Source organism: Danio aesculapii, chromosome 5, assembly GCF_903798145.1.
Source record: "Danio aesculapii chromosome 5, fDanAes4.1, whole genome shotgun sequence".
NCBI lineage: Eukaryota > Metazoa > Chordata > Actinopteri > Cypriniformes > Danionidae > Danio > Danio aesculapii.
In genome coordinates, this window is record NC_079439.1 from 65,729,654 (window position 1) to 65,801,742 (window position 72,089).

The following is a 72,089-nucleotide window of genomic DNA, read 5'->3' on the forward strand; positions in this document are numbered from 1 at the left end:
GCCGATTTAACATTTAAACCTAAAGGATATAGTTTATATTTTCGTGCAACTATAACTTATTTTAGCTACTAGCATCATTTCCTTTAAGTATAATTCATTGTCAGTGCTTATTCTTTACGTAGCTACTCATTCAGTAGCCTATACAAACCTTTACATATTCAATAGTGAGCTAATTATTCACTAGTTCCTATAGAGCAGGGATTTTTTATTCTTTATAACTTTTTAATCTCAGGGACCCCCAAATTTGATGATTTCTTGGGCACTTTTGTATTTCCAAGTATATGTAAACTAAAATTCGGTATAACGTAAAGACATTAAAGTTCATATTTCACAGGCATGCAAAATGGTATTGTATTTAAAACTATTTTTTTATTAGTTGGCAACTCACTAAAGCCAAAAATGATTCTCATAATTTTTATATTTCATAAAAAAACTACAACAACGAAATATTTACATTAACTGAACAAGACAGCTTTTCTAAATAAGGCACTGGTAGATGAAAAGTTAAACCTGGACATTTGTAACAGTTGTAGTTTCTGTAGATTTTTTTTCTCTGTCTTGTATTTATGGAGAACTGCAAAATATTTACATTGAACTTATGCGTCTGCTTACTGTGCTGTCTGACAAAGGCACAAAATCTACCTTTCGTGCAGCTCCAAATAACTCAATAGCCCTTCACACATACAGACCTTTCCGGAAAATTACCGGCAATTTTCCGGAAAGGTCCGTATGTATGAACAGGCCCTTTTTGAAAATACCGGTAAATTTGTTCCGGCTATTTTCCGGATAGAGAAGTTGTAAAATTACCGGTAATTTGCCGAAATGCTGCGCTGTGTGAACGCAGAAGGAAGATTGCCGGAAAGAGCGCGTTCACGTCTAGAACGCGCTGACGTAAGACGTCTACTTTAGCCAATCAGAACACTCAAGTTCGCGCGGTTTGTGAGAATAAAAGCCTGTGAATGTTTTCCCAGACACATTTAGCTGCTAGATGTTAGTCAGATTACATTTCTATGTTCCTTCTTAATGCCAACTGTGTAAATAATTATCGATAAAATGCTTATGATAAGCCGTTGTTTGTTTACCTTCAAGCTCCGACGCGTGGCAAAGCAGCTGGTAAGCGCCAGCACACATACATATTATGAACATCTCGACATGAGAAAGTTTTTCTTTATGCTTTCATCAAAGTTGTTCACTATACTGATCCATCCACAGAGTTTGTAATGTAGTCAAATGTTTGCAAATACAAGCCCTGCATTTTAGAGGTAATTTCTGCTTAATGATGCCAGAATTAACCGGTATTTTGGAATGGATGTGTGAATGGTCTTTTCCGGAAAAAATCCGTAACGTCCTCGCCTGTGTGAACAGTACTTTCTTGAATTTACAGGTAAGGTCTTTCCGGAAATTTTCCGGATATTTACCGGTATCACTGTGTGAAAGGAGCTTTTGACGATGTCTTTGGTAGCTGGTAATAACAATGCTTCGCCAACTGTGTGCGGCTTCTTAGCACATGCGATGTGGAGTGATGCCAAATATCCCGCTTTTAAACACCTCTCAGGAACTAATACTTGCTGCTGAAAAATACTAGCCTGCCGGGCCAAACACAACTCCTGATGTTTGAAATAGTCAGTCGATTTTTCTGCCTCATTGGGATGTTTCTACTGTAGATGGCGCTTGAGCATGGATGGACAAAGAACACACTGGGGTCTATCGACTCCCTGCTTTAACATGCAGGTAAAACCAAACGCAATGTAAGATTTGTCATATTTTCTGTTTTTTTGCCTTAACGCTCGCTCAGTCAGATTTGCATGAACTTTTACCATACACCACACTGCTTTAATGCTAACTGCAGACATCTTTGGCTAAAAGGGAGCTGAATGAAGTGACGAGCTAATTAAAAATGCTGGATTCTGCAGTTTTCATGTCATATCAGGTAAGTTTACGCTATGCTGAATCGTACACATTACTCGTTTTTGATTGCAGAAATGATTTCAGCAAAAACAGTTACATATGGTGAATTAAACTGCGGACACTGAATGCTAAGAATGAAACGTGAAAGTGTAAGTTATTAAGGTAAACTTGGTTTTATAGTCACACATTCATTCAGTGACAACTTGTGACACACACCCTATATTGTTTACCACGGCACTTTGAATATTCGGTCTGAAATAACCTGCAAGTGTGACTTGAAAACAACATTAACACTGTTTATTTGACTGTGAACAATGTTGTACTTTGATAGTCATTGGCTGCTAAAATGATTTCGCTATTTAGAGTTTGCAAATAATACTTTTATGAAATTATATTATTACGGAGAAAGTCCGAATGTGCGAATATAAAACCAACTTTACCTCTATGTGTAAGTTCACATACCCTGCCGTACAGGTGTAGTTCGCTGTCAGAATGCAGTTGTTTTGCTTGTTAATGATTAATTACCCAGGCCTTGTACAGTTCCGTCTTCTTTCCTTGTCTTTGGCTAGGCAGTACCTCGGTTTTTAGCACTACATAGTTTTGAATCTGGTAATCATCATTATATCTTGCACATGACCACACAGAACAACATTGTTGGCATACAAAGACTTGTAGGCCTTTAACTTCTCTCTTGTAAAATCACTTCTATGAGGTTGTATATTTGGAGGCTTGGTCATTTTGTCTTATCCAATATTCATTGGGAGCGTGCTATCGCCAATGGACCTGTCAGACGAACGCTGCTCACTTTAACGTTAAATTTGCAGAATCACTGTGCTTATCACTGGCTGAAAAGCTGTTATAATATGCTGAAAGCATTATGTAAATAATATATATAATATGTAATCAATATCTCTTATTTCTAAGACAACAACAAACTCTGTACCGCATCGTATGTCACTCCCTCGCTGTAAATGCTAGCGCTCCTGTTTTTTTCTGCCACCTCCCTGCGCACGCATCCTGAATGTTTACAAACATGGTAATTGGTTTATTAAGTGGAAACAAGTAGGCTACTTATTAGATACCTATTCCTTAGTACTTCATTATTGACAAACAATTAATTTGTTGTATAGGCTAACAGTTAACAGTGTGTTGGATAGGCTAGTTATTTCAAAATAGCTAATGACTTTGAATTACTGTTAGTAATACATTGAAAATGTTTAACATTGACTTATATTGGGTTCTGTCAATAAGATAGTAACTATTACGTTTTGGTTTGTATTTCAACTTTGACTATTTGTTTAGTAACTCTTTATTAGGTACGTTTTCATTCCTTAGATCAGAGATGCCCAAACTAGAGCTTGCGGGCCAAAGTTGGCCCATGGTAATCTTTGATTTGGCCGGCCATCCCATTTGAAAAGAGAGGAAGAATTTTGGGGAGGCTTGAGGTTAATGCCTTTAATACACATTGTCATTTCTAATTTAGTGTAACTTTTTGTTTGTTCAGGACTTTATTGTTAAACTACAAAAAAGCAAACTTAAAATAATGTTATAATGGTGATTTTTTTTATTTTTATTGAACATACTGTTGCTCAACGCATAGACCACAGTTCAGAAGTCCTCAATCAGCAAATCAAGGCAAAGTCAGGTGCAGCTTGACTAGTGTATTTGGCATTGTGTTATACGTGGAATTATTATGCTTTCATTATAATAATTTCTTTATAAAATGTAAATATATATATATATATATATATATATATATATATATATAGTTAATACGATTAAACTAATGTTTTCTATTTATTTTTAAATTTATTTAAAAAATTTCTCCTTTAATAAAAAATTTATTATCAGCTAAAAATAAGTGGCTGGAAATTAGATACTTGAAATTAGATACTTTTCTCATATTTGTGTATATTTACCGTATTTTTTACAAACGGCCTGACGGAATCTTTTTGGCTCGAAACATCCAGTCTCATTCACTTCTATTGATATTTCGATGTTAAAAACAGCTTGTTCTGCTGCTTCATGTTGTAAACTGATATTTTCTTATTATAATATTCTACTTATTATGTACAGTTATGAACACACTTGATTGCAGAGCAAGTAGTTTGGTCATTTTTAATCCTAGCAATTTCTCCCAAAGGCAACTGAATTGCTTTTATGGCTGTTTCCACTGTCAAAAGGTACCAAAAAGCGAACCATACCATATTACTTTTTGGGTGCTCTTTCTAATGGGTACCTAGAACAAGAAAAGTGTACCAAAAAGCAGAGCGAGACTCGCAACTGAACACTATTGGTTTACAGAGATACGTCACTAGAATGTGCACAAGCCAGAAGAATAAAAACAAAGGAAGCCCCATTTTTAAATACAGCCGAGACATCACTTCATAATAATATATACATATAAAAACAAGCCATGGTCGACCCGAGCTCAAACAAACCTTGTCATCGTCTTGATGAACAGCCACAAAGCCATGAAATCTACCCTGTGCACCATAGTTGTTTAAAGGCTGCCGTACCAAGCGCGAGCAGTTTCACTGTCTTGCATGTGCTCACCCCACGTCTATATTTGAAATAACGAACTACTTGAGCTGATGATAATAATGTGCGCGTGATTATTGAAATCAGGGGCGTAACAGCCATTTTAAAAGTGGGGGGGACAGCTGTATGGTCACCCAAAAGTGATTAATGATTTATTAGCAATAAAGTTTATTTAATAATCTTTTAACCAAAATTCTAAAATAATTACAAAATATTAATAATAACAATAAATAAACAGAACCACACACATTTAAATTAAGCATTACTCTGTGTGAAAATATTTTAAATACTACGATGCAATTGCAAAATTGCAAGTTGATACTACACATATAACGTGAGATGGACATCGCCATGTGTACTTGCGGCCGATGCGTCATTCATAAAAGCAGAACACGCAGGATTCAACACGTAAATTCACCAATTACTCACCAAATACATGCAAGTAAGTGGTTGGTAAACTTAGGGAGGAGTAGATTCAACTTTATAGTTACTTTCAGTATGTGTATCTGATATGATAAAAACACATCGGCAAATTATATTTTAATGGATTGTTAGACTTCCTTGTGTGTTTTAAAAACGCTAAAGTTCTTGTTTTACTAGTACTTGTGTGTATTTACATGTCTAAATCATAAATTAAGCAATAGGCCGTAAAAAGGCTGCATAATTGTGATAATTTAACACGTCTTTCTCAGCAGAGTTAAGTTGGTCTTGTTTTCGAAAAAAAAAACGAAAAAAAAAAAGTACTTTTACGACGGTCCCTTACTGAGAGTTCAGGTCAGCGTGAGCTCTCTCTGGCTGAACGCATATTGCGACTGCTCAAGCAGAGCTCGTAATATCGAGCGAAAAAAAAAGAAAAAGACAGCTGTAAACATAACCAGCTTTGTCTTTTTGTTGGGAATACAGTTTAGATCTTTTTAGGGTTAGAGGTTTTTTAGTTGCCGTCCGTCACTGAATGTGTCAGGAATACCGAAAACAAAACCAACTTAACCCCGCTGTCTTTCTCTGGCTCAGCACCAGACAAGACACCAGCACCAGGGACTTTACGGTTCTCACTTCGAAACGGAGCAAAAGTAGGATTCTGTAACGTTAGTGATTTACCGTGATTTACCCAGCTGTAGCTGTTGCTCCCTTCTGCATCATCCCTGTCTTTGACTGCAAAGTGAATGAATGAAGCTCGTGGCACACGCTCAAGAGATTCGCGCTGTGATTGGCTGAGTGATCGTTCACTCAAATCAAGTAACAAATCAGAACACTTGCGGCCGCTAGGTCAAATAAAACGTGTGGGCCAGTCGGGGGACAGAATAACCTGTTTCCGAAAAGTGAGGGAGACGTGTCCCCCCCGTCCCCCCCGGTTGCTACGCCCCTGATTGAAATACTTCTGATATCCGATCCTTTCAGAAATGGACAAACACGAGAGTGAAGCATGAAAAATCAAAGGAGAAGCCGTATAAACAAAGAAGCAAATTATTCTTTCAGCAACCTAAAACATGAAAAAACTGCCATGTTTCGGACTATTATGAACTCTGAATGACAGAATTACTCTCTAACTGAGGTTACACTGTACACGGTTTGCACTGAAATCGGGCTATATGTTGTGTGTAGTTTTTCAACCCAAATAAGGACTAAATGTATGCTGTGTGTAGTTTTTTCTGAAATTGGTAACATATTGGAGACTGTAAGGGTCTGTATGTGTTCATATATGTTGCATTTATTTATTTATTTTATATAATTGCAGACGTTAGGCTATCAATGATCTGCAGTTATAATCAAATCATGTTCATAAAAAGGTTAGAAATTAACATTTATACACAAGTGTTTTTGTGTATAAAGCCTCTGTTTTATGAGATGTGCTTCTTATATGATATGTGAATGACCCATACTGCTTTACTTTGACATTTTCTCGAGCGAGAATGACGTCGACTGAAACTTTCTGTCATACACCACACCCACCAAAAGGGTACCATTGATACCATTTTGGCAGTGGAAACGCAAGCCTGATAAAGGTGACCCATACCGTATCGTACTGTAGGACTCAGTGGAAACAGGCCATAAAACAATTGCAAAAATGAGCGCACTTCCGCATGACGCACATTACAAAATAAAAGTCCTAAAAAGTTATACTCACATCATAATCAGAACACTTATCAAAGGTAGGCCTATTTTTTTTAAGTACAGTATGTACATTATATACAAAACATCTCACAAATTTCACTCCAGCGAATCTCCATCACTGCCCTGAGAGTGAAACTGACAGCTTTCATTCGTATCGGTCGTCCTCTCCTCCAAACAGTCAAACTCAGTCTCATCTTTCCAGGACATTTCCTCCTCCAGATCCTCGGCGTCAGCGTGACTGAGAGCTAAACTGAGGATTTCTTTCTTCTCCTTGTAGAAGCGAAGTTCCCTGCCGGTTCTTCGGGCCTCCCCGAGCTCCTTCACAGCCAGCTGCAGCTCCTGGGAGAGCAGGCCGGGCGACTGAAGCTCCTTCTGTAACCAGTCCAGCGCCATGTGGCTACGCGTGCGCTCGTCCAAACGCTGCTGAGAGTAGTACTGGATCACTTCCTGGGAAACACACCATTACAATATGTGTGAGAGTTCTTCCAATGAAGTAGGAGGCTTTGATTCAACCAATAAATTATTACATTTTCGAAATAAGCAAAATCAAAACAAACACGGCCAAACAAAAAAGGTAATCAATAGTTAACCCTTGTGTGCTGTTGGGGATGTTTTCATCCTCTCTGGGGGTGATTTTGAGGCTTAATGTGTCTACAGCTTTCTCAAACAAAATGATTTTTGGTTGTAAATCTTGGGAAATCTTTGGGAAAATGCTTCAGAACTCAACAATACACTCTGGGCAAATTTACTACACTTTCATTATGTTGATGGCTGTTTTGCCCCATTGACTTCCATTATATTGACATTTTTTACATAATGACCATAGCCCAGCTCCCACCTCAGAACATAGTAAACATAGTAGGTGTATTTATGCACACACACTATAATTTGCTGTTTTACTCTATCGAACTAAAACCCAGAAACAATTTTGCACAGGCCTATCTAAAGGGTTAATGCTGCCAACTGATGATTAAAAGAAAAATGTACACATTGTACCTCTTCCCAACAGGGAAAACCAACAACAATCAAGAACTCATGATTATTTGCGGTCATGACTTTGCAATTAAAGGGCACTTATGATGAAAATCATCTTTTGTAAGCTGTTTGGACTGAACTGTGGGCAGGTATATTGTGTCCACAGTCATATTGGGGTGATATAAACACAATAACTTTCTTTTTTTAAATTTCCTGATGTGAAAATAGGATCCAAATCCATCCTATTTTGAGGCCGACTGCAACTTGACCTAGGAGTGCGGTTTCCCCACCCACCGACTTGATTGACAGCCGCATATTAACATGTCTCCGTAGTAACGCCCATCATCATATCAACAAGAGTTGCAAAGTGTGCAAAGCAACTGGGATTAAAAGATCTGTTCAGCACTCTGTGATCATCATTCATCATCAAATGTGATCAAGAATGAGTTTTACAAGTTTAAAACGTTTTTAAAACAGCGATTTTGCTGTCTTCATCACCACAGCCACATGTCAGTACAATTATAAAAAAGACGCTTCAATCCCAGTTTGTGGATGATAAAAAAGGTTTATTTAGTACATTAATATAACGGATGTCCATACAGCAGTGGACATAAATGTCTATCCTGTTAGCTTGCAAAAACAGTGCAAAGTTAAACGTTGTGTGTGTGTCTGTGTGTGTGTCTGCTGTGTGTGCGTGAACTTTGTAATGATATTGTGAGTCGTTGCAGAAAGACTTGAATTAACTCCACAACAAATATATCAAATACTCATTGGGAAAGTTCTTACTGTAGTATTTCTCACAAATTTTATGTAAGATCTGCTTCCTTCATGTCTGTCACTGTGCTGTTTATCTGACGCGGCCGAGGTGGAGATTAAGGCACACTCTCATGGGCACTCACAGGCCACAAAAACAGCTACATAGTGTTCAAAGCAGAAAATTAAATATTCTGAAAGGTATAATAAATAATCTGATGGAGCTGAAACTTTACAAACACATTCTGGAGACACAGGAGACTCGTCTTAAAGGGAACATAGTTTACCTCTTTTTTATGATGTAATATTAATATTATGGTTCTTCTGAGTGTGCCAGTTTAGGTTCAGTTTAAAACACAAATCAGATTTTTTTATTATAATGTGTTACAAAGTGTCATGTTGGGGGCGTGTCCACAGTTCGCTGATTTAGGGGTGTGTTGCTTCACATGTAAATTAGTTTCGGCTTCCCGCCAACGTAACAAGGGGGCGGGGCCATGAGCTCACCCGCTCTGCGTTTGCCACAGAGTCTGACAGGCAGACGGAGAAGGAGAGAGAGGATTACCATTCAGTCGTACATGTACGACTCGGACACAGACCAAGCAGAGAGTACAAAATCATTTGTGTCTTTGTACAGTTTTACAGCCAACTGTGTGCTAGTTTCAAGTGCCGAGCTTGTACACAGAAACTAATAACCACGCACACTGAATTAACTTTGACTGAGGCACCGGATGGGCTGCTCGAAGCCGCGACACGGCACGTCAGACACTCTCTGAAGCGTGGCAGAAACATGTGTCCCGAATCGTCGCGCCACGCATTTTTGAATTCTAAACATAGGTTTCTGCAGCGGTCCGCGGCACCCAGCCGTTGACTTGCGTGTACCCTGATAGAAACCTATGTTTAGAACTCTAAAACGCATGCTAGTTAAGATTAGGCAGCTTCTGGGATCGCGAGAAATGCAAACGGCTGAAGTATAAGGTAGACTCAATGAGAAGTACACATGTTTGCAAACCTACCTAAAGATACAACCAATAATTCCGATTAGAGCGATAATGTGGAGAATATTGATCTTGTGTTGAGCCCAATGAGCCTTGCATCTAAAAATAGAGCTAGGGTGTTCCTTCATTGATATCGCTTCGACTCACGCTGAAAATAGTGGACGTGAATTAACAAACTGAGGATATGATGACGCGCCTGTCAATCAATATTGGGGACCGCTCTCCTACGTCAAGTAGCGGTCGATTTGAAAACAGCTCCAATTGGTCCACCGTTTTTTATGTTGTTAAATTGAAAAAAAAAGCACTGGGTGTGCTTATATCACCCCAATATGACAGTCTGTACACCATACATGCACATATGGCTGTCCAAACAGCTTGAAAAGTAGATTTTTTACCATAGGTGCCCTTTAAATCTTGAAAAAGGGGTAAAATGGGTGCCCTTTAAAAAATGCCGAGATAATGGAACATTGACTTCCATTATAACAGCATTTTTTAAAGGGCACCTATTTTACCCCGTTTTTGCCGTTATAATGGAAGTCAATGGGGCAAAAACAGCCACAAACATAACGAAAGGGTAGTCCATTTAAACAATACCCAAGGGTTAACTGAAACAAAGTGAAGGTGAAGGTGGTCCTCAACCAAAATAAACCTCACAATGAAATCCAGCCTTTAAAAAAATGTATTTGCTTTTTTAATTTTTTTATTCATATAGTAATGCTTGTTTTAAATGGTGTATCTGTCCACTTCATTGTGTGCCCCAAGGGCTTTTATAAAGCTACACATTAATCCATTTTATTCGGAGAGTGTTTAAGATGTTTTTCAAAAGGTACAGTAAACACCGGTTGCCTTATTCTGTGGTGATTTGCATTGGAATATTGAGTGCCTAATCAGGGGTCACCACAGAGGAATGAACTGACAATTATTCTGGCACAAATACTCCTGACCAGCATTGAGACAGCATTGAAACCAGCATTAAAACATACCTTAGCAGCATAAGCAGTTTTTTACTGCAGGGATATGTTTAATGTGGCGGATGCCCTTCCAGCTGCAACTACCAGCATGTTAAAATCTGTTAATGTTAGCAATAACCTAAAACAAGCAACACATGTGCTAAATCATGATAGAAATGTACAAAAATGTGCTAGTAGCCTGGTACAAATATGCCATCTATGCAGTAAAATAAACTAACAATGTGTTCAATTTTGTCAGTTTGGTGGCTAATTTGTACGAGTTCAGTCGTACGAAAATGTACGATTTTAAAAGGAGCCATGGCACCCAACCCCACCCCTAAACCCAACCGTCACTGAGCAAATCATACTAAATTGTATTAGATCATAGGAATTCATACGAATTAACCACTAATTCAAAAAGTTACAAATTGCCGTGAGATTGCGTTGGTTCAATCATGCAGGCAGTTATTTAGCAGTTATTTATTCATGTTAAATACATTTAAATAGCACTTTTCTGGAAACTCAAAGCACTTTACACATTGGGGGAATCTCTTCATCCACCACCAGTGTGCAGCATCCACCTGGAAGATGCGACGACAGCCATATTGCACCAGACCGCACACCACATACCAGCTGATTGGTGGATAGGAGACAGAGTGATGAAGCCAATTATGATATGGGGATGATTAGGAGGCCATTGGGTAAATTTGTCCAGGATGTCGGGTTTAAACCCCCTACACTTTTTCGAAGGACATCCTGGGACAGAGAGTCAGGACCTAGGTTTAACATCTCATCCGAAAAATGGCACTCACTGAGCAATATAGAGTCCTCTTCACTATACAAGGGCATAGGCCACACACAGACCACAGGTTGAGGCCTCATTAACACCACATCTGGCAGCAACCTAGCTTTCCCATGTGGTCGTCCGTTCAGATACTGACCGGGCGCAGCCCTGCTTAGCTTCAGTGGCAGACCATGTGAGAGTTGCAGAGAGCTAGCTGCCGGCCCTCTGCCCTTAATGTTGTTATTAATGTATTTATCAGTCTGTTTCTTAATTAATAATTCTTTATTTTATTGAACTATTTTGTTGTTCGGATCAGAAGGCAAAACTGGGAACTACTTAAGTAACCTACAAACTAAAACCACTCAGAACAGTTTCTTACCTGACGACTGCATCTCATGTCCCGGAAAGCCTTCAGAGTACCGTTCCAGTGCAGCAGCTGAAACACTGTCATTATTTCCTTCAAAAATAATTCATATTATAATTAATATCGAGACTTGAAAGCCTAGAAAGTTTGTGTTGATACGGAGTCAAATTCATTCTTATATCTTTATATGACAACACCATTTTTGGGATTGAAAACACATAAATCTGAAAACAAGTTACAAATTTGCTGGCATTGTCCTGTTAACGTAAACAGGTAAAGTCTAGAAGGGATACAGCTGCGGATACTCGCGTCATTTTTGTGACATTGTACAACAATAATGAATATTTTTACATTACTGTGAGAGGTAGGTTTAGGATTGGACTGGGGGTAGGCATTAATAAAATACAATTGAATGGGTAGTTGAATAAACATTATGAATAATATCTGTATTATTACTCTTTTTACATTACTGTGATGGTTGGGTTTTGGGTTAACATATGAGTAGACATTATTAAAATACAAGTGAATGGGTAATTGAATAAACATTATGAATAATATCTGTATTATTACTCTTTTTACATTACTGTGATGGTTGGGTTTTGGGTTAACGTAGGAGTAGACGTTAATAAAATACAATTTAATGGGTCATTTAATATATAATATGAATAATATCTATATAATTACTCTTTTTGCATCACTGTGATGGCTGGGTGTCAGGTTAACGTAGGCGTTAATAATGGGTAATTTAATAAATATTATGAAAAAAATCTCTATAATTACTCTTTTTACATTACTGTGATGGTTAGGTTTTGGGTTAACATATGAGTCGACATTATTAAAATACAAGTGAATGGGTAATTGAATAAATATTATGAATAATATCTGTATAATTACTTTTTACATTACTGTGATGGGTGGGTGTCGGGTTAATGTAGGATTAGATGTTAATAACATACAATTTAATGGGTAATTTAATAAATATTATGAATAAAATCTCTATAATTACTCTTTTTACATTACTGTGATGGTTGGGTTTTGGGTTTACGTAGGAGTAGACATTATTAAAATACAAGTGAATGGGTAATTTAATATATAATATGAATAATATCTGTATTATTACTCTTTTTACATTACTGTGATGGCTGGGTGTCGTGTTAATGTAGGATTAAATGTTAATAAAATACAATTTAATGGGTGATTTAATAAATATGAATAATATCTGTATAATTACTCTTTTTACATTACTGTGATGGTTGGGTTTTGGGTTTATGTAGGAGTAGACGTTAATAAAATACAATTTAATGGGTCATTTAATATATAATATGAATAATATCTCTATAATTACTCTTTTTACATTATTGTGATGGCTGGGTGTCTGGTTAATGTAGCATTAGGCGTTAATAAAATACAATTGAATGGGCAATTTAATAAATATTATGAATAAAATCTATATAATTACTCTTTACATTACTGTGATGGTTGGGTTTTGGGTTTACGTAGGAGTAGACGTTAATAAAATACAACTGAATGGGTAATTTAATATATAATATGAATAATATGTTGATAATTACTCTTTTTACATTACTGTGATGGCTGGGTGTTGAGTTAATGTAGCATTAGGCGTTAAAAAAATATAATTTAAAGGGTGATTTAATAAATATTATGAATAATATCTCGATAATTACTCTTTTTACATTACTCTGATGGTTAGGGTAGGAGTAGACGTTAATAAATTACAATTTAATGAGTAATTTAAAAAATATTATGAATAATATCTGTATAATTAATCTTTTTACATTACTGTGATGGCTGGATGTCGAGTTAATGTAGGATTAGACGTTAATAAAATACAATTGAATGGGTGATTTAATAAATATTATGAATAATATCTGTATAATTACTCTTTTTACATTACTGTGATGATTGGGTTTTGGGTTAACGTAGAAGTAGACATTAATAGAATACAATTTAATGGATAATTTAATCAATTAAATAAACAATTCTCATTAACTTTCGGCCACAGCTGTATCCCTTCTAGCAACAACCATGTGCACTTGGGAAAATGAGAGTCATTGAAAACAATGATGTCATGCGCATACATCGTGTGTGTTTAAGGAGGTCAAGCAGCTTCCAGTTACTTCAAAACCAAACCAATCTAAACCAGTCTAAAGCAGCTGGACTTTTAATCAGGGTTACATTTTTCCCCTAACCTGAAATTCCAGCATGGTTTTCCCAGTGTTGAGCTTCAGCATGAGGCAGTACGCTCCTATGCTGGTACTGGGGTCAGACGCGTCTGCGATGTTACCCTGTGAACAGAGAGACACAATGACTTACAGACGTGTCATCACTCAACCCCGGCGGACACAAAATACAGAGGGAGGTCTGGCTTTCATTACACACCCCTTTGCTTTGTTATTCAGTCTGAGCAACTTGTCTTTATTGTTGGAGGAGAAAAGGCCAAGACTGCGGAGGATAAATGACATGAGGGTGAAGGGAGACCACACACACACATACACACACACAGTCCAACAGAATGTGAAAATCCTGGCAGCAACATTCAGATTTAGGGTGAGGGCGAGTGACACGACTTCTTTCTTTACAAGGGTTGCTTTTTTGGATCAAAGCCGATTTATCATTGGAATTGCCTCTTGGCTCTTCATTATATGGAAAGAGGTGGAGCATGTGGGAACCCGTGGAAGGACATGGATCTATAACTACTGTGGGTGGCCTTCGGTATTTCCAAACTATAACCTTTCTAAAGATGTAGAGCTGTATATACAGTACAACTGGGCCTTGCACACGTGGTATTGTTAACCCTTTGCCAATATAAACTGGGGTAAACATACACCTGGGTTATTTTTCTTCACAATTCACCCAAGATTCTCTCAGAAATCCGTCAAGTTTGTTGACAGAAAAATCGTGGTTTGGGGTTACATTGAGTATGGGGCCTGCGAGAGATCTGCGGACTAGATGACAACATCTACAGCCTGAGGTATCAAGACATTTGAGCTGAGAGGAGAGGACAAGATCTTCAGCAGGATAGCGCTCCTCATACCTTAGCCTCCACATCAAAGTTCCTGAAAGCAAAGAAGGTCAAGGTGTTCCAGGATTGGCCAGCCCAGTCACCAGACCTGAACATTATTGAGCAGATGAAGAAGGAGGCATTGAAGATGAATCCAAAGAATCTTGATGAACTCTGGGAGTCCTGCAAGAATGCTTTCTTTGCCATTCCAGTAAGTTATTTGAGTCATTGCAGAGATGTATGGATGCAGTCCTCCAAGCTCATGGGAATCATACACAATATTCATTCTTTTTCCACTGCACCATGACTTTATATTCTATACTGGACATTATTTCTGTTAAGTGACAAGACTTTTGTCTAAGCAAAGTCAGACCGTACTGTCTTAATTAAATAATAAAAGTCAAGGCATGATCATGTTTTATTTTGGTAAATAAGCATAATCTAGAGGCCTTTGCGTTTTATATAAGCCACTGCTGATACCAAAAGATCAACTAGAAGTTATGTTATTATTTGTTGTTCCTAGAACTTGGATAGGTGACAAGACTTTTGTCAGGTAGTGTATATATTCCTTTCTGTTCCACAAAAGACAAATTCATAAAATTTTAGAATCTCTTAAGTGTGAGTAAATGGTGAGGAAATTTTAGTTTTTGGGTGAACTACCCCTTTAACAACACATTCACCAAACAAAAAGTGCTATAACACCTTGTAAAGTCAGTTGAAAGTAAGTAAACTCACGCTGGTGGTGCTCACGGCCTCTTTGACGCTGTGTGAAATGAACTCAGGAGTGATCCGGCGGCAGGGCAACTCATTAAACGTGGAGTTCATCAGAGCGACACGAGCTGCGTCACGTCTGGCCTCGGCTTTACTGTAACAGTGCTGTCAGACACAAAGAGGATTTCGATTCATCATCATCAAGAAATACTGAAATACGAGCATGTCTTCTGATTGAGCATTCTTCAGGGTGTTGTCTTTATTCCAGATAACACAAACACTCTGATTGTGCTTCAAAGGAAACGTTCACCACAAAATGATGTGGTTAAAAGAAGGTTATCAGTGCACAGTGACATAACTTTCAGCCTGTTTCTCTGTATCAGAAGACGTGTAATAAAATGTGTTGACTACTTTCAGGATACCTTTATTGCATTACTTTTGAAGCTTGAAGTTTACGTTGTGCACTTGTACCACCTACTTTATATCTTGAATGTGTGTAGACAAGCAAGCAAATAAAAAAAGGGACAGAGCTTTTGATATTTTCAGGTAGAAGGTAGAAGAAAAGGTAGTCATGCTTCTCTTGTTTCAATCTTTAGACTTCTGTGTTTGCAGGGCAGTATATATATATATTCATTCATTCATTCATTTTCTTTTCGGCTTAGTCCCTTTATTAATCCGGGGTCGCCACAGCGGAATGAACCGCCAACTTATCCAGCACATGTTTTACACAGCGAATGCCCTTTCAGCCGCAACCCATCTCTGGGAAACAACCATACACACTCACTCACACTCATACACTATGGACAATTTAGCCCTCCCAATTCACCTGAACCGCATGTCTTTGGACTGTGGGGAAAACCAGAGCACTCGGCGGAAACCCACACATGCAAACTCCACACAGAAATGCCAACCGACCCAGCCGAGGCTCGAAAATGCGACCTTCTTGCTGTGAGGCGACAGCTCTACCTACTGCGCCACTGCGTCGCCCCACACACCACTCAAAAAATGTAACTACACATCGCAACGACGCATATTGCAAGCTCTGTGATTGGTCGGCTTGGTAGCGCTGACGAGTGTGGGTGGGGGACAGAGCCGCTCGAACCTGATGGAGCAGTGTTTACAAGTGTCGAGTCCCATGAAGGAGCTCCAGATGGAAACTGTTGCTTTGTGTTTACATTATGATTAAAGTTGTTGTACGTCCGCCGATTCCCACCTCAAAATGAACAAGTTTGAGCGTTCAGGTAGCGTTCGGAAAAAAGAAAACACCAGCAAAGAAACTCAACACAGAGTAACACCTACCGCCAGCTAGCGTTTCGGAAGTGTTATTGCAGAGCTACACAGACAGCGCGCAGAAGTTTGTGGAGGTTCGCTTTGGGTGCTTGCGACAAGATTTTGGATGGCGGAGTGCACGATTTATTTTGAGATTCGAGCGAACAGTTCGTTTCGTGAGGTGCGAGCGCAGTCAGCGAAGTCCGCAACGCAGCGCCAGGCGAAAGTATAAATCAAGCTTTAAATGCATGGCAATGCGCAAGGCATGCCCCATGGGTCACGCCGATTACTCGACGCAGAAGTATAAATTAGGCTTAATTCTGCACATTTGACTGATAGCTTGACTTTATTTCCTATGATGTATAAACTTATTGTACGTTATCCTTTTATAATGGCCATTATTGATTATTAACACTCAGATTCAGCAAAAGAGACAGGATTAGTATTTTCAATGAAAATGAAAGGAGGCAGTTATGTTATAGACTCAGTTTTGTTATAAATATGCATACAGTGAAGATGACGCTCATATAAATATGTAGCTTAATGGCTGCATTGGACCATTGGAGAGGGTCTGTTGGAGAAGGAGAAAAACAAGTTAAATAAGCTTATAAAAAGGGCAGGTTCTGTTGTGGGGTGTGCACTATAAAAGAGGTTGCACACGATCGAATGCTGGTCAAATTTGTCAGTATAATAACCATGATAGTCATCCCCTTTTTGATACAGTCCAAGCGTGTGCAAGCTCTTTTAGTACAACATTAAATTCAACCCCGGTGTTACAGAGAAAGATACAGGAAGTCTTTTTTTACCAACAGTTATCAGATTATATAACCAAAGTCATAGTAGATGACTTGTGCTGAACTGAATTAGATATTATGGTCAAGCGTTTACTTGTTGTTTTTGGAATTAAAGTGTGCAGTATGAATGTAATTTTATTATTGTTTTTATATACATGTAATTTATTTATCTATTTTTAGTATGGAGAGCTCTGCTGTGACATGTGAATTTCCCTTCGGGGATTAATAAAGTCAAAGTCATAGCGACATGACGCCTCAACATTTTGGTGTCTGTTAAGTTGCTAATATCATAACGAAAATAGGCAGTTCCTTATATCATGTTTTTATTTTATTGTTATGAAAGTGAAACAACGTAGGCCAGGGTGATGTGAATGAGGTTATAAAATACACTGTTCCCTTTGAAGATTTACCCGACGTGGCCTCGGGAGTTTTGATATGTTTTCCATATCAAACTTGTGAAGTCTGAACTTACAAGAAGAGAATGCAGGACTAAACTGTGTGTAGGCTACTTAATATTGAGGAAAAAGCCCCAAACAGATAATGTAAATTCAATTCAATTCAATTCAATTCACCTTTATTTGTATAGCGCTTATACAATGTAGATTGTGTCAAAGCAGCTTCACATAAAAGGTCACAGTAAATAGGAACAGTGTAGTTCAGTTTGTAGTGTTTAGGTTCAGTTCAGTTGAGCTCAGTTCAGTGTGGTTTAATAATCACTACTGAGAATCCAAATATTAAAGGGCAAATCCAACGATGCGCAGCTCTACAGATCCCGAACCATGCAAGCCAGTGGCGACAGCGGAGAGGAAAAAAAAAAAAAACTTCACTAATGGCGGAAGTGAAGAAAAAACCTTGAGAGAAACCAGGCTCAGTTGGGCACGACCATTTTAATTTTTCCGCTGGCCAAACGTCTTGTGCAGAGCTGCAGTCTCAGTGGTAAATATCTGCAGCCCAACCTCCACTTTTAGATGTCTCCATTTTCCCCCATCCACACAGACACAGAGCAGCAGCGTTTTAAAACCAAAATGGCCTCTTCAGTGTTTTTAAAAAGCACCGTTTTCTGAGCTAAAAAAAACTCTGGCGTGGTAGTGTGGACAGATGGCGTAATAGTAGCTAAACGTATGCGTTTTAAAACTTAAACGTGTTAGTGTAAACAGGGCCTAAACCAGGACTAACTCTAGCACTTAATTCCCTAAGCACTAACATTTTATAATAAGGACTTCTGGTGTGTATTGCCTCTTCTTTTTGAATCACTGAATGCCTCTTCAACTCTAAGTCACGTTGGACAAAAATGTCTGCTAAATGTAAATGTGAATCTAAAAAATCTGGAAAATTCTGAAAAATACAATTATATAACTTAATAGCAACATTAAAGGAACATTTTTAGAACCTATATTTGTTGGCTGGTTTCAATGTAAGAAAAAAAGTCACTTTCTGACTTTTGCTACCTTCTGAAAAATTAAAAAGAGTGTGTCAATGTATCTCTTATATAATATGACAAATAAAAGTATAAAGGCAGCTTTAATTCAGTTCACTTACCTTGAAATTGCCGAAGCAGCTGCCCCCTGGTAATGTGACGTAGCATATGAATGGAGGACTGGGTGAAGGAATGGACTCGTACACTACCAGATTCTCCATCTCCATCATCACACCTGCCACTTGTTTCTGCTCCCAGAACTTGTGAAGCATTCCCACCACATTCACTAAAGGCAAGAAAAGAAAAATGTTTATAAATGTTCTCATATTAAAGCGATTCCTGCATCATTTACTTACCCTTTACTTGTTCCAAACCTGTTTGACTTTCATTCTTTTGTTGAACACTAAAGGAGATATTTTGAAGAATGCTGGAAACCTGTAACCACTAGTATTTATTTTCCTACTATGCAAGTCAATGGTTACAGGTTTTCAGCTTTTTAAGTGGTCAATAGAATAAAGAAACTCATAAAGGTTTAGAACCAATTGAGGTTGAGAAAAAAGCGAGTACATTTTCATTTTTGGGTGAACTATCCCTTTAAATACACACTTATCAGCCACTTTATTTGGTACACCTTGTTAGTGTTCGGGTAGGGACTACTGTTTGCCTTCAATACAGCTTTAATCTAAAGGATTCAGGAAGGTGCTAAAAACTACTTTCAGAGATTTTGGTTCATATTGACATGAAGCATCACATAGCTGCTGCTGATTTGCGCATACATGAAATGAATCTCCTGTTTTTATATGTAGAAATTATATGGATTGAGATCTGGTGACCGAGTAGGACATTTTTGTTTAGTGAACTCTCTGACAAGCTGAATAGATCCATGCTTTCATATTTCTTACTCTTGCTGTTAGCTCATGATAAATGCTTGGTCTCCTTTATTATTATTACTATTATTTTAGTTGATGTTGAGTTTCGTATTTATTATTGTTTATTATTGTTTATTTTTTATATTTTTTTTAATTATTTTTGCCTTCTTTGTTGTTGTACAGCACAGCAGTCAACTGTTGTTGTCTTTGTGTGTGCTTTATTAGTACATAAAATAATGAAGGGAAATGAAAGAATATTGTTTATGACATATTCTGACCCTATCGGCCAAATGTCTCAGCAGAAATCAACACTTTGTTATCATTTTAGGTCAATGTTATAAATTTGTTATTTAGAAAAGACGGAATAATTGAAATATGGATTCATTGAAATTTATTGAAATTATTCCAAAATGGAATAGTTTAATACATTTTAAGTAAATATTAAACCAAAGCAATAAAACGATAAATTAAACCTTTTTTTTTTTTTTTTTTTTTGCTGTTTTTCTTTAACTCTTATGAAGTGTTCAAGTATGCAAATTTATTAGTAAATGTCATGATAGTAAAAAAAAAAATCTTCCCAACAGGGAAAATCACCAATAATCAAGAATGCATGATTATATGGTGTCATGGCTTTGCAATCAAAAAATGTAGTTATAAGGGAAGTCAATGGGGCAAAAACGGCCATAAACATAACTAAATATGAGCATAGGAATTTTTGCTCACAGTGTATTGTTGAGTTTTTTGGGGAAAAAATTTAACGTATTTTCCCAAAATACGTGTCGAAACAAGATTTAACACAAAAAATCATTCCACTTGCTGAAACACAGAGAAAGATGTGGCCAAATTAAGACTCAACAGCGCCTTATAGTGGATGAAAGGTCCCGAAAATAACAAAAGGGTTAAATACTGATCCGGAATGGACGGAAGGTATCAACCAGGCGATCTTTTTCCAGTCTCCCCATCCAAACGTCAAAAAAAATAAATAAATAAATAAAAAAACACACACAGGCTTGTAATGACAGGGTGAGTAAATGGTACATTTTCATTTTCAAATAAACACACTGTAAAAATTCCACACAATGCCTTGATGTTGTCCCAACACAAACCTAAAAATAAAGTTACATTAACTGTTTTTACAAGTTTATTAAACATAAAAAATTAAGTTGTGCCAAAAAATCCTTAAAATTTTGATGTTTTCACTTATTTTAAATAAGTTTGAACAAGCAGCAAAAATAATTTTTTGAGTGCAAATTTTCAATGTTTTTTAATGCTTCGTGATGACTTTAGTATAATGTGTATTTTATTAATATCTTGTGTGTTAATATTTAGTTTTTTTAACTCACATGGTCGCTAATAAGCTAAGAGTTGCCTCTGTTTACAACACTTCTACAAGTCATAGTCACATAAGTGGTTTTTGACCGCCATGTTTATTGAAATTGTGCTTGTTCATCAAACAAACCCAGTTCAGGCCGTGTTACTGCCAAACTCTTGAAATGAAAGGTACCGTTTTACATTAATCAATGGCTCTGTTACACAGATCTAAGTCGGCCGACACGTTACTCATAATCACGCAAATTAAAGTGAATGTTAAAGTGGGTGTTTCATTATTCTGCATTTTTACATTGAAATAAAACAGTTCCCGGCTTCATTTATGTACAAAAACAGAATCTGAACCAAAAAAACAGGCTAGCCAAAGTAAAATTCAAACATGAGGAAAAAATGATCTTCTAAAGTGGCTATATGTATATTCAGAAATAATTCCTAATTTCTTGCTTTTTTTTTCTTTCTTGAATATATTTTTCAAGAAAGGATTTGTATAAAGAAGTCAAACTATTGACCCAAAATAAACTTTAAATAGTTTTTATGTTACTAAAATTTTAATTTTCCTGCACATTTTGATATACATAATCAGTATTTAGGTTTTGGGAAATGGGGTAGAGCAGGCATGTCCAAGCTCGGTCCTTGAGGGCCGGTGTCCTGCAAAGTTTAGTTCCAACCCCAATCAGACACACCTGGGCTAGCTAATCAAGCACTTACTAGGCTTTCTAGAAACATCCGTGCAGGTGTGTTGAGGCAAGTTGGAGCTAAAATCTGCAGGACACCGGCCCTCCAGGACCGAGTTTGGACACCCCTGGGGTAGAGTAAAATTTTAGGCTTTGATCCAAATTGTGTCATTTTAATTCATCCTAAAACTTGGCATTACCTTATGATAAATGAAAACTCTAATGCAGATGGCTGCGTCTCACTCAGGGCTGTCTATTCTAATGAGAAATAGATCGTCATTAATGGGCGGGGCTTTCCCCCCTCTGACACGTACAAAGGGAGAATGTCAATCAAAGTGTTTCTGCAGACTGTTTTTAATCAAGTGTGGTTATAAAAAAAATAGAATTAATTAATTTTTACCATTTGAAGCTGGTTAAATTCAGACTTTGATTCCACACAACTATGTTTAAACGCCTTATAAAAGTGATTTTTTTCATAATAGGTCCCCTTTAAAGGACAGAATAGCTATCTTAAACATTGTGTAGATATTTGTTTCATTAGATAAAATGAGAGGTCTCATTTTTATCTTTCGTTGCAAGCTTTTTGAATACTGGCAATAAAAGAGCATGCAAAGTAATTCTTATATACAGTGCTCAGCATAATTGAGTACACCCCATTTTGAAAATGAACATTTTTATGTTCATTCAGTGAATATAGGCAATGTATTTTGGTGCATTTAAACAAAACAGATTTATTAAACAGATATATTTATAAAAATAATATTTTAGTCACCAAACATATTTAGAAATTGAAAGATAAAACAATTAAATTCAAGAAAAAATAATGCAAACAAATTACAACTTTCTCTTATTGATTTTTTCTCTCTTTTAAATTTGTATTTAATATTTTTCTGTAACATATAAATTTGGATGTACTAGTTTTTGGACCGTTATCGTAAGTTATTTTGTTAGATAAGCTCCAGATTTGGCTTCAGTACTGACTAATCTAATGTAAATGCACAAATATTGTATAGCTTATAATTAAAAATATGAATTAAATTTGTGAGGGCTGTACTTTTATATGCTGAGAACTGTATAATCCCAGTTCATCCAGAAATAAGCAATCATTCAGAATTTAATCATCCTGTTTTTTTCTGTGGTGCAGAAAAGAAGATATTTTGAAGAATGTTTTGTCCATTCAAGGAATTGAAACGGATCCAAAGAAATGAGCCCTGCTGACAATTGTTATATATACAAAATCTCTGAAAAATTTTGTTTCATTGAAGAAACAAAGTCATACAAGCTAAAACAAAAGTAAATTATATTTCAATTTTTTTGGCACTTTAAATACTCACGTAAATGCATTAAATTACACTTTTATCAAAAGTAATCAACACTGTATTCAAAATACATAATACTCAGACACAAGACGTCGACATGACATCAGATTGACGTTGTACCCCAACGCCGTGGGGATGTTGCACTTTGGGTTGAATCAAAAATCAGAACCCAACGTCAGGCCGACGTCAGTGTCCAATGCCGGACAGATCAAATATCAATGTCTAATGATGTTACAGCTTGACGTTGTGTGGACATTACCACTATGACGTCTTTCAGACGTTGCCATACCTGATGAATAAATGTCAGTATTTGACTTCAATATGACGTTGGTTTAAGATGTTGGCTCGACTTTGGATTTTGGTCACTTTCTAACACAACCTAAAATCAACCAAATATCAACGTTATTTGACATCGTCATTGGACATCAAAATAACGTTGTACTTAGAAGCTGACTAGACATTGAATTTTGGCCACCCGACATCATGACCTAAATCTAACCTAATATTAAAGTCTTATGATGTTTTGTGCTTGGGTAGACTCTTAACATTAACTAGCATGTAAGACGTAATAGTTACCCAAATACTACTCTATAGATCATTTCAATGTGGTTGTGTCACTAACTAAGTTTTTATCAAAAAATGCGAATTAACTTTATGCACAAAACTGGATTATCGCATAAAAGAAGTGCGACTAAAGCAGCGTTTCCATCCAACGAGTCAAATCGAACAAAATCGTCACTTCCTGATTATCTGGCGTCAAATATCAACGGTAAAAAATTAGCTGCGTTAAGAGAAGCTACGTGAATCTTTTCTACATTTTATAAATGACGTGAGACGCGGAGCACAGACGCTCTTGATTCTGGAGGTCATTAATAATATAAAGACACCAATACTGAGATCACTGTAAAAAACAAAACAAAAAAAAAACGTAATTTTACGGTTTATATCCGGCAGCTGAGGTTAACAACAGCCGTTAAATTACAAACATTTACTGTAAAATAACAGAGGTTGAATTACAGAAATTTCAATTTAAGGAAATTTCTGTTATTTAATGCCCGTTTTTTTACAGTAAATGTCTGTAATTTAACGACTGTTATTTTACTTTTTTTGCGGCACCCCAGCTGCCGGAAATAAACCGTAATATTACAGATTTTTTTACAGTGTGGTTAAGGCGTTTTAGAATTACTAAAACAACATTTCAGATGTTTTACAATGTGCGCAGCCTGCTTATTTATATATTCACACACATTTTCATCATCACATGATCTCAATAACAAAAACACATGACCTTTTTAATGCACATACTGGAATTTGTTCGGTAAAAGTGTTTCAATCGCGGTTTATGTGCATCTTTTATTATCGAATAAAACGTTTATCGTCCTCAGTTATCCAAATACGTATTTTATGTACATTTTTAAAAAGTTATGCGCATCTTGGCGTTTCCATCAACCGTTTTTATGCACATATTCAAAATGCACATAAAAATAGGTGGATGGAATCATAGCTACTGGCCCATGAACAACCTGCTTGTTGTTAAACTATTTCGTAACTTGCAACAAGAGGCAATTTAATCATATTTTAACGTTAAAACAGCCATCATAACAATATTTATCAATATATGGACCTTTTTGGATTCTTGGAAGCCATGGAAATTAAAAATGTCATGCAGGAAATACATCAGGAGTGCCATTGTTATTGTTTACATCTCTCAAAAGTGTCTATACACAATTGGCTTATTAGCGTTACAAACTCTTCAGTACCCTTTTTAATTGTTGCCATCTCTACACTCATGAAGTGAAGCCAATATAAATATCATTCATAATTTCACGTTTGCTCATTGTATCTTATTTTCTTAGTCATTCCCTACATAATTACGCTGGCACTTTAAACACGCTGCTGTTAAAACAGAGTTGTTTATCTCCATGTCTGTCTTTCCATTTAATACTGAAGTAACACTGACCGTCCGGCAGCATCAGCACATGGAAACATTCACCTAGCAAAACAAACAGGTGCCCGTGAGCTCTGCGAGGTGGACAGATGTCGCACTTCGGGGAGTTGTGCTGCGATTTTCAGCATTTCACACCCACACTATAAGTGCGATGTTTGTGCAGTCTTGCTTTAATCATCTCTGGCATGGCATACAAAACACACACACCCCTCTAAAGAGGTCAGCAATAATATTGGGAAGGGGAACCAACGGTATATTTTTGTAAAACGAGCGTGTATGTGGGAGAACAGGCTTGCTTTCACAGCAACTTTTTTGTTTGTTTGAGAGAGTCAGCTGCTGCGAGATCTGCCCAGTCTGTGTTTGCACGGTTCGACACACAGTACGTGGGTGTCTCGGTCCTGTCTGCTGGTGTGTGTAGCGCTCATGATTCAGTTTAAGTGTTGAGCTGTCTCTCAGTCTTTAAAAAAAGGCTGTTGTTTTAACCCTCTTGTTGTCTTATAATTTTGTACACACCATTTATACTTGGTGTGAAAAACGACCCACCTACATTAAACCTGTGAAATTAAGCAGATACATTTATTTCAGTCTATTTTGCGTGACAAAACAACCTCATATTTCATCACAAACCCTGTGAATGTCTAGGTTTCATCAAATTTCAAGAAGAAAAAACATTGTTTAGTCATTTTTGACTATACAGTTGAAGTCAGATTTATTAGCCCTCTTCAATTATTAGCAATTATTACATTTTTTCCACAATTTCTGTTTAACAGAGATGATTTTTTTCAACACATTTCTAAACATAATAGTTTTAATAACTCATTTCTAATAACTGATTTATTTTATCTTTGCCATGATGACAATAAATAATATTTGACTAGATATTCTTCAAGACACTAGTATTCAGCTTAAAGTGACATTTAAAGGCTTAACTAGGTTAATTAGGCAAGTTAGGGTAATTAGACAAGTCATTGTATAATGATGTTTGTTCTGTAGACTATCGAAAAACTTAAAAACTGCTTTTATTCTAGCCGAAACTTTTTATTTCATTTAATTGTTTTTCATTTATTTTATATATTTATTTTATTTTATTTTGCTTAGTTTTGTTTTAATTTATTTTATTTTATTTTATTTTCCTTAGTTTTGTTTTAATTTATTTTATTTTATTTTATTTTCCTTAGTTTTGTTTTAATTTATTTTATTTTATTTTATTTTCCTTTGGTTTGTTTTATTTTATTTGGCTTAGTTTTGTTTTATTTTATTTTATTTTGCTTAGTTTTGTTTTATTTTATTTTGCTTAGTTTTGTTTTATTTTATTTTGCTTAGTTTTGTTTTAATTTGTTTTATTTTATTTTGCTTAGTTTTGTTTTAATTTGTTTTATTTTATTTTGCTTAGTTTTGTTTTATTTTATTTTGCTTTGTTTTGTTTTATTTTATTGTTTTTTATTTTATTTTATTTTATTTTTTTTTATTTTTTTTAATTTTTTTTAATTTTATTTTATTTTATTTTATTTTACACCCATTCTAGTGGAAAAGTGCATCATGAAGGATTTTTTATTCTAATTGCTTTATTATTATTTTTTAGGCAAGTACATTGTAATTAAATGATCTCAAAATTAAATGTAATCCACTACTTTACTTTTTCAGTGTATAATTACAGTTACTTTGTTACCAATTACACCGTAAACAAAACATTTTGCTGCCTTCAGTTTTTTTTATTAACTTTTCAAGTCAATTCAACTTGCATTGATCAAACAGACTAAAAAATTCACGTTAAACTTTATATAACTTAAAAAATTATGTTGAAACCTGATTAACATATCAAAGTAAACATTTGTTTAATTTTCTCAGCCTATTTAGTCTAATTTATTTTTTATTTTGTTGTTGCTTTATTGTTTTTTATTTTATTTTATGTATTTATTTATTTTTTAGTTTATTTTATTTTACTGTTTTTTATTTCATTTTATTGTTTTTTATTTAATTTTTTATTGTATTTTATTGCTTTTATTTTATTTTATATTTTTTATTTTATTGTTTTTTATTTTTTTATTTAATTGTTTTTATTTTATTTTATTGTTTTTTATTTTATTTTATTGTTTTTTATTTTATTGTTTTTTATTTTATTTTATTTTATTTTTTATTTTTTTATTTATTTTTTTTTTACTCCCATTCTAGTGGAAAAGTGCGACATGAAGGATTTTTTATTCTAATTGCTTTATTATTTTTTTTAGGCAAGTACATTGTAATTAAATGATCTCAAAATTAAATGTAATCCACTACTTTACTTTTTCAGTGTATAATTACAGTTACTTTGTTACCAATTACACTGTAAACAAAACATTTTGCTGCCTTCAGTTTTTTTTATTAACTTTTCAAGCCACCTCATCTTACATCAATCAAACAAATTAAAAATGTAAAGTTAAATTTTGTATAACTTAAAAATAATGTTGAAACCTGATTAACATTAAAATAAGTAAACATTTGTTTACTTTTTTCAGTCTACACCTTTATGAGATTCTGCATTGCCTTTTTATGAACACCAAGCACAAGATCAGAAGATCCAAAATAAGTATAAAACCAAAAATAAATCCAACTCACGGTCCTTGAAGGCTCTGTCATCGTCAGAATCCGCTCCAGACATGATCTCTAACCCACAGTCCTCCTGGTCCAGCTCTCACATGCTCTGGAGGAGCTCACAACATCGCTTTAAGCTCCAGAAAGAGTGAACACGAGGAGGGTCTCCTATTAGCCCTCTTCTTTTCTGTCCTCCAGTGCAGTTTGTGGAGCCACGGGGGCTTTTTTCACAGACTGGCCCACCTTTTGTCAAGGGTTGAACTAATTAGCTGTGAGGTTGGTTGTTGCGCTGCACTCCCTTATATTCGCACACACACACACACACACACACACACTCTTTCAGCACATACACACTCTCATTACTGAGTCGACTATAAGCCCCTGCCCAGGAATGCAGCCCCCTTTTTTCATTCATTCACTGCATGCCTGATTCTGCCTGCCCTCGCAACACGCTTTACATATGCAGCGGCCAGATCACTTACTGAAGAGACAAACAAGATGGACAGCAGACCACTTCTGACTGTTTGATTGGGGACTTAAGTGCTTATTATGTTTAAGAGCATTGAGAAATTTGATAGAAGAAAATGTGAAAAATGTAATTATATCATGATGTACACTAACAGTCATACATGTGGGGTCAGTACAATTTTTACAAATTTAAGAGGGACCATAAAGTACTGTAAAAATTTACATGTTATTTTATTTGAATTTTTTTTATATCGTTTTTATTTTATTTTATTTTCAATTTATTTCATTGTTATTTAATTAAATTTTATTGTTTTTTATTTAATTTTATTTTTATTGTTTTTATTTTATTGTTTTTATTTAATTTAGTTTTTTATTTTATTGTTTTTATTTAATTTAGTTTTTTATTTTATTGTTTTTATTTTATTTTATTTTTTATTGTTTTTATTTTATTTGTTGTTTTTGTTTCATTTCTATATTTTTCTATTCTATTTTATTTTTATTGTTTTTTTATTTTATTTTATTGTTTTTATTTTATTTAATAGTTTTCTTAATTCATTTAGTAGTTTTTTATTTTATTCTTATTGTTTTTTATTTTATTTTTATTTTTTTTATTTTATTGTTTTTTATTTTATTGTTTTTTATTTTATTTTTATTGTTCTTATTTTTATTTAATTTGGTGTTTTTTTTATTTATCGTTTTTTATTATTGTTTTTTGTTTTATTTTATTTTTATTGTTTTTTATTTTATTGTTTTTCATTTTATTTTATTGTTCTTATTTTAATTTGGTGTTTTTTATTTTATTCATTGTTTTTTATTATTGTTTTTCTATTTATTAAAGATTTTTCTCTCATTCTAGTGAAAAAGTGCAACTTGAAGGATTTTTTGCTATTATTTCTTTATTATTATTTTTTTAATTGTTTGTTTTTGTTTTACTTTACTTTACTTCAATGTTAGGTATTTTTTCTTATTGGTATATTTTATCTTATTTATTTATTTTGAGATTTTACACCCATTTTAAGGAGTTAAAAGTGCAACATAAAGGATTCTTCATTATTTTAGTTTTTTAATGTTATTTAATTTGTTAGTTTGTTTTACTTTACTTTAACATGTTATGTTCTATGGGGAAAAGGATCAACATGAAAAATTCTTCATGTATTATTATTGCTTTATTTTTTATTCTTATTTATGTTATATATAAAATAAAATTAAAAAAAAATAAATAAATATATATATATATATATATATATATATATATTTCTGGGCCAGTTGGCATTTCTGTGTGGAGTTTGCATGTTTTCCCAGTGTTCACGTGTTTCCTCCAGGTGCTCCGGTTTCCCCCACAGTCCAAACACATGTGGTATAGGTGAATTGGATGAGCTAAATTGTCCATAGTGTATGTTCTGGTCCTCCAGTTTGAGCGTTGGGCTAACAACTCACCTCATAAAAAAACATTCCCACCAATATGGTGCAGCTAAATATCAACTTCGATATAAAAACGGCCCTGGTATATATATTTTATCTATTTTTTAGGTGTTACAAAAGGTATTTTGAATAAATATGATGTTGAAAAATTAATAAACTCATTATTGTTTTGCAGTTTCGCTATATTGAACATAATTTATATCTTTTTCAGTGCAAACACACCCAAAAGACCACATAAAATATTATTACATGAATTATTAGATGACTTAAATACAGTATTGTATGAAATGTAAAAGTGTTCAAAAGCTTGAAATTTTTGGAAAAATTATTGTAAAACATAATTTATACATGACTACGTGGAGAGGGATGCTTCAGATTTCCTGAGAGCCTTTGTTTGGACAGAACATCAGACGAGAATCTGAAGTGCAGAGTCAAATTCATAAATTATTTATTGATGTATTATCTAACTCAACGCATTCAAACATTTTTAGATGAGTCTCAAGAGTCAAAATCCTTTTTAAGCCAGCATTGAGTGATTTTAATTGCATATATTATTAATACAAATCCATGCTGTACTCAAACCGTTCCTAGATTTTGTGGACGTGCTGTGTTTTGTTGCTGTTGACGTTTTTTTGAGAGTCCAAATCATGATCCAGCACAGACTGTGCTGTGTGTAGTCGTGCTCGATGAGAAAACATTTCAATCTAGCAGCTCTGAATGCTTGAATGGCTATTGTCCCGAGCACAAATCCAAGTGGCGGACAACATTCCTCTGAATGCCTCGCTCAGTCCGCTGAACTAAAAGCGCACTTTATTCCCTCTTCTCCACTTAGCATCCATGAGCCTACTTCCTCAATGTTTGAAGCTCAATTCACTTTACATCATTGCCTAAACCACATTTTTCACAAGTCTGATGCCCCTTATTTAACTTGTGTCTGCCGAAGAAGGGCTCCATTCAGAGTCCAGCTCTATTATGAAACTGCTTGGGAAGAGAGGGAGGTGTTTAGCATAAATGACAATCACAGAAAAGGGATTCAGAGACAAACACAGCTTGGGAGCAGAAATTACCAAATAAAACCAAAAAAGGGGGACACGAGGAGATCTGTATCTGTTTGTAAGAATTCACAGAATGGTTTAATTGGCTGGATACCTTCTGGTGAGAAACTCGCAGCTATATTAAACTGCTTTTAACCGTTCTCGTTCACCTCCGCTGATAAATAGCTGTAAGGAATTCGCGGGGATGAAAAGACCACCTGGTGAGGGCGAACACTGAGGTCAGTGAAAGCTTCAAGCCTGCAGCTGTCACATCAAAAACAACCCGCAACTTGAACGTCAATCAAATAAAAGAAAGGAAGAAAAAATGGGTTGTAAGGGTTGAGTGGCTCTTCAAAGTGTGTTTGTGTGTGTGTGTGTTTTCATTTTATTTTATATCTGATTGCTGTCCTAAATCTTTGAAGGACACATTTTTGCATTCAGTCCAAGTTCTTAATTGTTATTGTTTCAAAGCAAAGTAGTGTATTTTATTACCTCATTTATTCATTCATTTTCTTTTCGGCTTAGTCCCTTTATTAATCTGGGGTCGCCACAGCGGAATGAACCGCCACATTTTATTACCTACAAAATAAAAAAGAGTAAATTAAGGTGTTGTGTATAGAGACTCCACTGCTATCAAGCATACAGTAAATGTAGTTTATCTGCAGTTACACATTAAAATGTAAGTTTTCAAAGCTGTGATATCTCAGCCTGATCTCATGAGAAAACGGAAGTATTTTATGATTTGTCAGTTTAGTGGCTAATTCGTATGAGTTCAGTCGGACGAAATTCCCCAAGTGGTGCTCACTGCAGAGCCACTTGGGCAGAGCTGAGCTCCAGCAAGGGGGAGCTTGAGCTACAGCTCCTCCTTCTTTGCACTACTTCTACGACCCTGCTGAAAAATCCAGCTTAAACCAGCCTAGGCTGGTTGGCTGGTTTTAGCTGGTTGACCAGCCTGGTTTTAGAGGGGTTTTGGCCATTTCCAGGCTGGTTACCAGCCTTTTCCAGCCTGGTCTTAGCTGGTCACGCTGGAAAATGACCAGCTAAAACCAGCTTGACCAGCCTGGTTTAAGATGGACATAGCTGGTTTTGACTGGGCTCCCAGCCTGGCTAGGTGGTCAAGCTGGTTTTAGCTGGTCATTTTCCAGCCTGACCAGCTAAGACCAGGCTGGAAATGGCTGGAAACCAGCCTGGAAATGGCCAAAACCCCTCTAAAACCAGGCTGGTCAACCAACTAAAACCAGCCAACCAGCCTAGGCTGGTTTAAGCTGGATTTTTCAGTAGGGGAGTGGTGTCACTGGGGGTTGGGGTTAGGGGTGGGGTGGGTGTACGCATTAAAACAGCTTATAGGAGGAGGAGCGAGCTGGAGCTCAAGTGGCTCTGCAGGGAGCAGTGTCTCCGAAATTGTACGATTTTAAAAAGGAGGCGTGGCACCTAACCCCACCCCTAAACCCAACCGTCATTGGGGGATGAGCAAATCGTACTAAATTGCACGAATTAGATCGAACAAATTCGTATGAATTAGCCACTAAATCAAAAAGTTACGAATTGCCGTGAGATTGTGTTGGATATCTTTCCAGAAGAACTACATAAAGTAGACATTTCGCCCGTATTTAATGTGCTCCTTTTTTCCCGGCTTCTCCTTTGTTTCTTCACGCTTCACTCTCGCGTTTGTCAGTGTCTGACAGGATCGGGTTTCAAAAGCACATCAATAATCAAGCGCAGGTTATTATCATCAGCTCAAGAAGTTTGTTATTTCAGATATAATGTTAGACGCGCGGTGAGCGCTAGCAAGAAAGCGAAACCGCTCGCGCCTCAGACTGGCTCGTAAAAAACTACGGGGCACAGGGTAAATCTGCTCTTCTTCTTGGATTTGTGGCTGTCCATCAACATGACGACAAGGTTTGTTTGAGCACAGATCGACCATGGCTCGTTATTATATGTATTTATAATTCCGCTAAAATCTCTCGCTGTGTTTTTCAAACATGGCGGGTTTTTTGTTTTCATTCTGGCTTGTTAAAAGCGTACCAAACCAAAGCGAACCGTACCACTCAGTGGAAACGGGCCATAAGGTCTGACTGCTTAGACAAAAGCCTTGTCACTTAAATAATGTACAGTAAAGAATATAAAGTCACGGAAGTGGAATATAAAGTGGAAAAAGAATGAATACTGTGTCTGACTCCCATGAGATTGAAGGACTGCATCCATACATCTCTGCAATGACTCAAATCACTTATTAATAAAGTCATCTGGAATGGCAAAAAAAGTGTTCTTGCAGGACTCCCAGAGTTCATCAAGATTCTTTGGATTCATCTTCAATACCTCCTCCTTCATCTTACCCCAGACATGCTCAATAATGCTCATGTCTGGTGACTGGGCTGGCCAATCCTGGAATACCTTGACCTTCTTTGCTTTCAGGATCTTTGTTGTGGAGGCTGAAGTATGAGAAGGAGCCCTATCCTGTTGAAGAATCTGCCCTCTCATGTGGTTTGTAATGTAATGGGCAGCACAAATGTCTTGATACCTCAGGCTGTTGACGTTGCCATCCACTCTGCAGATCTCTCACACACCACATACTGAATGTAACCCCAAACCATGATTTTTCCTTCACCAAACTTGACTGATTTCTATAAGAATCTTGGGTTCATGCGGGCTCCAATAGGTCTTCTGCAGTATTTGTGATGTTTGGGATGCAATTCAACAGATGATTCATCTCACCGGGGGCTGGAGAACGCTGGATGTCCTTCATGGAGAAGCTGCATGTCTGAGTAGGTCACCGGCAGGTGTTCAAGCGAACTCACGGGATCAATATGGAGACTCGTCTGTCACTGGGTCTTTCAGGAAGCAGTCTCATGCTCTCCACTCCTCCATGACCGCCACAGCATCTGCTTAGGATACGGCCTGGTCCAGAGTTATGGAGACATCTAGAAGTCCTCTATGGTTGGTTTCTTCTCTTCACAGGACTTGGATCACATCAATGGCGTTGCACAATCTCTAGAGGCCTCGGGATGAGTATCCCCAGGTGGAAATAGAGAACAAAAAAAACAGAAATATGAGTTAATTGTTAAACTGAAGTCACTGCGATATTTGCTTAGGGGAATCTTCATGCTCTCACACAAACCATGAGTAGATTATTGAATTTATCCAGCCAAAATTTACTAAACAAAGGTTTTTGCATTATGGTAACCACTAAATTGCGACTGCTGCACTGAAATCAAACTCTCTGCATGCATGCTCACTACAGCAGCTCATTCAGCAGATGAGTCGAGCTGACTTTGGAGCTTTGTTGACATAACCTGCAGCCTTTCTGGATGAAGCAAGCCTTGTTTAAGCCTCCTGCTGTGGGAAATGTAAACGGCGACACATGGACGTCTGGCACTTACTTTGATTGAGGTTTTAGTGAGATGTTGCGCTTACTGCTGATCTGAGAACAGATTGCTGGGCCACTTGAGTAGAGGTCTGAAAGAAGACTGTGGTCCTAGATCAGTATAATTAAAATCTTTATCCAGAGTAATATAGTTTGTAAAAAACAGGCACAGATGTAGATGGCACTTCTGGTCTGTTATTGTCATAAGTAATAATGCAGTATAAACATAGCTGATGGTATATAACCATTCATCTTAGATTAGTGAGTCTAACTAAGGATTAAAAATGGTTGTTTGTATAAAAGGATGAGCTGAAAGATTCAGAACTGTCATAAATCTTTTTGGTTGATCATTTGGGTAGTCATTGCTTTGTTTTATACTCTCTGATGGTGATTTAAAAATTTTAAGATACACTCACCGGCCACTTTATTAGGTACACCTTACTGGTACCAGGTTGGACCCCCTTTTGCCTTCAGAACTGCCACAATCCTTTAGATTCAACAAGGTACTGGAAATATTCCTCAAGAGATTTTGGTCCATATTGACATGATAGCATCACACAGTTGCTGCAGATTTGTTGGCTGCACATCCATGATGCGAATCTCCCGTTCCACCACATCCCAAAGGTGCTCTATTGGATTGAGATTTGGTGACTCTGGAGGCCATTTGAGAACAGTGAACTCATTGTCATGTTCAAGAAACCAGTCTGAGATGATTCACGCTTTATGACATGGCGCGTTATCCTGCTGGAGGTAGCCATCAGAAGATGTGTACACTGTGGTCATAAAGGGATGGACATGGTCAGCAACAATACTCGGGTAGGCTGTGGCGTTGACATGATGCTCAATTGGTACTAGTGGACCCAAAGTTTGCCAAGAAAATATCCCCCACACCATTACACCACCACCACCAGCCTGAACCGTTGATACAAGGCAGGATGTATCCATGCTTTTATGTTGTTGACACCAAATTCTGACCCTACCATCTGAATGTCGCTGCAGAAATCGAGACTCATCAGACCAGGCAACGTTTTTCCAATCTTCTATTGTCCAATTTTGGTGAGCCTGTGCGAATCGTAGCCTCAGTTTCCTGTTCTTAGCTGACAGGAGTGCCACCTGTTGTGGTCTTCTGCTGCTGTAGCCCATTCGCCTCAAGGTTCTACGTATTGTGCATTTAGAGACGCTCTTGCATTCTGAACTGCATGTAACAAGTGGTTATTTGAGTTAATGTTGCCTTTCTATCAGCTGGAACCAGTCTGGCCATTCTCCTCTGACCTCTGGCATCAGTAAGGCATTTGCGCCCACAGAACTGACACTCACTCATATATATATATATATATATATATATATATATATATATATATATATATATATATATATATATATATATATATATATATATATATATATATAAATTATAGGGGTCAAATGTCAAAATAAAATGAAAATATTGTGAACAACTTGTGAACAAAACTAGTAATAAGCAGACATTAGTTCAACATTATGTCTTTTGTTTTACACACTCTCTACCAAGATTTAAAGCGTTACTCCTAATAGGTGATGCTATGCAATTGTCTGATTATGGAACACTGGAAAAAAATTGGAATTTGGTTGATATAAGAAATGCTGATTGTACAAATGTCTCAGATTTCCATCTACAGTATATCAAATTTTTCAAGAATCAAGGTTTAGAAGTAAATGTATTTAAAGTGATATATATTGAAATACTTGCCTCTGATTCGTACCCACCCTCAAGTGGTTTCAAAGTACAAGTTTATTTTTCTATTGAACACAAAAGAAGATATTTTGAAGAACGCTGAAAACCTGTAACCATTGAATTCCATAGTAAGTAAAATAAATACTATGGAAGTCAACAGGCTTCTGGCTTTCTTCAAATATGTTCTTTCGTTAAACAGAAAAAAACAAAACTCATAAAGGTTTGGAACAAGTTAAGGATGAATACATGATGACAGAATACTCATTTTGTGAGCTCTAGGCATAATTACTGCAATTACTTAATGTTATTTCAGAAGTGAACACATTAAAACAATAATAAACTAGATAAAGCACTGAAAAAACGGTACAGTAATGGGGTATATGCACACAGACTTTTAATTTCATCCAGCCAGCCTCAGCGCTTGAGGTCTGATTTCTTTAAAAAGCAGTGATCTTCACTGCCTGATAGATATACGATATCTCAGACCTTACAAGAATCACTGCATTAAATTCAACTTTACTCCACTATGTCTTTAAAATATGACAGCCTATTTTACCCCAGTATTTTCAATTGAGTTTCTGCAGTCACCTGCTAATCCTGGCACCGCTAGCGGTTACACTGTCGTTCTTCTCATTTAAACAACCAAATAAATGCTTAAGTATATTTAACTGAAGGTATTGTAATGACAATACAACATTGATGCTGTAAAAGGAACCTTATGAGATTGAAACTAGTCACATTAAGCTTTCACCAGATGTTTATCATTAGCTGAAAAACACTAGCTGTGCATTTATACCCCATTACTAAAATACAACAGTTGGGTTGTTATTTCCGCTCCAGACCGATGAGCGGCGATAATGCTGTTTAAGGCGAAGCTGTAGACGAAATCCAAAACTCAGTTCGCACTGCCCTCTAGTGTAATGAATTGATTATGAAAAACACATTTGATCCCCGCAGCTGAGATTGCTATTTGCGCTATTTGTCTGTGATCGGGCACTTTGCTTTTGGGCTAACCGAGCTCATCGGTCCGGCATCAGGGAGATGGAGCAGAGGAGGAAGGCCAAATCTGGGTGAGTTCACGATCCTGTCAAAATTGCCGAACAGTTTCCCTCGACGAGTTTAAAAAAACAAAAGGCACTGTGCCCTTCTATACAAAGACAAGCTGCAAACTAATAATAACACATGGCTTCATGTTTAAGTATAAACGCTTAAACCAGTTAATACGTGGCCTGTAAGTTATGTTTCTTTATTATTTTAATGTCAACAATATTTGAGATACTCGCCATATCTAGCTGAGAGGATTCAGAAATGAACTGGTTTAATCCAGTTGTCTGTCCCTTAGTAGTCGGTCAACATCTTTATAGTCTTATAATGTTGTTGGAAATGTATTGTCTATTATACTTTTATTTTTCAGCCCTTTGTTATTAGCCTGTCAGGACTAACAGTTTTGCATTTTATAAAAACCACTTGTCTGTTATAACGTCCCATAGTGGTCAGTCAACATCTGTCATCATGTTCTTAAACATGTAAGACCATCTTTATGTTAATCTTGTCATACTGGAGCTATTAGGAAGTACTCATCTAGTCATTAATTTTGTGTCTTTTATAATCGGACACCCTGGAATTTATAGATTCTAGCAGACTTTTTTTGGTCTAAATTGCGTTATTTTGTATATAGTGCTCAGCGTATATAGGTACATCCCTCACAAATCTATCTTTTAAATTCACATTTTTAATAGCTATACAATATTATTTTTGTGCATATACATTAGATTAGTCAGTACTGAAGCCAAATCTGGAGATTATCTAACAATTTATGATTACAGTCTAGTACTAGTACACCCAAATTTATGTGTTATATAAAAATATTAAATACAACTTTTTAAAAGAGGAAAAATAAAGAGAAGCGGGAAAAAGCGGGTTTATTTTTTGCAATATTTTGCTTGAATTTAATTGTATTATCTTTCAATTTCTAAAAATGTTTGGTGCCTAAAATATTATTTTAATAAATATATATGTTTAATAAAACTGTCTTGCTTATATGCACCTAAATACATTGCCCACATTCACTGAGAAATGGATAAAAGTATTCATTTTCAAAATAGGGTGTACTCATTTATGCTGAGCACTACTTAATATTGAGGTAAAGTTGCTTTTATATTTGCATATTCATTCAGTGTCAACTTGTGACACTGTCCCTATATTGTTTACCATGGTACTTTGAATATTTGGTCTGAAATCACATTCATTTGTGACTTAAATTCTGACTTAAATTCTGACTTCAACTCTGACTTCAACTCTGACTTCAACTCTGACTTCAATTCTGACTTCAATTCTGACTTCAACTCTGACTTCAACTCTGACTTCAACTCTGACTTCAACTCTGACTTCAACTCTGGCTTCAATTGTGGCTTCCATTCTGACTTCCATTGTGACTTCAATTCTGACTTTAATTCTGACTTTATTGTGTCTTTAATTGTGGCTTTAATTGTGGCTTTCAATTGTTAAATAGGAGGTGAAATTAAATACTAATGGCAGGAATCGAGAAACGAGATGAAAATGACAACAGCCAATCAGAGTCAGAATATCAGCTGAGGTTTACACTCATTCATCTTGTTTTAGTGACTAAATATGTGCACATTTTTAAATGTCAATTAGAATTAATTAGATCTGAAAAATATATTTTTACCTGTTGATTTTAATATCTTTAAATAAATAAATTACTAATCGCAACCATTGTAAAATTATGAATTCTTTCCAAATAAGTCATCTTGTGGATTTCTATTCATATCTCAATTGAGATAGATAGATAGATGGATGGATGGATGGATGGATGGATGGATGGATGGATGGATGGATAGATAGATAGATTTTAAAATGAGTTAAAACAACACATTTCTTAAGTGTTTTTGGGAGGGGGAGTCAGCTTAATTGTTTTATCTTCAATCCATTTAAATTTTTAAAAACAATTAAGCTAACTTAACAGATTTGTGTTGGGACAACAAGAAGGAATTGTACTTCCCGTAGAAATGAAGCTACTTTGAATTGTCTTTGAGTGTAAGAAAATGCAGAGTACGCATATTGGACATTGTATTGTTTGTCATTTTATCACGACAGGATATCTGTGTCCCATCCTGACAAAAAGGACTGTGATGAGTGCCAGTTCCTGACTGGACATGTGGAGCACTAGGTAAGATCCAGTGGAGGAGACGCTGCTTCAGACACTGCCCTGCCTTTAGACAAACAGGATTTGAACCCAGGGGTCACGGACTCTCCATAGCCAGAGGAGACAATTCTTCAGTGTTATTATCGGAAATGGCTAATAATAGATGACAAGAAAGCCAGAGCGCACTTTTGGCGGAGTCTTCTTGTGTAGCAGCCGTAGCGAGAGAAGACAGACGTCCTCAACTTGGGTAAAATATGCTTTAGTTGTTTATGTTTGGAGATGATTAAGAGGTAGAGTTTGCAACAGTTGGTCCTAGGGCTGTGCAATATGACAGTATATATTGTAATGACAAAATAAAAAGTTTATTTGATATTATGCTATATCGTAGAAATTAGTTACTGAAAATATTGTTGAAAAATGTGTTGAAAAGAAATCTCTCCATTAATTTGACAGGAGGGCAAATAATGCAGCCTTTAACTGTACTTTAAAATGTCAAAAAGAAATAGTAATTTCCCTGAGCTCAATAATAACTAATTAAATGTATTGTGATGTATATAATTACCAGGATATGAGATACTTGTCATATAGCCAAGCCCTAGTTGGACCATTTTACATCACTGCTTGTGCCCTGAAAAAATATATTGCTTTATGACCATGCAAATATTCTCATTTCAGGTAAATCATGATCCCCATAACTGAGCTACGCTACTTTGTGGACACACAACCTACATATCGCATCCTAAAGCCATGGTGGGACGTGTTCACCGACTATTTATCCGTCATAATGCTGATGATCGCAGTGTTCGGGGGAACTCTTCAGGTCACGCAGGACAAGATGATCTGTCTACCTTGCAAATGGGTAGTTAACAAGACCTGTAGGAAGTATTTCAATGCAACCTTTTCCGTGCCATTGGCTCTTGAGCCTCAAGGAATCCAGTATGACCTCGATCGCCATCAGTACAACTATGTCGACGCTGTGTGCTATGAAAACAAGCTTCACTGGTTTGCTAAGTATTTCCCCTATCTGGTGTTGCTGCATACACTCATCTTTCTGGCTTGCAGTAACTTCTGGTTCAAGTTCCCTTGGACGAGCTCTAAACTGGAGCATTTCGTGTCTATCCTACTCAAGTGTTTTGACTCGCCGTGGACCACAAGAGCTCTCTCTGAAACTGTAGTAGAGGAAAGCGACCCTAAATGTCTGGTGAAAATGAACGGTAGCTTTGATAAGAAGGCTTCGTACGTTAGCGAAGACGTCGAGGCCAGCGTTCCCATGCTGTCCACAACAAGATCTCGTATTGAACAAGGAATCGTGGACCACTCTGAAACTGGAGTCCTAGACAAAAAGGAAGGCGAACAAGCAAAAGCGTTATTCGAGAAAGTGAAGAAATTTCGAATTCACGTTGAGGAAGGCGATATTGTCTACCGACTCTACATCCGACAGACCATCATCAAAGTTGTCAAGTTTATCCTCATTATCTGCTATACTGGCTACTATGTCCATAATATTCAGTTCAACGTAGACTGCAATGTGGACATCGAAAGTCTTACCGGTTATCGCATGTACAACTGCGCCCATCCCTTGGCCACTCTCTTCAAGATCCTAGCCTGCTTTTACATCAGCCTAGTGATTGTGTATGGCATGATCTGCGTGTACACCCTCAGCTGGATGCTCCGGCGCTCCCTCAAGAAGTACTCGTTCGAGTCGATTCGAGAAGAAAGCAGCTATAGTGACATCCCAGATGTGAAGAACGACTTTGCCTTCATGCTGCACATGATTGACCAATATGATCCACTTTATTCCAAACGGTTTGCCGTGTTCCTCTCAGAGGTGAGTGAGAACAAACTTCGCCAGCTGAATCTTAACAATGAATGGACTTTGGAAAAACTTCGGCAGAGGATCACCAAAAACTCCCAAGAGAAGCTGGAACTCCATTTGTTCATGCTGAGTGGGATTCCAGACACAGTTTTCGATTTGGTGGAGTTGGAAGTTCTGAAACTTGAGCTCATCCCTGACATTACCATTCCACCAATTATCGCCCAGCTTACAAACCTCAGAGAGATGTGGCTGTACCACACACCAGCCAAAATAGAGGCTCCAGCTTTGGCGTTTCTCAGAGAGAACCTGAAATCGCTGCACATCAAGTTTACCGACATAAAGGAGATCCCTTTATGGATCTACAGCTTGAAGAATTTAAGTGAGTTGCATCTCACTGGGAATCTAAGTGCTGATAACAATCGCTACATCGTCATTGATGGTCTACGAGAGCTGAAGCGGCTCAAGGTTTTGAGACTCAAAAGTAACCTTACAAAGCTGCCTCAGGTCGTCACAGATGTTGGCATGCATCTTCAGAAATTGTCCATCAACAATGAAGGCACCAAACTAATGGTGCTCAACAGCTTGAAGAAGATGGTGAACCTATCAGAGCTGGAGCTTGTGCGCTGCGATCTCGAGCGAATACCGCATTCAATCTTCAGCTTGCACAATTTACAGGAGATTGATCTGAAGGACAACAACCTGAAAACCATTGAGGAGATCATTAGTTTTCAGCATCTCCATCGACTTGTTTGTCTGAAGTTGTGGTATAACCAGATTGCATACATACCTATCCAAATAGGTACATTGATCAACTTGGAGCGCCTCTATTTGAACCGCAACAAGATCGAGAAGATGCCACATCAGCTGTTCTTCTGCCGGAAGATGAGGTTTCTTGATCTGAGCCATAATAATCTGACTGACATCCCGTCAGAAATAGGAACTCTGCAAAACCTGCAATACCTTGCTGTAACTGCCAACAGAGTAAGTTCATACATAGCATATTTTTGAGGCACACTCAGAATTGTATGTTTTGAGTTTTGGATTACACTTTTTATTTTCTGATTTGTGTCCTCTGCTTCAATTTCCCCCCTACAGATTGAGTCTCTCCCCCCAGAGCTGTTTCAGTGTAAGAAGCTGCGCACGCTGAACCTGGGAAACAACTGTCTGCAGTCTCTGCCCTCTCGTTTCGGGGAGCTCACCAGCCTGACACAGCTGGAGCTCAGGGGCAACCGGCTGGAGTGCCTTCCTGTGGAACTGGGCGAGTGCCGACTGCTAAAGAGGAGCGGACTCATTGTGGAGGACAGCATCTTCAACACTTTACCTCCAGAGGTCAAGGAGCAGCTTTGGAGGACTGACAAAGAGGCTTCCTGAAGCAGACCACTCAACCAGAGCACTTGCCCTTGTGAGGAATTCAATGAGCAATAGAAAGACGATACCAGTTTGTCACATTTCATTAGAATGCTTCCTGAAGAAAAGTGAGTATTATCAAAGTCCCTTTAAGGCAAGTCATTTCACTCGGTGGCCATCTTTGAAACACCTCTCGGGTGTTCTGTTTGAATGGGGAAACATCTAATTCTCCAAAATTGCTTGTGATAAAATTTCATATTAAGAATCAACAATGAAATTAAACAGCATCTGTCTATTTAGTTTCATTTCTAAACGTTCGAATCTGCAGCAACTCGTAAAAGAATCGTCAGTCTATATTGATTGCTGATTGGCTCCTGTACTAAAAGGCGGGGCTTCCTTCAGCATATTGACCGGTACACTTTTCCCCATTCAAAACCATACGAGTGACGTGTCTTGTGTTTTCTATAGTCTTTGATATTATTCTGTGTTTTATTATAACACAGTGTTTCTGTTGATGGACAGTAAGGGGTGAGCAGACCAAATATTAGATCACAGTTAAGGTGCTGTTCGTTTTTGCCTTAATAATACACAAACACTATTAAGTATTATATTCTAAACATTTTTACAACATTTTATACCAGCGTTATTGTGTGTTACTGTGTTCGTGTGAAATCACTCTACTGTTACCTATTCATCAATCTATTCACCTGTGTTATTCACGACTGATGTACTTTTATTTTTGCATCTCTGATATGTGAACGAATAATTAATATATTATAAAGACACTTTTTTTTGTTTTATCTATACATACCATGTACATTGTACAACACAATATTGTGTTTTAAATTACATAAATTGCGTGAATTGTAGTATTATCTACATTTCAAGGGTTTATAAACATGCATAATTCAAAGATTCATCATTTAAAAGTCACCTACAAACATTAATGAGTGTTATTAAGCATTATTGGTTGCTTAAATTATTTCTAATGTGTGCAGTTTTGCTGTATTTATTAAAGGTCCTGTGAAGTGCTTCGAAATATGTTTTTTTATTCGATGTTTGACAGAATCTCAACCAGAACACGAAGAGAGGGTGGGACATAGTGTAGCCCCTCCCCCTTTTTAAAACAGCCAATAGCGTTTCGTTTTGTCTCCACTCTGCCAGTGAGAGTGGTTGAGCTCAAGCGCATCAAATGAAAAGCAAATGAGAAGTGTCTTGAAGGGGCGGGGCCTGTTAGATACTAGAGAGCATTTGATTGGCTATGATTTGATGAGAAACTGAAGTATAAGGCGACATGGATAAAAACGTTGATCCATTTTGGCAGAAGTGGCAAACTAAAAGATTTACATGTTTTTATCAGTTTTATGTCTTCTAAAGAAGAAATTGTGTCACCGTTTTGAAGCACACTAGCTTATAGATATCTTAAAAGCTAACAATACTGGTACTAACATTTGGAAAACTTTATTTTAATTTCATGGGACCTTTAAATGCTGCAAAACATTTTTTAAATGTACACAACAATCTACAGCTATGGAAAAGAGAAACAAAGTGGTCTCTTAACTGTTTTTATTTGAAGATTATAGTTATGTGTTTGAGTAAAACATGATAATGGTTTGTTCCACAGCCTAATAATGACAATTTGTCTACATTTAAAATGTAAATGTTGTCATTTAAAGCATCTTTGCATAAAATGAGAGTTGATCATAGTAACAAAAATCGCCATGTTTTCAGAGATGTTTATATTCATTATTAGACAACACAATACTAATGAATTCAGAAAAGTTAGCCGTGACTGTAACATCAGAATTGTCTGGTTTTGTCCATAGCTTATCAAAAATAAATAAATTTTTACATTTGAGTGGTGTCAGGAACACAATTTAACCTTAGTAATTAGTTAAAAAAAATTTCTCGGAGTGAAAATTAAGGTGGCTCAGTGGTTAGCACTGTCGCCTTACAGCAGTCCCTGGTTTGAGTCCCAGCTGGGCCAGTTGGCATTTCAGTGTGGAGTTTGCATGTTCTTGCTGTGTTGGCGTGGGTTTTTCCGGGTGCTCCCATTTCCCCCAGTTCAAAGACATGCGCTATAGGTGAATTGGGTAAACAAAATTGGCTTGTGTGTGTGTATGTGATAGTGTATGGGTGTTTTTCAGTACTGGGTTGTGGCTGGAAGATTATGGAATAGTTGGCGGTTCATTCCGCTGTGGCCACCCCTGATAAATAAGAGACTAAGCTGAAGGAAAATGAATGAATGAATGAAATTAAATTAAATGAATGAAATGAAAATTAAAGGCTAAAAACGTAATTTTTTGCGTAATAACCCTGATTGAAAATATTTATTTTTCTGAGCGGTCATCTTTTTCTGGATAAATCAAAATAATTATATTCATTATTAGACGGCACAATAATAATGAATTCAGAAAAGCTAACTGTAACATTGGTTAACGTTTTTTTCCATAGTTTATCATTAAAAATCTAATTTTTTGCATTTAGTGGTGTCAGGAACACAATTTAATCTAAGTAATTGATCAAAAAGATTTATCGGAGTAAAAATTAAAGGCTAAAAACCTTTTTTGTGTAATAATTTATTATTCTGACCAGTGGAAAAATGCACTTAATGGCAATCATTTTATTTGAAATTTGGAAGAAATGTTCAATCTATAATCGATCTAATTTTTCCAGGTCAATTTTTTTAATTACTTTCCCTACCGAGTCACGGGACCCTGCTGAACTGAGAAACGTTCAGCACTTTGCAGCCAGGTCTGATCTCCATGGCGTTTTTTCAATGACAAATGTCGTGAGCGCAGTATTACAAGTTGAGAGCTCATTCATGTAATACGAGTGTGCGAATCTCTTTGTCTTCGCGTGCCGATTTCCAAAACTTATTGCGCACTCTCAAATCTACACTGCTGATTTAATATCACTTTTTTTAGAAGTGACAGTTGGTTCTAGGCAATGTGTGTTTTAATTTCAGTTGTTCAACGATGTTTAATAAATAATCATAGATAGTAGATAGTGTTTCAGTTAACATAAAATCAAATAATGAACCCTTCATTCAAAAAGCTCTCGTAATATGTGAGCATATTTACTAAACTTTTCGTTAAACTATGAGGCCAGTAATAATGATCGCTCATTAATCGTAGTCGTGTTAAAATGTTCAATTAATCGAGAGTTTGATTTTAGGCCCTAACTGCTTAAAAACGTATTGCGCACTCAAATATACGCCACAGATTTATTTGAACTTTTTTAGAAGAAGTGACCTTCATGTAATATGAGCGTGCGAATCTCTTTGTCTCGCATGCCGAATCTCTTTGTCTCGCACGCCGATTTCCAAAACTTATTGCGCGCTCTCAGATATACGGCGCTGATTTGTTTTGACATTTTTTGGAGGTTTTAGGCAATGTGTGTTTTAATTTCAGTTGTTCAACGTTGATATTCAATAAACAATCATAGATAGTAGATAGTATTTCAATTTAGTTAAAATCAAGTAATGCACCCTTCATTCAAAAAGCTCTCGTAATATGTGAGCATATGTACTAAACTTTTCGGTAAACTACGAGGCCAGTAATAATATTAATAATAACAAATAATAATAATAATAATCGCTCATTAATCGTAGTCGAGTTAAAATGTTCAATTAATCGGATTTTGATTTTAGGTCAAATCGCCACTGCTTAAAAACGTATCGCGCACTCTCAAATATACGCCACAGATTTATTTGAACTTTTTTAGAAGAAGTGACATTCATGTAATATGAGCGTGTGAATCTCTTTGTCTCGCATGCCGATTTCCAAAACTTATTGCGCGCTCTCAGATATACACCCCTGATTTATTTTGACTTTTTTTGGAGGTTTTAGGCAATGTGTGTTTTCATTTCAGTTGTTCAACGTTGATATTCAATAAACAATCATAGATAGTAGATAGTATTTCAATTTAGTTAAAATCAAGTAATGCACCCTTCATTCAAAAAGCTCTCGTAATATGCGAGCATATTTACTCAACTTTTTCTGTAAACTACGAGGCAAGTAATAATATTAATAATAACAAATAATAATAATAATCGTTCATTAATCGTAGTCTTGTTAAAATGTTCAATTAATCAGATTTTGATTTTAGGCCAAATCGCCCAGCCCAAACTGCTAAAAAACGTATCGCGCACTCTTAAATATACGCCACAGATTTATTTGAACTTTTTTAGAAAAAGTGACGTTCATGTAATATGAGCGTGCGTCTTTGTCTCGCACGCCGATTTCCAAAACTTATTGCGCGCTCTCAGATATACGCAGCTGATTTATTTTGACATTTTTGGGAGGTTTTAGGCAATGTGTGTTTTAATTTCAGTTGTTCAACGTTGATATTGAATAAATAATCATATAGATAGTATTTCAATTTACTTAAAATCAAGTAATGCACCCTTCATTCAAAAAGCTCTCGTAATATGTGAGCATATTTACTCAACTTTTCGGTAAACTACGAGGCCAGTAATAATAATAATAATAATAATCGTTCATTAATCGTAATCGAGTTAAAATGTTCAATTGATCGAAATTTTGATTTTAAGCCAAATCACCCAGCCCTAACTGCTATAGAATAAAACAAATATGATCATTTTACTCAAACACGTGCCCAGTAAATACATAGAAACTCCGAATTGTCATGTGGTCTATCTCCTTAGTATGAATATGCATATCAGTATTACTTTACATTTGTTTTAAAGTTAGAAAAAAGCCTTCGTTACATTTATACCTTACAAATCCAGCACCTTGTTTTCACCAGTCTGCTCTACTTAGCATGCCTTGAGAATGAAGTATTAATCCTTTCCAATTAACAGTTTTCCTTTGCAATGCATTGTATCCACTTGACAGACATGTAAACATTCACAATGAACTTTGCACTACATGTTCTCTCCTCTTCCATTTATACTACTATACTACATACTGTGTGGGTGTGTTTTCTGTTAAGACAATCAGAAGTATTTAGTGAAGTGTGTGTGCGATATATGCAAGACATTGGCCGAATTTTAATCGAGTGTGTGATGCAGGTTGGTATTTTAAGTCAGTTATTTGCTTGTAGTGGAATCTCATAACATGTTATATACAGTAGTAATGGCCATTGATGCTAACAAATGTACGGTTGATAGGTAATTGAACATAGCTTGTTGCATGTTTACCCATATTACCTCAAGGATTGTCAGATTTCTGAAGGAAGCATTTCGTTGTTGTTGTTTTTTCCATAAATACACATTGAAAACTTAAGCTAAGAGTATTTCCGAATTTGTTACTCAGGTAAGTGCCGTTCAACTTTCTACAATTGAAGCTCTTCGTTTTTTTAATGTCAGTGTTATTTTTTTATTTAATGAAGTCACTGTTTCCAGTGTTGACATGTTTGTAACCATTTGATATGGCGGATGACTTGATCTGTATTCTGTAAACTCTCTATTGATTCTTTTTGTTTGATTGTTTTGCGAATCAAATGATGTAAAATAGGAGTTTAATTAATGCCACAAAATGTACCAAGCCATACGGAGTAAATAATCGCTCCGTTTTGTTAGTGTGTCAATAAACGTCACTGAAAGTGTTTTTTGTTTGTTTGTTATTGTGTCCATTATTACATTTGCAGATGATGTTTCATTACAAAGAAAGTCGCTAACGCTTAATAATAACTACAGCGTATGACTCATTTATTAAGCATTAGCAAATAGTTAAGTCATTATTTGTTAAGCATTAACACTACATTAATAGACGTTAGTAAGCCGTTTAGAAATACAGCTACACATGCTGTAATCTTGACATAAACGCACATGTATTTGCTTATTGATTGTGTTTTCATACTTTATTTATGATTTATTTTTTAATTATTGCATTATTTACAAACCAGATATTTAAGAGTATTTGGTGTTTGTTTTAAGATCATTTAGAATGCGTAAGTAAATGATTAATAAACTATTAAAATTAACATGCGCATATATCTTATTATTCAGGCATATATTATTTGTTCATTTGTATGTTAATAAATGATTTATTATCTCAACTCCATCCAGTTCTCTGACCTAATCTAAAGTGAGGACTAATAATGGTTTATAAATCCCTTATAAATGACAATTAAAGGCTCCCTATTAAATGAACATTAAATCTTTGTAATATTATCTAAAAATAAAATAAAAACAACATAAAATTGGATAAAACAGCAACGATATAATGATTTAACAATAAATAATATTACAACATTTCAATGTTATTTAGCGATGTTTAAACCGTACAGGAATTTTATTTTAGATAAGATTGCAAAGATTTATTTTTCATTTGATACGATTTCATTTGTGTATCTTCATTCATTCATTCATTCATTTTCTTTTCGGCTTAGTCCTTTATTAATCCGGGGTTGCAGCGGATGCCCTTCCAGCCGCAACCCATCACTGGGAAACACAAACACACATTCACATACACTACAGACAATTTAGCCTACCCAATTCACCTGTACTGCATGTCTTTGGACTGTGGGGGAAAACCGGAGCACCCGGAGGAAACCCACACGAACGCAGGGAGAACAAACACACAGAAACGCCAACTGAGCCGAGGCTCGAACCAGCAACCCAGCAACCTTCTTGCTGTGAGGCGACAGCAATACCTACTGCGCCACTGCTTCGCCCTTGTGTATCTTCATACGAATATAAATTAATAAACTTGTTTATTGTTAAGAAAATTATTGAGCCGGTCAGCGCAATAGCCTAGTGGTTAGCGCATCGACATATGGTGCAGTAGCACATCAGGGCATCCCGAGTTCGAATCCCGGTTCGAGGACATTTCCCTACCCCTCTCTCTCTCTCCAACTTCGCTTCCTGTCTAAATACTGTCCTATCTAATAAAGGCCAAAAATAACTAAAATAAATACCAGAATGTCTGTAAAAGTCCATGTTTGAAATACTCAGTACTATTTTTTTAAACATGTAAAAAGTACACAAAAAAACTAAAATGTTTGTTCGAGGTACTTAGTTCTGCTTGTAAAAACTCCTGTAGTTGAGTTCCACAAACCCAACTGTCATGTACACAAGCTTCAGATGTCAGGGAATACATATTTAATAAAGCATCATACAAAGCGTTTTTTCAGACGTTAATAGAAATATGGAGTGAAGCTGGGACTCGTTTGGGTCAATCTCTGACAGCGTGCACCATGTGGTATTGTTTATTTTATTTGTTTATATATTTTTTTATATGAACTGGTGTAATTGTTTGCTTGACTGTCAAACAGGCACAGTTTCTGAGAGTAACACCCCTAATATGATGACACCGAAGTAGCGTCGTCAACTATTTCCAACGAGAAGTAGCTAAAGTCTGCCCGAAAAGTAGCTAAATGTTGCCAGATGGCGTTACGCAGGGGTGGATTGGCCATCTGGCAATTCTGGCAAATGCCAGAAGGGCCAGACAATTTTTTAAATGTGGGCCGGTTATTTTATTTTATTTTTTTATTATATGTATTGTTTTTACATGTAGGCAGCTTTTATCCAACACAGGCTCATTGTAAAAACGTACTGTACCTCCGCAGACTTTTCTGGAGACAGCGAATTATGTAGGCTGAGGTACGTATGGTCGCATTTCATTTTTTTAAACGAACGCTACAGGGCGGTGTGACGCCGTTCCTTTTTGTGCTTACCAGCTGACCGACCGCTTACCTCCGTATGGACGGCATTGCGGCTGCAACCAGTTTGTCACGTTAGCGTGCCACGTCTGTCGGCGGATTTGAGATGCAGAGAGGAGTTGACCACGAAGACGGGGGTTCGAGTCGGTGAAGAGCGGTCCCAGAAAGCAGGTAAGACAAAAATATCATCCAAAATCTAAAACTAACAAGTGAATAGCAGGGTGACAATGTGGTAAAATCTGAAAACGTGGTAAAAAAAAACAAAAATCAGACAAGGGCTTTTATTTTTTTGGATTGCATTTGAAACGTGTTGGTTGGGTTTAGGGAAGTAGGTGTGCGGGTGAATCGATAAAATTTGTTGGGTTTAGGGAAGGGGAGGGTGGGTCAGCCGATAGTTCGCTCAGTCAGTCAGAAAGTCTGTCAAGAAGTGAGTCGACAGCGGCCTCTGGTGGGTTTACGCGAGAACAGCAGGCGCGAATAACACTCGCGAGGGAAATTTGAGATCTCGAAAAGCGTACACGGCGACCTCTGGCAGATTCACGTAAACAAAAACTGCAGAAAAACATACCGCCGGGACATATTTCGCGGTCTCCAGAAACGTCGATGGAGGTACGTTTTCAGAATGGTTTCGAAATGAGCCAGCCCAATCAGAGGTTTCGAGGATGTAATCAAAGTCTGGAAAGAATGTTAAACAAACAGTGAGTGCAACACAAGCTAATTGTCAGAGATGGACTGTAAAATTGCAAAGGCGATGCCGAAACGCTCTGAGAAAGCAAAAAAAACGGCTCTAAACCCAGACAACGCGGTGGCGCAGTGGGTAGCGCTGTTGCCTCACAGCAAGAAGGTCGCTGGTTGGATCAGTTGGTGTTTGTGTGTCCGAAGTCCAAAGACATGCGCTATAGGAGAATTGAATAAACTAAATAGGCCATAGTGTATGAGTGTGAAAGAGTGTGTATGGGTGTTTCCCAGTGATAAGTTGCAGCTGGGAGAGCATTCGCTGCATAAAACATGTGCTGGATAAGTTGGTGGTTCATTCTGCTGTGGTGACCCCAGATTAATAAAGAGACTAAGCGAAAAGAAAATGAATGAATGGAATGAATGTATGTATAAATTAGTTATAAACGAGTTGTTTTTGTTCCAGTCACATACATTAAATGTTTAAATATCTATTACATATGATATGGTACTGCTTGTATTATTTCACCATCTGTACACTAATGTACAGATGGTGTCAGTGTGGTAATGTGGGCCGATGTGGCTACAGTGCCAGGGCTGATTTTTTGTCCCAGTCCGCTCCTGGCGTTACGCACTAATTTGCGTATCAGTGATGTCATCATGTAGTATCTGACAAGCCCGTCTTGTCTCTATTCTCATATGTCAAGTGTTCCAGTCACATAACTCAATTACTCCTAGAGGAAAGTTTTTTGGGGTTCCATAATTGTTAATATTCAATGGAGGAAAACAAGGTTATTACCATATCAATTCTGTATTCCTAATAAAATTAAAGAGGTGCACTTTAACATTTTGCACAATATTTACCCATGTAATGCACTTTTATCCAAATATTGTGATGTTACTGATATTTGCACATTTGTAAGAATGAGTATGAAGACATTTGTCACTTTTTTTTTTTCACTGTTTTGGAATGATTTAGGTTCATATTGTTTTTCCAAGGTTAATATGAGTGGTGATTTGCACCTTAAGGATGTTATTTGTTATTTTGAAAACCAAAACAAGTCGTTAGAAGCCACTGTGAACTTTCTTATACCTGCTGGGAAACTTTACTTTCACAAACAGAGGTTCCTTAAAAAATCTGATGTTCATAGACTTCCTATGTGAAATTTATTATTTAATTAAATCACTTAAATTAATTGAAAATAAGAAATATGCTTCTTTCTTGAGCAAATATGATGAGATCTTTCATGCTACTTGAATATATTTTTATTGCTTTATTCTTTTAACTTTTTTATTTATTTATTTTTTATGTATTGTATTTTGGTTTTGCTGTTTATCTTGTGTATAATGTGATTATTGTGTAAAAGAACTGTTATCTTTTACTGTATTCTAAATTGTATTATACCGTTTCTTGAAGTTAATAAAAAATAATTTTAAAAAGTCATGTCTCTACTCTCTGAGGCGCGGTGTATTATATTATATTAAAACATTACAGATGCACAATAAATAGGTTCTTATTAACATATAACGTTGCGTGATGACATCATTGCGTAATCGCAACTCAAAACTACATCTTTATGTAGTATACAAAATAATTAACGTTTTCTCAAATTAACTGGCCATCTCAGCAAAAACATTATTTGAAACATATTTAGATTTGTGTGAAAAATAAAGTAATTCAAAAACTTTTTGATAAGAATATTTTATTTTTTAATATAACACTGATAATGAACAGTTACATTCTTTTAAACAATCGCAGCTTGTGTACTTACTCTTTTTAACTTGTGAAATTAACACATTTGTGAAAGTGACAACAGTTATAGCACTATTGGAGTTTATTTCTACCTAAATCACCAACAATTATACATGGGACGATAACCGTTTTCAAGGTATACCGTGGCTTGGAAAAGTCAAGGTTTTAAAACCGACAAAATTTACTGTATTACCATTCCTAAGGTGTGTAAGGTTTTTTATGTTCATTTTTTTAAACAACAGCATCTCCAACAGACAAGATATCCAAAGATGCCATTTTAAATTGTAAAGAAATCTGTGTTTTTTAAACAAATTAAGACAGCAGAAGTCAATGATTCATTTTCATTATTTAGCCTGACATGTTTACTGCTCCAAAATATATTAAATCTTTCACAAAATTAAATATTTGGTGTTAAAACGGGGGAAAAGGTTTTTTTTTTTTTTTTACACAGAAATTTTAAAAGAATATATTTTAGAGCAGTAATCACAATACCGTGATACCGTGAAATTTTTATCCAAGTTATCATACCATCAGAGTCTTATACCGGCCCATGCCTACCAACAATTATACATGTTACCAAATATCAGTAAATGAACAATTCTGAAAAACAATCTGAGCTAGCAATTTACTGAGTGAAACCTGTAGCCATATCTCTCTTGAGTCACTTTTTAAAATATGCTAAAAGTAGCCAAATTAATGTTAATGTTGAAAATGGCTAAATTTGTTGCTAGGTGCTTTTTGGAAAAAAAAAAAAGTTGCTAAATCTAGCAACAAAATTGCTAAGTTGACAACACTGCACAGAAGTGTGAAATGGGAACCAAAGTTCTCAGGGTTAAGTATATTCGGACGTTTTACAGTGAAACACAAACTTAGAAGGCGGTGTGCTTGCTGCACTGTGGTGTCTATATGAACGTATCATTTTTACCTTGCGCTTTAGAACATGGTAAGATAACTCTTTACCTATTGTTTTCCTCTAACAAGTAAAGTGTTTTGAATCGTTTGAATAGTTGTGTAACAAATATATTTTGCCGCTCAATGCTCCGACCAATTTAGTTATTGAGGTAAAGTTGGTTTTATATTCGGACTTTATCCTATCATTTCAGAAAGGAGCTATTTGCAAATTCTAAATAGCGAAATCATATTAGCAACCAACGACTATCAAAGTTCAACATTGTTCACAGTCAATTAAATAGTGCTAATGTTGTTTTGTATTCATACTTGCCATTTCAGAGCAAAATATTCAAAGTACAATATAAACTAAGTTGTTACTGTTCAAAATGAACAAATGTGCGAAAATAAAACCAATTTTACCTCAATCTGTGAACATTGCTGTATTCTACTGAGGTAAAGTTGGTTTTATATTCGCACATACGATTGGACTTTCTGCTTAATGTTGTTTCAGAAAAGCACTCTTTGCAAAATTGAGGTAAAGTTGGTTTTATATTCGCACATTGTTCAGTGACAACTCCCTGTATTGTTTACCATGGTATTTTGAATATTCGGAGTGAAGTTACATGTAGGTATGACTTCAAAACAACATTAGCACTATTTAACTGACTGTGAACAATGTTGTACTTTGATAGTCATTGACTGCTAATATGATTTCGCTGGTTAGAATTTGCAATTAATACATTTCTGAAATATATTAAGGAGAAAGTCTGAATGTGTGAATATAAAACCAACTTTACCTCAATCTTTGTAAATTCTAAATGGTGAAATCATATTAGCAGCCAATGGTTATCAAAGTACAACATTTTTTACAGTCAATTACATTGTGCTAATCAATAACTGTATGGTGCTAATGTTGTGTTGAAGTCATACTTGCATGCTGTTTCATACTCAACATTCAAGTTAACATGTTAAACAATAAATGGGCCGTTAAATGAAGAATGTGCGAATGTTAAAGCTACTTTACCTCAATCTGTATTCTGAGAGTAGTTGGCTGCTAATATGGTTTCCCTATCTAGAATTTGCAGATAATACTTTTATGAAATTACACTATTAAGGTGAAAGTCAGAATGTAGAAATATAAAACTAACTTTACCTCTATCTGGGGAAGTATGATGATAACAATGAATTAAATAACAGCAGTTTAATTGTATTATTAAGCTGATCTGATCATCTCTTAGGCTGTCACACTGCACACAGACCTCGGCGATATGAAAATAGAGCTGTTCTGTGAGAAAGCTCCAAAGAGCTGTGAAGTAAGACTGTTTTTTTTCCTTGTTTCCCACATGCATAATATCCTCCTGAGACCCAAAGAAAAAAATTGTTGTTGCTTTTTCTGTGATTTCCTACATCCTTTTGGTTAAAATTCTACAATTTAGAGTTTTTACATTTTGTTTTTATTTGTAATTTTACAACATGTCCGCTGTAGTGGACCACAGGACCATTTTAGGTCGAAACAACCGCCAAACTCAGACAACAAAACTGTACAGGATATGGTTGTAAAGGGGTATTAATCCAACATTAATGTAACAAAAACAAAACAAAGGCCATTTTTTTAAATTTTGTATTGAAATTCCTGGAACAGTTTATCTTAAAGAGAGCCGAACTCAAAAAAACAAAAACGAAGTGATGTTAATCCAAAACAAACTCAACATAAAAGCGATGTAAAACTTATTATCATTCTCTAATTGTCTCTAATTGTCTGATTGTCAGACTCTATATGAGAGTCTCCCTCAACTATCTTATAAAGAATCCTCTCTGCTTCAGTTCTGCCCCCTACAACATGCAGTCATTAATTAGATTAAGATGGTTCTGGTGTCCACTGTAGTCGACGTTTGAAAAAGGATGATATTTTGAAACACAAACAATTTAACAGCTTTGAAAGCTAAATTTATTGTTCCTGACACTTTAATAAACAAATATATATGTTCATTATAAGAAATGTATATATTTATTATAATAATAATAGCAAAAAACATTTAAAAAAACAAAATTTTACATATCTCTCTCCTTCCCATGAAATGTGCTTGTTTGTATGCCGGCCATTTTGGATTCAGTGTAAGAAGTGGTTCCTAGCATACCAGCCAATCAAATGACATATCACTAGAAAGCCCAGGATGTCCTCTGCAAAGTACAACAGGACTTGACAGAGTAGCTTAAAGAAAATTAATGAAAACACTAGGTCCACTACAGAGTACACAAGTCAATGGGCGGGGTCTCAGGAGGATATCACTGTATATCAGCCTTATTGTTGCTTTTGTACCATCTTTATTTTACATTAATTCCAATGTAATTTTTTCCTAGAATTTCCTTGCACTGTGCGCTGGTGGGTTTTACAACGGCTGTATTTTCCATCGGAATATAAAAGGCTTTATAGTACAGACTGGAGACCCAACAGGTAACTGATCTAAGATTTCATTGCCTGCTTTCTTTCTTTTTTGGGCTAGGTTATAGGACAATTTTTTGTGATTTTTATTTTATTTTATTTATTTATTTATTTTTTAATATATATATAACTAAAGGCAAATTAAACATGAGTAAAGTGTCTGTGTTATTGTTTAAAATAACTTTTGTGAACATCCTTGAGAAATAATGTTCTGTCTTCATGGACAATGTATTATCATACTCCATTTTAATATGTTTTAAATGATTAAACATTTCTTGCTGATGAATTGGTAAAGCCTAGTGGTTTGAAGGATAGTTGCAAAGTGTGAATAATTAAATGACAATTAGTTTATTTAGGCTGCACTGTGATGCTTAAATAGAGTATTTTAATATGTCGACAAATGATTCTTATTCTGAATAGTCATGAATTTTTATTTTTACTATTGTTATGCTGAGCAACACCGTGGCTCAGTGGCTAGCACAATTGCCTCACATCAAGAAGGTCGCTGGTTCGAGTCTCGGCTGGGTCAGTTGGCATTTCTGTGTGGACTTTGCAAGTTCTCCCTGTGTTGCTGTGGGTTTCCTCCGGGTGCTCCGGTTTCCCCCACAGTCCAGACATGCGCTATAGGTGAATTGAATAAGCTAAATTGGCTGTAGTGTATGCGTGTGAGTAAGTGTGTATGGATGTTTCCAGTACTGGGTTGCAGCTGGAAGGGCATCCGCTGTGTAAAACATATGCTGGATAAGTGGGCGGTTCATTCCGCTGTGGTCACCAAGGGACTAAGCCGAAGTAAAATGAATAAATTAATTGTTATGCTCAGCAGTGTGGCCAGGTTTTCAAAGCAAAAGTAAGCCAATGGAAACAAAACTAGCCCAATACTTAAACTCAGCATATGCCATTCCCATAAGTTAAAATTATATTTTACATCACTGAATTGATTAAAACTGTATATATTTTCTTTCCTCCGGCTGATTGTGGTTTTTCCTCTTTGAATATATTATACGTCTCTGTATGCATTACACACTTTTTCTTTTAAAAACATTTTTATTAGTAATTATAAGTATAAATGAAATATGCTGTTTTAGTTATTATTTTGCAAAAATCCAGGAGAGTCCTGCTAACTGTTACTATAGAAGCAAAAACACCTGGGAAAACTGCAGACTTGGCAACACTGATGCTGAATGTGACCTTATTCTATGTCTTATAACTGCTAGCATCCAAGTTTGATCTACTTTTGGGCTTATCAATACCCTCAGTAAAACAAAACAAATGTTAAAAAATGTGCAGAAGATGAGAAGCTGAGTTACACTTAAATAATCACTTTCAGTTGAAAAAAAAAAACTTTTTAATTTGTTTTCGCATCAGAATGGTACAAATGCTGACAGGTTTTGATGTTTGCCATGTGAATGCAAAAAACGAACACAATTCAAAAAGGTTAAATGTTCTGGAAAAAGGAGCCACACTTGTTTGTGGTTAAATTTAATCTCGCAGAAATGTTTATTAACGTTTATTGTTTTGATGATTGAAAACCTCCAGTATTTTTTTTTCAACTTTTACAATTTTGAAATCAATGAATGCTTGGTTAGCCTTTTTTTCTTTTTTAAACCATATCATATTATATCATGTATGATTCATTTATTTATTTTCCTTCGGCTTAGTCCTTTTATTCATCAGGGGTCGCCACAGCAAAATGAACCGCCTACTTATTCAGCATATGTTTTACACAGCGGATGCCCTTCCAGCTGCAACCCAGTTCTGGGAAATGTATGAATTACTTGGTTGATTTATTCAAAATTATGTTTTTCCATCAGGCACAGGCAAAGGAGGAACCAGTATTTGGGGAAGAAAGTTTGAAGATGAATTCAGTGAACATTTGAAAGTATGTACTAATAATAATGTAGTAATTTTTTTACGCCCTAAGTCTAGGGGAAAACAACATGGGCGTAATAAACGAATGAAAAAAAAAGTGTTGTGGGTGGTGGATTTCCCAAAATTAAAAAAACTTACTGCAAAAGGTCCCCTTCGGTCGACAACCAAACTCGGACACTCAGTTGAGAGTAATTGAATAGATTTATTATAGTAAAAAATAGTAGTTTTAAAGGAGCATCTCTTCAGGGTGGCCACAGGCCAAAACAACAAACAAAAGAATCTACAAAGTAAATGAACTAAATTACCTATAAATATTTAAAGAAAAATACAGGAAGCTTACCTTCCTCCCTAAACATAAACACAGTCAAAGGTTATCAAATAAATTGGCAGGCCACCCCTACACGCTCAAACTCTCAAAAAGTTGAACGCATGAACAGTTATACAAGATTAAATGTTGGTCGTCGGCCGGAGGGGTAGGGAATTCCAGGAGCTCCACTCCCAGCAACCGTCGCACCACAAATGAGCTCTCTGAACCCTGCCGGAGGTTCCTTTTTATGGGCCTCCGCGACCAGCAGCAAATCAGAGCGTGGATCACATTAGAATGGGAGCCTATGGAATAACAGAAAACAACACAAGAAGGCGGGACAAAGAAGACACGTGCAATGCACAACAAAAAATAAATAAAATAAACTGTAGTCGCAACAAATGTACTGTACATAAAAGCTGAGCTTAAGCCTTGTACTAAAAGGAAACAAGAGTTTCTGACTTTTAAGGCTTGATGATGATGATGATGAAGAAGAAGAATATTCACGGTCACATATGGCTTCATTACTTCTGCAATATTAGAGCAATTATTTTGGGGTGCAGTAATTTGTGTAGTATCATCATATCATGTACTAATATTTACAAGTAAGTAAATCATTCCTGGTCTCGATTAAATTGTCTGTTCATCTATAACTTGTTTATTTTCTGTAGCACAATGTCCGCGGTGTAGTGGCCATGGCAAATAATGGACCAAACACAAATGCATCACAGTTCTTCTTCACATATGCAAAACAGCCTCATCTGGACATGAAGTACACCGTTTTTGGAAAGTAAGTGATTTGCTAAGTGTTATTGTCTGTTTTTTAATAATGTGATCATTCAAAGAAAATGATAATAGTTATTTGAGTATTCAACAGTGTTATAATTATATTGGTGGTAATGATTTCTAACACAAACTCATCTTTTGCTACAGAATTATAGATGGACTCGAAACTCTGGATGAAGTAGAGAAACTTCCTGTTAATGAAAAGACTTTCCGTCCACTTAATGATGTCCGAATTAAGGACGTCACGATCCATGCAAACCCTTTTGCCGGTTGATTGATTGAAATACTCGTAATGCCTTGTGTTGTAAATATAAATAAATGTTTTGTACTTTTTTTGTCAGTTTCATGCTGTTACGTTAATATTGCTCTAGTCTGGTGCTCATTGAGGTAAAGTTGGTTTTATATTCGCACATTTCAACTTTCTCGCAAAATCTAAATAGTGAAATCACATTAATGACTGTGAAAGTACATTGTTCATGGTCAATTAAATAGTGCTAATGTATGTTTTGAAGTCATATTTACATGTGATTTCAGAGCCAATATACAAAGTAGCTGGGTAAACAATATAAGGAAGTTGTCACAGTTCAAAAATAAATGAATGTGCGAATACAAAACCAACTTTACCTCAATCTGGTGCTCTTTGGTCATTTATTTGCTATAACAGTATGCTGTAAAACTTAGTACAGGTTTTAGTTTAGCAAAAACACAGAAAAAACTAATGGATATGATTTGAAAAAGCCTGAAAAATCAACCACAATGGAATTTAATGGTTGACTTGTTTAGATTTATGGCTTTTTTTTTCCACAATATTATTTTGGGAAAAAATAATAATAAATATATATATATATAATAATAAATATATATATATATATATATATATATATATATATATATATATATATATATATATATATATATATATATTTTTTTTTTTTTTTTTTTCAAAATATTTTTTCAAAATAATATTATTTAATATACATATATTAATGTGTCAGCTTTGTTTTCTAAAAACAGTTAATATAGTCAGCATTTTCCCCCTGCCTTTTATGTGTATAAACTAGAGGTTCTCAATCTCGGTCTTGCAGATTTTAGCTCCAACCCCAATTAGACACACCTGGCCTAGCTAATCAAGCTATTACTAGGCTCTCTAGAAACATCCATGAGGCAAGTTGAAGCTAAAATCTGAAGGACACCGGACCTCCAGGACCGAGTTTGAGAACCTCTGGATAACCAACTATTTTGAAAGGCAAAATATAGGACTATTATTTTGAAGTTTTCGTGATGCAAGTGTTCCGGAAACAATGGTAAACACAAAAACGTTATTTATAATAACTTAATCTCGCACTCAGCATGAGCCATGCAGATATTAACAAACTACATAAGATTGAATTATACAATTATCGTTTATTAATTACTATATGTGTTAGTCAAGGAACGGACCTTTACATTTACGATGACGTCACTAACCAAAGCACGTGAGCACCCAGAACTGTGAACTCAGAACTCATCTGAATCGTAATGGCAGCTCCTAATGCTTTCAAAGTAGGTTTGAGGCTCTTTCACAAACATTATTAGAATTCAATTTGAAATCCAAAAAAAATACGTATTCATGTGTGTGTGCTGGTGCTTCTGAGTTGTAATACACACTTCAACGTAAACATGATGATTTTGCGTTTTAGGTTGGCTCTTTAAACAACAAAGTGACGCTGATCACGGGCGCGAGCTCAGGAATAGGCGCGGGCACGGCGCTGCTCTTTGCTAAACTGGGCGCGCGCCTGGCGCTGAACGGCCGCGATGTGGAGAATCTCACCAAAGTCGCGAAAGAGTGTGAAGCTTGTGGAGCAGCGAAGGTAAACACACTCAGAGATGAACATACACGGTAACCGTTTAATATTTCATCTGTCAAAGTTTGCAAAAAAGTATATATTGAGGTAAAATTGCTTTTTAATTCGCACATTCATTCAGTGACAACTTGTGACAGTCGCTATATTGTTTGTTCTATATTGTTGCTATATTGTTATAAGTTATGACTTCAAAACAGAATCAGCGCTATTTATTTGACAATGTACAATGTTGTTTGATAGTATTTGGCTACTAATATAATTTAACGATTTACAATTAACAAATAATACCTTTCTGAATATAAATTATTAAGGAGAAATTCTAAATGTGTGAATATACAGTGAACTTTACCTCAATGTCTGTGCTCGAGCGCCAATTTCCTCTGTTCGTGCACAAAACGTCTTGCGCGCCCTCAAATATACGCTGCTCAAGCGCAGATTTTCTTGTGCGCTCTCAAATAAACACTGCTTAGGTGCGTTTATGTAACGAGTATGTCTCCTACATTTATTAGATTTGCTAGGAATATATTGGAATATGTCTCCAATAGACCTACAGAGTGGCATTAATTTGTCCTGAAGTGAAACGGTTATAAACTCCAGCAAGATAAAGTCATTGTATGCAGAACTATAGATTTTTATCTACAAATAAAATATAATTATGGAAACTGTGTTCGTCAAAACTGAAAGCTACATCGTGTTTGCTGGCCACACACACCTGTCATTCAGTCAGTCAGCACGTCACCTTAAAGGATTAAACAATTAACGCACAGCACTACTACGATTACAGAAAAGTTCGCACTGTTATAATTCACTTACCTTTTAATATGTTTTGGTGCGATTTATAACCCGCTATTTAAAAAAACGACTGAATGTTTTGAATGAGAAGCTGTAATGTAGCCTTGGCGGGATGAATTTTGGTGTGGCGCCCTGCCATGGAAGAATGAATATAGCGGAAACCATGAAATGTCCAGATATAAACTCAAAATTCTGATTTAAAAAAACTACGAATTCGCAATAAAAGAAGTTGCTATAATAACCTAATTAATTACTCAGTGGTGAAAACAGGCTTCCATACTCTTCAGTTGTGAACGAGATCCTGGAGTTCGTCTTATCTGTAATATACTGCCACAGACAAAAAATAGAGAGAATTTCCGTGAAGACAAATTAAAGTGAACAGAAATTATACTATAGATACTAGTGCAGTTGATAGATTAAACGTTAAAACGGCTTGCCACACAATCCCAGTTTTGAGATATAAATCCTGATTTTTGTCCCTGTGTCTGTTGTTGATTGATTTGTTTAGCCGTTATTGGTGGCAGGAGATTTAACAGATGAGGAGACTGTGAGGAGGACCGTTGAGGAGGTCATCGCTCACTTCGGGAGGCTGGACGTCCTGGTCAACAGTGCAGGAATCCTCGCCATGGGCAGCATAGAGACCACTGATATGGCCCAGTATGATAAGGTCATGTCTGTTAATGTCAGGTAAACCTGGTGTTATGCACATGCACTAGATTTAGTAGATCAGGGGTGTCCAAACTCGGTCCTGGAGGGCTGGTGTCCTGCAAAGTTTAGCTCCAACTTGCTTCAACACACCTGCCAGGACGTTTCTAGTATGATGCTGCGGTCACACTGACACATTCGTGTGCGTATGAATGGAAGTCTATGGGGAGGAAAGTGCAGTGTGACAGCAGCTTAACTAGTAAGAGCTTGATTAGCTGGTTCAGGTGTGTTTGATTAGGGTTGGAGATAAACTCTCCAGGACACCGGCCCTCCAGGACAGAGTTTGGACACTGTTGGTTTAGTACATGGGTCCCAAACGGGATTCCTGGAGGCCTGCAGCTCTGCACAGTTTTGCTCCAACTAATCAAGGTGTTCAAGACTGCTAGAGACTATTAAGTAGGAGTGAGTTGGAGCTGGAGGAGGTGGTTAGAGCTAAACTATGCAGAGCTGTGGCCCTCCAGGAATTGAGTTTGAGACCATTTGTTTAGATGCTGTGGGCCGTCAAATATGATTATGTTAATCGTGTAAGGTGGTGTGTAATAGAGTAAAAGGGTTTTGTGTTTTTTTCGACATTTATTAGTATTTTTTTAAATTAGTTATTTTTAAATGTCAAATTTTTTTTAAATGAATTATTTCATTAATAATTCTGGGTTTTTTTGTATATGTCTTTATACTTTTTTTATCGCTTATGTTACTTGATTTTCATTCTGTTTTTTACCTCGTGTTTTAGTTGAAAGTTAAACGAATTGAACATCACGAAAAAGGTGGCATATAATTAAAAAAATATTTTATTTAAAAAAAAAAATTGTTTAATATCAATGCTTTATTTAATCAATTAAATAATTGTAAATATTTAAGTCATTGTTTTTCAAACATTGTTATAATTATAAATAAACAATAATAATTAAAATTTTTAAAGAGTTATTGTATGAGTTTAGTTTCTATAGTTTCTAATATAGTTTAATTTGTATGGTGAAATATTTTAATAATTTGTTCATATTTATAAATACTATAAACTATAAATTCTGTTAATACTGTAAATATGTCTGCGCTGATAGCCCAGTGGTTAGTGTGCTTACAAATAGTGCAACGGCATCCCTAGTTTGAGTCCCGGCTCTTGGATCTTTCCCTATCCAAACGCCTTTTTCTTTCTCATTTTATCCTACTGTCCATTCAAATAAAGGCAAAAATGCCCAAAAAAGATTGTAAATATGTGTAAACAGTTAGCATTTGAAGTGGATCAAAAAATTTTTTTTAAATGTCCTAGTACAAGAATGGGTGTTCAATAGTTTTAGGACAACTTTTAATGCAAGATTTTGATTCAGCTTTCCACTTTGACTTTAGGATTTTATTTTTTACATTTTTAAATGTATATTTATTTTTTTCTACTCCTAGTCATTCATTTTCTTTTCAGCTTAGTCCCTTTATTAGTGGAATGAACTGCCTTCTACTCATAGTACTGTACTTTTTTATATTTCCCTTTGTTTTTTCATTTAGTTGTATACTAATTAATTTATTTTATATCAATTAGCTTTTAATTAATTATTTTTCTTGTTTATTTATTATATAATTTAAGTTTTAAATATTTTTTTTCCTAATTCATTTTTCATGGACCGTCTAGCACTCCCAGTTTAAATCACTCCAGTAGAGACGGCTGCTTGTGGTTGTAGGTCCTGAACATTTATGGGTGCAAGTTCAGTTACAGAATGAGGTTGTCAATAAGCGCCCTTACAGTGTGTGTGAGACCATATCAAATACACCAATTCAAGAAAGCTAAATTCTGCTTCTGTGTCAATGTAGCCTTAAAGATGACTTCAGATACAAAATCAAGCCTTTTCTTTTCTTTCAGATCAGTGTATCATCTCACTCATCTCTGCGTGCCACATCTAATCAAAACTAAAGGCTCGATTGTGAATGTATCCAGTGTGAACGGGCAGCGATCAGTGAGTCTGATTCTTTCATATATATATACATGCATACATGCATACAGTTGTAGTCAGAATTATTAGTCCCCCTTTGAAATTTTTTCTTTTTTACATATTTCCTAAATGATATTTAACAGGAAGGAAATTTTCACAGTATGTCTAATAATATTTTTTCTTCTGGAGAAAGTCTTATTTGTTGTATTTCAGCTATAATAAAAGCAGTTTTTAATTTTTTAAAAAGCATTTTAAGGTCAAAAATATTAGCCCCTTTAAGCTTTTTTTTGTTTCGATTGTCAACAGAACAAACCATTGTTATACAATAACGCCTAATTACTCTATTCTGCCTATTCACCTAGTTAAGCCTTTAAATGTCACTTTAAGCTATATAGAAGTGTCTTGAAAAATATCTAGTCAAATATTATTTACTGTCATCATGGCAAAGATAAAATAAATCAGTTATTAGAAATGGGTTATTAAAACTATTATGTTTAGAAATGTGTTGAAGAGAAATGTTCCCTCCGTTAAACAGAAATTTGAGAAGAAAAATAAACAGGGTGGCTAATAATTCAGGGGGGCTAATAATTCTGACTTCAACTGTATATACATCAGCACCAAATGAGCCATTAAAGAGACAGTACACCCAAAAATGAAAAATCTGTCATCATTTACTAGTCCTCCTTGTTCCAAACATGACTAAGTTTGTTTCTTCTGTTGAACAGAAAGGGTGATATACAGAAGAATGCTCTATTTTTTTACTGTGGTATTTTGTGTTCCTACTATAGATGTCAATGGCTGGTTAGGATTTACTAAGAATATCTTGTTTTGTGTTAATCAGAATAAAACACAAAATTCATAAAAGTTCAGAACCACTTGAGTGAGTAAATAATAGTTAGCATTTTTAGAGTACATTTTTCATTTTGGGTGAACGATCTCTTTAACCATATAAATAAACTGTTCTTTAGTTTACTCATTTGTGCTCTGGTTGATCTTCATTGTTCTGTCTGTTATAGTTTCCTGGTGTACTGGCCTACTGTATGTCCAAATCCGCCATCGATCAGTTCACTTGCTGCGTTGCACTTGGTGAGATATCTCAGGAATCAGGATTGTCATTCACAAGACCAGCTACCAGTAAAAGCAGATTGTCAGATGAGTTTTTAAATTGTATACATTTATACATAAAAATAAGTACTGAACACTTCACCATTTTTCTCAAAAACCATATTTCTATAGGAGGTGTTGACGAAATATTCACCAGATGTTGATCAACCAAAGAAATCCATATATATGCAAAGAAAACAAATCTAGTTAGTTTACAAATGAAGTTTTGTGTGATAAAGTGAAATGACGCAGGGAACAAAGTATTGAACACATGAAGAAAGGGAGGTGTAGAAAGGCATGGAAAGCTCAGACAGCAGCTAAAATCTATCAGTAGTTCTTCAGAATATAATTAAATGAATATTCGCTGCTTCAGTCAAACATCTACAGTAGCAGGAGGATGATGAAACCAGGGTGGACATTTTAGCGAGACAATGATCCAAAACAGCCAAGGAAACTCACAAATGCTTTCAGAGAAAGAAAATCAAGCTGCAGAATGGCCTAGCCAATCACCTGACTTGAGAACTAGCTGTGAAGTAGCTTCTCTGTTCATTTACAGACAATACAGTAATGAAAGAAAGACTGTACCATATAAATAAATGTTTTTTCATCTTTCTCTTGTCGTAGAGTTGGCATCAAAGCAAGTACGTGTCAACTCAGTTTGGTATGTTTAATTGTTGTCATACTTTACATGTACAATTATTACTTTGATGATAGCAAATGATTTGTTAAACTGTCTTGACAGCCCAGGAGTGATTATAACAGAAGTTCACAAGCGTGCAGGACTGGATGAGGAACAGTATGCTCAGGTTAGAATAAATAATTTCTGTTGTGCGATATATTGTCCCAGAAATAATTGTAAGTGATGATATTGTCATTTTACTGCAAATCTCACATCCATAATGCTGGAGTTGCTCTATTTTATACTGCATCCATAAATGACTGAGCTCATGTCTATGTATTGTGCGACAAGTCAATATATTGATTATTGCTACATTCCTAATGAGTTTGTCACTGTAACGTATGTTTTTAAACAATAGCACTTGTTCCACTTTGCTTTAGTTCATTGAGAAGTGCAAAGTGACCCATGCTCTGGGCAGACCAGGTGAAGTAGACGAAGTAGCTCATGCTATTGCCTTCCTGGCGTCTGATGCAGCAACATTTATAACTGGAGTCAATTTGCCAGTGGATGGAGGTCGACATGCCATGTGTCCACGGTAATGCTCTGCCACGAAAGAAATAAAGATATTGAATAAATGATACATGAATGCTGTAATCCTTAGCGTACACACCATTTAAAGTCCTTTTTATTTCACATATATAAATAGTAAGAGGAAAAAAGTGCACGTTTCATGCAGTATCTGACTGCAGTCGTTTATTAATGAGTCACTGTCGATTTTCTGGAGACCACACACTGATGGACATATGAAAACATTCTTTAAAGACCAAGAGTTGCACGTAGTGTTTATAAAACGGCTGTATGCAAATGAGGAAGAACTACATTAGCATTCGAAACTGAAATACGATCTCATCTGGTATACTGTAATAATATATTGGAATCTTTACAAAAGATAAAACAACGTCAAATGATGCAACAGCAGCATTCAAAAGTTAAAGTGATTCATTGTGAATGCACCTGTGAATCACCTGTACAGCTTTCTTCTTTGAGCAAAACTTTGTCATACATGATGCTTACCATAACGGTACAGCTGGCAGTGGAAACGCAAGTTTAGGGTGACCCGTACCGCTCAGCGGAAATGAGGCATTTGACTGGACATGTCTCAATCATTCATTTTCCTTCATCTTAGTCTCTGATTTATCAGACGTCGCCACAGCAGAATGAACTGCCAATTATTCCAGCAGATGCCCTTCCAGCCATAAACACTCATTCACTCTCACATTCACATACACACACTACGGCCAATTTAGTTAATCCAATTCACCAATAGCACATGTCTTTAGACTGTGGGGGAAACTGGAGCACCCGGAAACCCACACCAACACGGGGAGAACATGCAAACTCCACATAGAAACGTCAACTGACCCAAACGGGACTTGAATCAGCAACCTTCTTGCTGCAAGGCGACAATGCTACCCACTGTGCCACACTGTATCTGTTTATGCTAAAGGTGTGTTCATACTAGGCAGGTTTGGTCAAGATCAGGCATGTCCAAGCTCGGCCCTGGAGGGCCGGTGTCCTGCAAAGTTTAGTTCCAACCCCAATCAGACACACCTGGGCTAGCTAATTAAGCACTTATTAGGCTTTCTAGAAACATCCGTGCAGGTGTGTTGAGGCAAGTTGGAGCTAAAATCTGCAGGACACCGGCCCTCCAGGACACCCCTGGTCAAGATCAAACTACATTTGGTGTGATTACCCTGTTAGCTTGGTTCATTTGAACACTGGTGTCTGAACATCTTGTCAAACAAACCTCAGTGCGGTTTGACAAATGAGACCCTGGACCACAGAACCATAAGTGATAAATAAGTCTACATTTTTGGAAATTTGATTGATTTTTGGACAAATTAATTGATCGGTTATAATAAATAATTTTGGAGAGCTTTCCATTTATGTATGGTTTGACAGGGCATGACAAAATTTGACTGAGATGCAACTATTTAACACTACAACTACCTTAATTTTTGCAATTTAATAACTTTGTTAAAATAAAACACCTATTTATAATTCCCTAACCTTTACTAAACGTCTGTGTATTTCCCTCAAGGGCTGAACAATATATCGTTTGAGCATCAATATCGCAATGTGTGTATCCACAATAGTCACATCACAGGATTATTATTCATTAAGGATTAAAGGATAAAATTAAATATCATTGTACAAAATTATTTATACAATGATGGCCATGTTATTTTACATTCGATTGTTCAATTTCTGTATTTGAATTCTGTTAACTTCCCATAAAACCATAAAGCACAGTTTATTTCACTTTTGTTTTTGCTTTGTCATATCTATATGCTTGTTATTTGTCATATTATGCAGACGCACTGCACAGAAAAAGTCTTGATCACCACAGTCGATCTAAATGACTGAAATCATCCCAAATAGGGCTATTAAAATCTTGCAACGTTACATTCATATCACACCAAAACAAAATATCGCAATGTCAGATTTCACGATTTCCTTCTAACATTATTTTGTTAAAATTACAAAACATAAAAAATTCTGACTATTTCTACCTAGAACTACCATAGCAGTCCAAATGACCGCATGCCCTTCAGTGTCTGCTGCTTTTCACCAATTTAAATATGCGTGCATCTGTTGCCTAGTAACTTCCTACTTACAATTTTACTTCAGATATGTTTTTCAAAACAGCAAATTCAGTGCTGTGAAAAAGCCTTCGTGAATATGAAGAATCATATTTTTAGGGTAATGACTTAAATATGATGACAGATATTCAAAGCTTAATTTTAATATCTCAATAGAAGCTTTGAATGTAAATATGACATCTTATATGAGAACAGCCAGAATGGCCGCTATGGTAATTCTAGTAGTTGTAAAATTCTGGTAGTTCCACTCTTAAATATCTGGAATCTGAGGGTTACTGACAAAAATCACCTTTAAAGTCCAAATTAAGTTTGTATTTTAAAAACAAAGTAATTTTTCCAAAGACAAATCTGTCATTTTAACCCATTCAATGAATTTTTGGCTATTGGTCACACAAGACTGATGTTGTGGTCCAGGGTCACAAATATGAATGCAGCATGTTCGACAGACATCTAAATGAACCACAAACAGGAAGTAATATCTCAATATGTAGCCATAAAACCGTTATTTTCTTATTTCTGATGTTGCGTATCTTTTTGTGACAGGAATTCCTGACATTTTATATACTCTTTATGAGTTCTCTATCACATGTACACACATACAAGCTGATTTTAAGCTAGAGAACCAAACTACAAGTGTGGACACACCTTTAATTCAGTGTCCACTTATGAATTAAAAGGATAGTTCACCCAAATATGAGAATTGTCATCGTTTACACATCCTTAACCTTTTTGATTTTATTCTGGTGAATAAAAAATGAAGATATTCTGAAGAATGTTGGAAAGTGGCATACATCGACTATCATAGTAGGAATAAAAACACTGGCTGCACAATATATCGTTTCAGCATCAATATTACAATGTGATCATTCGTAATCGGATTTGCAATGTTGAGTCTGTATTATAATGTGTCATTTGCATGTTTTGGAGGCCTGTGACTGAGGATTTTTAAAAGCATTCAGGCAGTAACTTTAATAACGATTATTTTTTTATTACTGTACCAAAGTATACTGTATGGCAACATGGCGGCTCAGTGGTTAGCACTGTCACTTCACAGCAAGAAGGGCGCAGGTTAGAGCACCGGCTGAGCCACTTGGCCTTTCTGTTCGGAGTTTGCATTTTGTTGGCGTGGGTTTGCTCCGAGTGCTCCGGTTTTCCCCACAGTCCAAAGACATGCACTATAGGTGAACTGGATTAACTAAATTGGTCGTGGTGTATGAGTGTGTGTGTGTAAATTTGAGAGTATATTGGTGTTTCACAGAGCTAGGTTGTGGCTGTAAGGGCATCCGCTGCGTAACACATATGCCAGAATAGTTGGTGGTTCATTCCTCTGTGGCAACCCCTGATAAATAAGGGATTAAGCCGAATGAAACTCGGAAAACACTAAAACACTTTGTTTCAATTGTAACTTTTTATTTATTGTTTTTATTTATGCTTTAATTAGTTTATTAGATTTTATGCATTCGAATTGATTTAAAATGATAAATTCTTTCCAAATTGAGATATTCAAGCCATCTTGCGTAATTGTTTTCATTTAGCAATATATAACTTGCGGAATAACGAAATATCGTGACATCAGATTTTTTCAATATCGTGCAGCTCTAAACAATACTATGGATGTCATTAGCTACATTTCCGTCCACCTATTTTTATGCGCAATTTGCAAATGAGCATTAAAAAAATAATAATAAAAAAAAAATAAATAAATAAAATAATAATAATAAAAAATAAAATAAAATAAATAAAAAAAAAAAATCGGTTGATGGAAACAAGATGCGCATAAATTTTGAAAATGCGCATTAAAAACGTACTGTATGTGCATAACAGAATAGGATAAACTCTTTATTCGATAATAAAAGTTGCACATAAACTATGATAGAAAACACTTACTGCACAAATTCCAGTATGCGCATTAAAAAAGGTCATGTGATTTTGTAATAAGAAATCATGATAATAAAAATGTGTGTGAATGGACAAACCAGCACGCTGAGCACATTGTAAATCATCTGAAGTGTTGTTTTGGTCATTCTAAAACGCCTCAACTGTTTCAGTGTTAGTTTTATTATATTTTTAATGACCTCCAGAATCAAGAGTGTTTGTGCTCAGATTCTCCTACTGCAGCAAATTACGTTTTTACTCTTGATATTTGGCGCCAGTTAATCAAGAAGTGACTATTTTGTTCGTTTTGACTCGTTGGATGGAAACACTATATTATTAGCACGTTTTTATTCGATAATCCAGTTTTGCGCATAAATTTAATTCACATATTTGGACGGAAACATAGATATTGGGTTGCACAATACTGGAATTCGGTACCAATCGATTCTAAAATTTCCCCTTAACATTTAAGCACTGTTAAGTTCATTCTTAAACAGCGCTGACTTGCCATTGTGTTCACATGCTCAACAGAAACCACTGTTGGCTGTAAAGGTCACCAGTTCACTAAACTCACCGCTGTTTAATGAGTGTAACCACAGATACAGGGACACTGGAGTGTTTCAAAGTCATGTCGATCAGCTGGTTTGTCAGTAAGAGCGATGCTCTGATGAATTACGGCTTTAAAACGCTGCATCTGCATATACATTCAGTAAACAGCGGTGAGTTCGGTGAACTGATGACCTTCCCGGCCAATCACAGTCATTTCTGTTGAGCATGTGAACACAATAGCAAATCAGCACTCATTTACTTTTTAAACTTTCAGTATTGATTGGTATCGAATTCCAGTATCGTGCAACCCTGCTGGTTTCTAACAGTCTTTAGCAGAAACTCAAACAAGTTTAGAACCACTTCAGTGTAAGTAAATGGTGATAATTTGGATGAACTATCCTTTTAACACCAGTGGGTTGCAGTCTAATTGACTTCAAGGCCCCTGTTTGTCAAAGATAATACCAAAATGTCCTCTTTGTCCTTCTGGTTATAATAAAAATAAATAAAAAGGGATTTTTATGAAGATTATGGTTTCATAACTACATTTAAATCCATTCACATTGGATCTCCTGGAAGTTTACTGAGGCGCTCCATTTTGAGAACCACTTGTTGAGACAAAGTCCATGTCGCATATATTAAAAAATACACAATATTCCTATAAACTTATAATCCTTCCAACAAACTGCCTTCGTTCGCATTATCAAAGCTGTTTTTCCCATGGATCTGCTTCAGGTGTTTACGGAGAACTGGTTTGTGCGCAAACACCATGTCGCAGTAATTACAGCGGTGTGGTTTGTCCCCGCTGTGAAGGTTCAGGTGGTCCAGCAGCGAGCACTTCTGAGTAAACGTCTTCCCGCAGATCTTACATTGGAAGGGTTTGATGCCGGCGTGGACCCGCATGTGCCGGTGGAGGTTTCCTTTCTGGGTAAACGTCTTTCCACACAGGAGGCACATAAACAGCTTGTGCATCTTCAGATGGTTGGCGTAGTTCTCCAGCTGACGAAACACGCGGGCGCATTTTGGGCACTGGTGGTACCACTGCATGCTCTTCTCCCCGTTCCTGGAGCAGCCCCCCCATAGATTCCCCTTCCCAGATCCGCTAGGTCCGGGTGTAGACATGGAGTAGTCAGCTGTGGGATTAACGGTGATCTCGGCAGGCCGGGTTTCCACGGTGGAGTTTATCAGGGAGTGTTGTGGCTCAGGTGAGCGTAGTGTTGGAGAACGACTGTGACTGGAGCGACTCTGGAAGTTATCGGGCACGCGCTCATCTAATGACTCCACTTTGACAATGCTAATCGGACTGTCTTCTCTACTGTTGTTGTTGTTTCTAAACACTGCTGGTGGAGATTTTGGCTGTATGATCACATCATCATCGTCGTCATCATCAAACTCATCTTCTCCATCATTGTCCACCTCATCCTCTTCATCACACACAGTCTCCACAGCTGCTTGACTACGCTGAGCGGTGAAGTCTGAAGGCTGTCGGGATGATGCACGCTCATCTTTGACCTCATGTGGTTTTATGAATTTATTAAGCGCTTCAGTGCACTGCTCCACAATATGACCCATCTGCAGGAAGCTGGCTACAGTTAAATAGTGTACTAATTCAAGTTCTGGGAACTGGAGCGTCCCGGTGTAGCAGGACAGCAGAAGCTTCTGACCTACCTCAGCGTCCTGCTGTGTAGATATTTGGACTTCATTCGAGTCCTGAAGGACAAACTGGTCTCTGAGGAAAGGGGAGCCGGCAGCGAATACCACTTTGTGTCCAGGCACTTCCAAGTCATTGATGCGGACCACCACATCACAAAAACGCCTGTCTCGTCGAAGAGCATCCATCTTTTGGAGCATGGAGTCCCCGAATGTGGCAAAGTTGAACTGCAGTATCACCCCGTCCTGAGCCATGGTGTGGGCTACTATTAAAAAATGTACAGGTTAGTTGATAAATGACAGATTAAAATCGTCAAATCTTGAGTATACTTGTTTAAGCGTTTTAAAAGCATACATATATATCCAAACATTGATGGCGTTTGTTG

General features: G+C 36.2%; 5 protein-coding genes across 7 annotated transcripts in view; 3 read left to right on the forward strand and 2 right to left on the reverse strand.

Moving 5' to 3' along the window:
* Positions 1-5,977: 5,977 nt before the first annotated feature.
* On the reverse strand, positions 5,978-27,604 carry lix1 (limb and CNS expressed 1). Its single transcript, XM_056458713.1, has 6 exons — positions 27,330-27,604; positions 18,718-18,881; positions 15,140-15,280; positions 13,593-13,688; positions 11,398-11,475; positions 5,978-7,008 (listed from the first exon to the last, which is right to left on the reverse strand). The coding sequence occupies exons 1-6, from the start codon at positions 27,370-27,372 to the stop codon at positions 6,658-6,660; spliced, it is 873 nt and encodes a 290-aa protein (XP_056314688.1). The 5' UTR covers positions 27,373-27,604; the 3' UTR covers positions 5,978-6,657.
* Positions 27,605-36,232: 8,628 nt separating this feature from the next.
* Positions 36,233-47,209, forward strand: lrrc8ab (leucine rich repeat containing 8 VRAC subunit Ab). Of its 2 annotated transcripts, none has more exons than XM_056458714.1 (4): positions 36,233-36,377; positions 38,425-38,720; positions 39,149-41,270; positions 41,385-47,209. In XM_056458714.1, the coding sequence occupies exons 3-4, from the start codon at positions 39,156-39,158 to the stop codon at positions 41,658-41,660; spliced, it is 2,391 nt and encodes a 796-aa protein (XP_056314689.1). In that variant the 5' UTR covers positions 36,233-36,377; positions 38,425-38,720; positions 39,149-39,155; the 3' UTR covers positions 41,661-47,209. The 2 variants fall into 2 exon arrangements, with proteins under 2 accessions (XP_056314689.1, XP_056314690.1); XM_056458715.1 differs by having other exon boundaries at positions 38,425-38,497.
* Positions 47,210-52,549: 5,340 nt separating this feature from the next.
* Positions 52,550-58,319, forward strand: ppil3 (peptidylprolyl isomerase (cyclophilin)-like 3). Of its 2 annotated transcripts, XM_056457089.1 has the most exons (6): positions 52,550-52,636; positions 53,823-53,897; positions 54,946-55,039; positions 56,839-56,906; positions 57,872-57,990; positions 58,134-58,319. In XM_056457089.1, exons 1-6 carry the CDS (start codon positions 52,634-52,636, stop codon positions 58,258-58,260), a joined length of 486 nt encoding a protein of 161 aa, XP_056313064.1. In that variant the 5' UTR covers positions 52,550-52,633; the 3' UTR covers positions 58,261-58,319. The 2 variants fall into 2 exon arrangements, with proteins under 2 accessions (XP_056313064.1, XP_056313063.1); XM_056457088.1 differs by lacking the exons at positions 52,550-52,636; positions 53,823-53,897; positions 54,946-55,039 and adding an exon at positions 55,210-55,654.
* Positions 58,320-59,424: 1,105 nt separating this feature from the next.
* Positions 59,425-65,609, forward strand: zgc:101858 (uncharacterized protein LOC449555 homolog). The gene is made up of 8 exons (XM_056458716.1): positions 59,425-59,528; positions 59,666-59,836; positions 61,131-61,309; positions 63,177-63,270; positions 64,263-64,332; positions 64,975-65,011; positions 65,093-65,156; positions 65,410-65,609. The coding sequence occupies exons 1-8, from the start codon at positions 59,505-59,507 to the stop codon at positions 65,566-65,568; spliced, it is 798 nt and encodes a 265-aa protein (XP_056314691.1). The 5' UTR covers positions 59,425-59,504; the 3' UTR covers positions 65,569-65,609.
* Positions 65,610-69,401: 3,792 nt separating this feature from the next.
* Positions 69,402-72,089, reverse strand: part of zbtb26 (zinc finger and BTB domain containing 26) — a 2,912-nt gene continuing 224 nt past the window's right edge. The window contains exon 2 of the mRNA XM_056457090.1: positions 69,402-71,969. Coding sequence (XP_056313065.1) covers positions 70,720-71,958 — 1,239 coding nt within the window. The 5' untranslated portion in view covers positions 71,959-71,969 and the 3' untranslated portion in view covers positions 69,402-70,719. The remainder of the gene's footprint in view (positions 71,970-72,089) is intronic.

What these genes read in the sequence shown, in the direction of transcription:
- lix1 (XM_056458713.1), bottom strand. Translation starts at nt 27,372, where the DNA reads ATGTCTGGAGCGGATTCTGACGATGACAGAGCCTTCAAGGACC. An exon ending in TGACAGAGCCTTCAAGGACC is followed by an intron (nt 18,882 to 27,329) that starts GTGAGTTGGATT and finishes TCTTGCCTTTAG; the next exon opens with TGAATGTGGTGGGAATGCTT. An exon ending in AAACCATGCTGGAATTTCAG is followed by an intron (nt 11,476 to 13,592) that starts GTTAGGGGAAAA and finishes TTATTTTTGAAG; the next exon opens with GAAATAATGACAGTGTTTCA.
- lrrc8ab (XM_056458714.1), top strand. Translation starts at nt 39,156, where the DNA reads ATGATCCCCATAACTGAGCTACGCTACTTTGTGGACACACAACCTACA. An exon ending in TTGCTGTAACTGCCAACAGA is followed by an intron (nt 41,271 to 41,384) that starts GTAAGTTCATAC and finishes TCCCCCCTACAG; the next exon opens with ATTGAGTCTCTCCCCCCAGA.
- ppil3 (XM_056457088.1), top strand. Translation starts at nt 55,450, where the DNA reads ATGAATTTTTATTTTTACTATTGTTATGCTGAGCAACACCGTGGCTCA. An exon ending in AGTCCAGACATGCGCTATAG is followed by an intron (nt 55,655 to 56,838) that starts GTGAATTGAATA and finishes TTTTTCCATCAG; the next exon opens with GCACAGGCAAAGGAGGAACC. An exon ending in AATTCAGTGAACATTTGAAA is followed by an intron (nt 56,907 to 57,871) that starts GTATGTACTAAT and finishes TATTTTCTGTAG; the next exon opens with CACAATGTCCGCGGTGTAGT.
- zgc:101858 (XM_056458716.1), top strand. Translation starts at nt 59,505, where the DNA reads ATGGCAGCTCCTAATGCTTTCAAA. An exon ending in GTCATGTCTGTTAATGTCAG is followed by an intron (nt 61,310 to 63,176) that starts GTAAACCTGGTG and finishes CTTTTCTTTCAG; the next exon opens with ATCAGTGTATCATCTCACTC. An exon ending in ATGAGGAACAGTATGCTCAG is followed by an intron (nt 65,157 to 65,409) that starts GTTAGAATAAAT and finishes ACTTTGCTTTAG; the next exon opens with TTCATTGAGAAGTGCAAAGT.